General features: G+C 48.0%; 2 protein-coding genes across 2 annotated transcripts; one reads left to right on the forward strand and one right to left on the reverse strand.

Annotated features, from left to right (window-relative positions):
• Window positions 1–6,104: 6,104 nt before the first annotated feature.
• On the forward strand, window positions 6,105–18,921 carry TK2 (thymidine kinase 2). Its single transcript, XM_078868645.1, has 10 exons — window positions 6,105–6,318; window positions 7,738–7,775; window positions 8,806–8,880; window positions 9,475–9,528; window positions 10,957–11,046; window positions 11,628–11,701; window positions 12,139–12,227; window positions 13,037–13,116; window positions 14,187–14,267; window positions 16,990–18,921. The coding sequence occupies exons 1-10, from the start codon at window positions 6,261–6,263 to the stop codon at window positions 17,089–17,091; spliced, it is 741 nt and encodes a 246-aa protein (XP_078724771.1). The 5' UTR covers window positions 6,105–6,260; the 3' UTR covers window positions 17,092–18,921.
• Window positions 18,922–20,344: 1,423 nt separating this feature from the next.
• Window positions 20,345–53,548, reverse strand: LOC144942181 (solute carrier family 12 member 3-like). Its single transcript, XM_078868939.1, has 27 exons — window positions 53,162–53,548; window positions 52,352–52,486; window positions 51,413–51,488; window positions 50,087–50,182; window positions 48,049–48,188; window positions 46,468–46,578; window positions 45,644–45,755; window positions 44,113–44,237; window positions 42,818–42,902; window positions 42,005–42,336; window positions 40,621–40,728; window positions 40,118–40,241; window positions 37,742–37,843; window positions 37,070–37,225; window positions 36,062–36,161; window positions 35,363–35,474; window positions 33,571–33,705; window positions 32,934–33,040; window positions 32,504–32,586; window positions 29,796–29,868; window positions 29,638–29,669; window positions 26,518–26,616; window positions 25,914–26,025; window positions 25,502–25,588; window positions 22,743–22,878; window positions 22,195–22,262; window positions 20,345–21,132 (listed from the first exon to the last, which is right to left on the reverse strand). The coding sequence occupies exons 1-27, from the start codon at window positions 53,420–53,422 to the stop codon at window positions 20,994–20,996; spliced, it is 3,246 nt and encodes a 1,081-aa protein (XP_078725065.1). The 5' UTR covers window positions 53,423–53,548; the 3' UTR covers window positions 20,345–20,993.
• Between the last annotated feature and the right edge of the window lie 18,541 nt (window positions 53,549–72,089).

The following is a 72,089-nucleotide window of genomic DNA, read 5'->3' on the forward strand; positions in this document are numbered from 1 at the left end:
TGAGTAAACATCGGTGCTTGTGGCATCTTGTTTGTTTGTCCTGCAGAGTGAAGTGGAGGAGGGGGAATTGGAGCCAGCCCCACCTATCATCAGGGAAGTGCACGCCTACAAGGAGTCTCCAGTGCAGGCCAGCACTCTGCTCCATGCCATGGTAGCATAACCCACGTAGCAAAGCACATACCTTTCGCTAATGAGCTGTAATTACTGCCATGATGCTGCCCAGAACTTGATACGAAGGATCTAATGATGAATCAATTCATTATTAAAAATTGACACACGCATTTATTTGCGAATAACACTAAGCACAGTTATATATTTTTCTTGGCTACAGGTTCTTGCCAATGTGGAAGCCACTCCACACTCTTTCTCAAGTAAAGTGTATTCGAGATATTGGACATGTTTCAAAATGCCACCAGTTCTTGTTTGCAGTCATTAGTATACTTTGCTGCCTGTTGGGGTTATGGTCCATTGTACAGGGCCACCAAAAGGTGTTTTGGAGGCCTCTGGCAAAATGCCACATGAGACTCCCCCTGATGAGGGCTCCTTGATATTGAGGCCAGAGGTCGCAACCGGGTACCCGATACCCATACCCTACCCGATACCCGGCTACCCGTACCCGGCTCCCGTACCCGGCTGGGTACGGGTACCCATTTGCGACCCTGGTGCGGCCGGGTACGGGTAGGCCGTGAGTCACTGGTGAGTAACCGTTTGTCACTCAATTCCCAACGTCTTGTCTCTTCTCACAATTCAAGTTCCTAGAATCAACCCACCTGCGCCTGCAACATGGCTTCATCCCAGAGGTCGCAATCGGGTACCCGTACCCTACCCGATACTCGGCCGGGTACGGGTAGCCGGGTATCGGGTAGGGTACGGGTACCCGTTTGCGACCCTGGTGCGGCCGGGTACGGGTAAGGAATCAAAACCCGTTTGCGACCTCTGATTGAGGCCCAGGGTAAACTGCCTCTTATCGCTACGGCACTGCCTTTGTAAGTGGAAACCAGAATGAAGGAGCGAAGGAGGCTTACGTCACCATGAATGTATATGAAAATAATGCTTCTATTAGGCTTTCTTTCAAGCCACAAGTCTTTACACAGGGCCTGTACGAAGCTTTCATTTGTACGTCTAGAAGACATTGCCATTTTCTTAATGCCTCTTTTCAGAATCTATCTCAACGGTGAAATCAAAATGGCCTGTTTCAAGAATTCCTGGAAGAGAAATTCCTGCAAGAGAGTCATAGATTTACAAAAGGATTCTACAGCAAATGTACTGGCCCCACATTTTCAGTGGGCCTACTCAAGCTGAGGTCAGCCCTCCAACTGCATAATTGTGAACTTCAACTTAACATGAGTGGTGGAACACTGATGGACTTGTGAAGGAGCTTGTGGGTCACAGATGGTATTCTACAGTTTAGACACACACCACAAGCTCTATAAAATACAAAACGGCCAACATGTGAAATATAAGAATTGGTTTTACCCTTTCTGGCAATAAAACAGGTGTTAACATGTTAAAACATCAAGGAATGATGTCTGTATTAACCACACATACTTGTGGTGAACATGCAAACGGAAACATGCTCTGGTAATATGTTTTTGTTTGCATGTTTCACTGGCAAGAAAGGTCCCAAGATCATGTGAAATATTTGCAGAACAGTTCTGGTGTTGTACCCCCCTCTAAAGGTCCTTCACCATACCACAATTTACAATTACAAGTGGTTTCATGGGTGTTTGAGTGGCAGAGACATTTGTGGATGGGTGGTTAGAGGAAACCCATCAAATCCTGAAATGAAAAGCCTCATTCTAAGGCTTAATTTAGCCAAATATTAACTGTGATCGTAAGTGGGCCGTTCATAGTGAAGGGGCCTTGGTTTTTTGTGCTTGGATTATCACAGCTGTTATGCAGCTGGACAATATTCAGGCAATGTCTTGAAAATGATAAATATTGGGATGCCATGTTTTCTATAGGTTGATGACTAAATGGAAGACCTAAATCGAGATGGTGCAGTACTATACCCGTCGACCCTGGAGGTCGACCGACAACTATGCTACAGCTAAAGGGTCACTTAAGAAAATTATTGCAAATTGTATTTCCATCGGCAGCATTGGCTGTAATGACCTCTTGACCATTCTTAAACTTTTCACTCTCGTTATACTTGATTAATAGTCCATATGGCACGTCTAGTTTATTGTCAGATTTAGGCCAATTATAGCGTCTAGTAGTGATTTTTTTTAGGTTAAATGAAGCAGCATAGTGTAGTGTTTTTTTACGTGCAGGTTTATACCCTACTCCAATCGAGAGACCCATGATATGATACAATAAAGTAACATTAAAAGTTGGAATAAGGTCGGGGAAAGCAGTCACACACTTTGACAATGTCAGAGTGATTTGGGGCATGAGTGTGCCAATAGGGGGCGATGGTGCTCAAAACATCAGTGTTCCAGTAGCATTAAGTGTACAGGGACCAATTCTGAAAGCGAATATCTTGTTTAATGCTTACAAGGCAGTAACAGAAACATGGGTTACTCATAGATAACTCATGTACTACAGCAATGATCACACTACAGCAAGTTGTACAAATAATTAGCTAGTTTTTTCATGGTGACGTATATCAAGAAAATCCAGCGTGCAAAATGAACGATGTCTAAACGCTCTCTTCACAAAAGTGGCCTTCATCTTCCACATCTGCAACGGTGCCAAAAACGATCTCTGCATTCACAGGAGATGTATTTACGCACGTCCCTCACCAAGTGCCGTATTAAGCCGAGACGTGGTCCAGTTTGCGTACATTTGTCAAGTGCAAACATTTTGAGCTATCGTGGGCATGAACTCGTGTGAATAGCGTTAAAGTATGAAAATATACACATCTTGGAATTGTACGTGTGTAAGTACAACCGTATTAAGAATATTAGACGTCTTATTTTGGTAACTGTCAACTACCAGGCAACTAATTGCCTTGAGTGGTTGCTTGCTTCGACAATGTTGATGATATAACGCACAATCGCATCCAAATAATTTATTTCAAGCTGTACGAATAGTTATGCAAGAATATTGCACTGTTTTGCTCTGTTATACAAACCCACATACGTGATTGACATTTGTATATGACATCACTTTTTATTCTAGATTTGAAGCTTTCGTGACTGCAATGATTCATATTCTCAGGTTTTTTCGGTAAAGTCACGTAGGTAAAAACATTAAAATTAATGAAACGTCGTGAATTTTATTTTTGTTTTGTTTTATTTTACTTTCATTAATTTTAATGTTTTTACCTACGTGACTTTACCGAAAAAACCTGAGAATATGAATCACTTTTTATCGTTTTCTGAAGCAGGAACTTTATATTCTATTTGTACTGTGTATATAATTTTATGTTTAGGGTTGTCAAAGTCAGCTGTGTTTTGTGTGAGCAACAGTTTGAAATTATATTTTGAGATGTTGAATTAAAACACGTGTAATACCTTCCAGGTTTTCTTGAGATTCACACTTATTGTAGATGACAATTTCAGGTTTCACTTTAGGGATTTACATTTTTTTAAAAATAAATGTGCAAAATTAAACCTCGCTTGTCCCTTTCCCTAAGGGCTAGGTTAGTTTTCTGTGACCCTTTTGCTCACAATCCCCGTTGCTTATAAAAGTCTGATGCATAAGGTGTTGCAGGACAAATATGCAGAGGCTGAACGCGGTAAATGTCAGCACGATTGCAAATAAATCTTCAGCTTACAAGCTGTGCCCTATGGGGAAAATGGATTTCTTGTGTTTGACTGGTGTCACAACCAACGTCGAGTCGGAGGAGGTCAACGACTTGTAATGCGTATTCTTGGATCTTTCAGTAAAGTCACGTAGAAGGGAAATAATAAAAATAAAACATACAATTCTCACGACGCTTCGGCCACAACACAAGCAGCCGTCCTCAGGTGAAGAACAGCTGTCGGAAAGACAGCGTCCTAATGAACACTGCGAAGCTTGGCAGCGTATTTTAAGCTGGGTGGGAGGAGCAGAGCGCATATCAACCTTTGTCAAGATCCAAGAATATGAATCCCTGCAGTCACGAAAGCTTTACATCGAGCCTTGTAATGCCTTCAAGTCTAACTTTGCTTTCACAGCACAATTGCCTGCCGGACAAAAAGACAAAGCCAAAATGTATCCTACAGCGAAAGGAAAAAGCTCATGCTTACTCTTGGATGTGCCACTGGATGAATTTCAATGTATGATGTCATCACATTAAAATAAATGTATAGATAATGTGTTTCCCTCTCGGTTTTTTGCATTACATGGTTATTTTTTTAATGAAATAAACCTAACCTATTAGCAGTTTTCTTATGCTGCCTTATGATCTACAGTACTGTACCATTAAGTAGGTGGCAGTGATTGCCACACTGCTCAATGAGCTCCACAATCTCAGTTCGATTCCCAGCCACAACTCAACACGAGTGGTAACTGGTGAATCCTATCTGAACTGATCCTGTGCTCCCCCTTCAACAACACGATGAGCATTGCAGTGTGGTGATATACTGTTGTGTTTTTATTACTTAACAGGAGGAAAACACAGTTGGCAGTTTTAGACGTGATTATAGTTTACATTTCTGCACACATTAAAAGAGCATTTTTTTACACATCCCATGAGGGATACGGCCTTTTGGCAGCATTGGTTCAACACAAAACTGGACCGGTTTTGACATTTGGTGCCTCATTGAGTGGGTCCCTATTGCCGATGCTGTACTGTCGACATCTTTCAGTTCAGCATTGGTTCAAGCAAGCCTGCCTGCCTGACTGCGGATGAGACATTGAATGTCGCAACTAGGCTCAGGGTTATCAGTCCAGGTATTGGCGTCTGTGTTTGGGTGGTAGGTATTGAGATGCGGTGGTATTGCCATGAACTGAATGAGTTTACTGCACAAATGTTCGACCCAGCCGAACAGGTGGCAACTGGAGGGACAGAAATGGGAAAGAGATCAATTGTCTGCTTATTTATTTTCATTTATTTAACAATGAATACGTGATGCGAAGCTTTCGTAACTGCAGGAATCCATACTCTTGGGTTATTTCGGTAAAGTCACTGTGACTTTACCGAAAGAACCAAAAACAATGTGAATACGGCAGTTAATTGTTTTAATCAAGCAGAATGGAGGACAGTAATTTGGTGATGTTGCTGCTGTGTCGACAATGTTGCACATTACTCCCTCCCCTGGCCTCTCCATGTGCTGTGAAGATGGACTATTGCCCGAAACGTTGCCTATTTATTTCATGAATGGTTTGGCCCCATGTGACCCACCCATACTGGACATCAGTACAAAAAAGAGCTTCACAGCTCATCGGATTCCTCAGGTCTCGTACCTGTCAACCCCTGATCAGTGCCCTACCTCATGACAGTCTCGTACCTGTCAACCCCTAATCAGTGCCCTACCTCATGACAGACAAATTCAGACATTATTGGTCACCCCGTGCCCCTAACACATCTCAACGTTCATCCCACAAAGTCCCATCATCACAAGCGAGAAACACAAACAAATAGACAAACACATTTTGTTTTGCCCGCATTGAAACGGCTGTACGCCGTATGGACCTGCAAACTCAATTTCCCTGCACAAGAACACGGGGTAAAACCTTGTTGGTTTGATAGCTATAAAGCCTCAATAAACACATTTCTGCGGAGGGAGCTGGTAGGAACGTTGGGTTGCTCGGTCAATGGCCAGGGTCAACGGCGGCGTGGTGTTTTCCGCAAATATGCCCGACTGTGAGGGCGGGCACAAGCCGGCGTGAGTAGGTTAAACGTTGAGTTTTATAAGGGCACCACGGGGTGACCAGCCCCTCCCCACCCAGCCCCACCCCTCCCACCCCCCACCCAGCCCCACCCAGCCCCTCCCCTCCCCACCCAGCCCCACCCCCCACCCAGCCCCTCCCCACCCTCCCCTCTCCACCCAGCCCCACCCCTCCCATTTTTGGATGCACGACGGACGGACGGACACAATAATCCCCTGTGGGCTGGTGTAACCAGGAGGTTCCTACCAGTAATATTCTAACATTACTGACCCCAAGAGGTCAACAAAAAACCCACACAGAGATAAACCCTCTGATATGGCAACGCTACATTGAACGTGGCCGAAGCCTAAGAACCCCGTGGCATGTCCACGGAAACAGAAGACGCCTGTACTGTGCTGTGCTGGTGGTGTCACCGCGCAAGTTAAACATCGCTGTTGTTGTTGTCGCTGTTGTTGTTGCTGCTCTTCAAGCTGTCTGAACGTGGTCGGCACGGGCTCACAATGCGCGCTCTGCTGCTGAGCGCGGCTTGCTGCAGAGCAGCGGAGGCCCTCCGCAGAGGCGAGTGACCGCTTCGGATCAGCCAGCAGTGGATCCATCACGGCTGCTGATGCTGCTGCTGTCGATGATGATGATTGTTGTTGTTGTGATAACGAGCATGATCATTGGGGGGGGGGGAGCAAGTCGACTTGTAACTTGATGGGGGGGGGGGCTTGCTTCGTACCGTCATTGCGTGCGCTGGTGGCGAGGGGTTTGTTGTTGTTGTAGTCATACTTCACCACACTGGTCGCGGGTTGATTTTGGTGGTGAGAGGGGTGGTGGTGGTGGTGGTTGTTGGTTGTTGGTGGTGGTGGTGGTGAGTGGTGGTGGTTGGTGGTGGTGGGTGGTGGTGGGTGGTGGTTGTGGTGGTGGGTGGTGGTGGTGGTGGTGGTTGTGGTGGTGGTGGTTGGTGGTGGTGGTTGGTGGTGGTGGTTGGTGGTGGTTGTTGGTGGTGGTTGTTGGTGGTGGTTGTTGGTGGTGGTTGTTGGTGGTGGTTGTTGGTGGTGGTTGTTGGTGGTGGTGGTGGTTGTTGGTGGTTGGTGGGTGGTGGTGGTGGTTGTTGGTGGTGGTTGTTGGTGGTGGTGGTTGTTGGTGGTTGGCGGTGGTGGTGGGTGGTGGTGGTTGGTGGTGGTGGTTGGTGGTTGTTGGTGGCGGTTGTTGGTGGCGGTTGTTGGTGGTTGGTGGTGGTGGTGGTGGTTGGTGGTGGTTGGTGGTGGTGAGGGTTATAGCATCTCGATAACAGGATGAATGTGGATGGCTTATTTGTGGATGCAAAGTGCGGTTGAATGTGCCGCCAATTGCGGGCAACATTTGGTTAAAACATTGGGGCGAGCGTGGTGATCGGATCACGGGAATTACCCCATGGATCGATAGAGGCTATCGGCAAGAGTGGGATACGGGAATTTCACTTAGAGGTATCATGTACAGGAGAGTGCTGTCAAATAAATTCGCAGTTCAAATTATTTGTTATAAATCAAAGCCTCGGCTTATTCGCGACCTACAGTATATGATTAATATTCGCCTTTTGGGAGAGGTCCCTTGAGTGAAGCGTGTGTCGTAAACCCTCCTCCACCCGACACAGCCAATAATACTACAGTTGTCGCGTGAAGAAACGTACTTGACTGATCACTGCTTCCGATTAATCACAAACGTGTCCGATTTATCACTGCTTCCGATTGATCACAAACGTGTCCGATTGATCACTGCTTCCGATTTAGCACTGCTTCCACACGCTGGTGATGTTGGAGAGTTGATGATGGGGCAGTTACCTCAGTTCTGACAACTGCCTGATGGTGCTGGTTGTAGCTACCAGCGAAACGTCGGACTACTACCCGATTGTTAAATGTTTGGGAAATATTATCCATCCCTTCATGATGTCAAGACGTGCTTTGATAACGCGAAGTTCATTCTAACCGGCCCCGTGTTTGCTTTCTGCCTCAGGATTCAGCACAGGATGTTCCAGGAGACAAAATCTTGTGGTGAGTTTTCTTTATAGTGTGTGTGTGGTCTAATGACTGTAAGACGTTAGTTTTACACTTGCCAACCTCGCTTGTTTGACATGAAACATTTTTAACTTGAGAGCTTTGGTGAGAGCATTTCGTCTTACGTACCCTTGCAATAAGTTTTAAATCACAGTTCCTATGATTACTGTCGTTACATTGTTTCTATAGCTTTATTTTGGTGTTCGAAAACATATGGTTAATCTAAATTGTCTTATGGTTGTTGTTGTTGTTGGCTTGTACCACTTTGTGATTTTTGCACACGGCGTTTTAATACTTTTTTTAAATATTTGCTGGTTTATTCCAGGATGTTTCTGTTGCTCGTAGTCGCTCTGGGATGTTCTGTGTTCATATTTTGTTTGTTGCGGTTGCACCCGACTTAAGAACTGCATGGCTCACAGGGCTATACCTAATAAATGAAACTTGAATGTATGTTGTTACCGATGTTAATGTGCCTCAAGAATACCAAAGAACGCATTGCCATATTTGTCAACCCACACGGTTTACCCCGCATTCTTGTTACAGGGAAATTGAGTTTCAGGTCCACACGGCATACAGCCGTTTCAATACAGGCAAACTTTTTTTGTTTTTGTGTTTCTCCCCTGTGATGGGACTTTGTAGGACGAACGTTGAGATTGATAAGGGCACGAGGTGACCAGTAAGGTCTGAATTTGTCTGTAATAAGGTAGACACTGATAATTAAGGGGTTGACTGGGTATGCATTACCAATGCGCCTAAAAGAAGATCATCTTCAATCCGTGCAGTGCATGGGCGTCAGGAACTTAGACATTGACAATGGAAATTAAACGAGCTGTTAAGTGGGCAAAGAAACATCGGGGGGGGGGGGGGGTGCACTTTTGGAATGATGCTGAGAGACAGTGCCGGTTAGCGTTTTTATAGCAATATATAAATAACGTCTGTCTGGGTTACTCATTCGAGTCACATAAATCACCTCCCTGTTTTTTTTCTTTCACGAATAGGCTTTGCTGTGTGCTCTGTAATTTTGCAGATATCAGTCGAAGGCAACATTGGGTGTGGAAAAACAAAATGCCTGGAATACTTCCAGGGTTCACCGGGTATTGAGGTTCGTACCGCACGTCAGCACAGCGGTTCCGAAAGCCTTCGTGTGAATTAAAAAAAATGCAGCTCATTACATTTGGAGTGAGTAACTTCGTGAGACTTCGATCTGAACAGCAAACTGAATGCTGCGGTGTGTGATTACTTGTAGCGGTGCCTTAAGTTAATCGAGAGCCAATTCTAGATTTGAAGCTTTCGTGACTGCAAGGATTCATACTCTTAGTTCTTTCGGTAAAGTCACGTAGGTAAAAAATGAAATTAAAATTAATCAAAAATAAAAACAATAAAATCACGACGTTTCGGAGGCAACACAAGCTTCCGTCTTCAGGTGAAACTGTCACAGCAAAAAATCTGTATCAAGTGGAGAGAAGTCCCAAGAGGCACGACCTTATATACTGGTTAAGGGGGGAGGAGCCAGGAAGGGCCGCGGGAGAGGAGGAGTTGTGAGATGGTCAGTGCTGCTGCTGGAACTTTAATTTCATTTTTTACCTACGTGACTTTACCGAAAGAACTAAGAGTATTAATCGAGAGCCTTATGTGAATTTTGTTACTGATGTATGATGAGTGTCTCGTTGCCGTGTTGCAATTTGTCACGTTTCAGGTGGTCGCCGAGCCTGTTACCAAGTGGAGAAACATTTGGGGCCATAATCTCCTGGTAAGGAAGCCCGGAACCCTCCGAGTTGGAAGTTAGTTTCTTGTGCATGAATCCTGTTATCTGAGAAACAGTACTGCGAAGAAAACACGAGGGATTTATATGGGAATATATCGATAATTATTTGAATGTATAGGGGACTTACATTATTCTGCAACTCAAAGCACCTTGCATCAAAACTCCTCTCAATAATTCCAAGTCGCAGCTGTAGTTTTCTTTAGCCTGGGGGACTGAACCCCGGTTGAGAGCTGTCCCTGAGGGACACAAGGCGACGAAGCACCGGTCTGCAACTTCTTGGTTCTTTCGGTAAAGTCAGGTAGAAGGGAAGTAATAAAATAATTGTATTACTTCCCTTCTACGTGACTTTACCGAAAGAACCAAGAAGATGAATCCCTGCAGTCACGAAAGCTTTAAATCAAAATTTCACCGGTCTGCAAGTTTAAATTAGACCATCAGTGAGGGGGGGGCAGTGTTGCTGCTGGTTATTAAAATTGTACATTTTGAAGTAAATTCTGAAATTTTGCAACTTAGGATCATGACGCAGGGATAATATATTGTCAAGAATTACACTGTGAATGAAACACAAAGGAATACATTTATTCCTGAACATTCCGAAACAATTGGACTGCAAGGTGGCCAGGAGATGATGCTAAATGGAATCAGTCTGTGAGCCCATCTGTGCCGATCTTTGTGTTGTCACCACGCACGTGTAGACCTCTCTGGGTACTTCCAAATGCAATATTTATTTCTCCAAACGTCTTACAGAAAGACTCAATTCTTTTCTGCGTACAGAAATTTCACGACTTATTTTAAACGTAGCGTTTACCTATTTAGATGTCCCGTCTACAGACACCAATGTAAGTATTTGGGAAGCTTGTATGCAGACCATTTATTAATTTACGTTAGGAGGTAATGTATATTGGTAATGCTTGATGGACCTGTTTTTTGTATTATAACTACAACAACACTACTTCCCATGACTTGACTTTTAAAAATGAACATTCATGTTAAGGCCTAGACTGATTCAATCACCCTTGCTCCATGTCCCTACTCATCAGTTACGTCATGCAACATATTATTGAAGACCAGACGATTACATGTCAATGCAGAGTATACTCCTCCAACTTTCTTTGCTTTGTCACACTGGCTCTTTCTACTGATGTTATTAAAATAAGTTTGATTCCCGCTCATGACCAACATCAGCGACGATTATCAGAAACAGATAACTTGTCTCAGCCTATAATCAGTACCATGTGTGATGTATAAACATCGCCACTAGGGAGACAAAGGCGGCTGGGCGTGGTCCTTTTCACCCACCCCATCGTGTGTCGTGCCGGCTTTCATAGTTGCTGCTCTCTTACAGCACTTGCCCCAACAGCTCATTAAGAATATATGGGGGATCTTTGTTTCGTGTGTGTGTGTGTGTGGCAGGCATTGTTATACAGTGACCCGAAGCGCTGGAGCCTGACGTTGCAGACGTACGTGCAGCTCACCATGATCATGAATCACACCAGCCCATCGGTAAGCGAACACCCAGACCTGGGTTATAGCCGTAGTACTTGGATGCTCGAACAGCATGCACGCCAGGTTGGCATAGGTTTCTGTGGGGTTGTGCTAATGTTGTGGGCAGCATAGAGCAGTTCAGCGATATACGTTTATGTATTGCACACCTTTGCCTCCATGGCTGTGCTCACTGATCATTTTGGTGAAGTTATGGTCAAACAGCGTCCACGATATGCACTGCTTGAGAAGGTCGTCATCCAGAAGCGGCCAAGGTCAAGAGGCCATCAAGCAGTGCCACTGATGCCACCTCATCGTCATTTACTTTGACAAAATCCTGCAACTCGTGCTTAGCTACAACCGACTCCAAGCTCTACTCTCACTGTATAAATTGTTTAAGTTAAAGGACTCGAAATAGCACCTCGAATTAACTAGCACGGTTGGCTTCGTACGGTGCGAAAGAAGTTCATCATACATAAACAAATTCCACGTCACATTGTATAAGTTCACCAAAGAATAAACCTGCAGCAAACTAATTCTAGAGGAATCTAAGCAGATGTATTCCAGTGTGATGAACTGCACCTCTTGCTCATCCCATGCAGACCGCCCCAGTCAGGATGATGGAGAGGTCTATCTTCAGCGCAAGATACATCTTTGTCGAAAACCTCTTCCGAAGGTAAACCACCTGCATCCTAGTATTAATGGAAGAGTTGCTAGATCATGGATCACATGATCAAACACTGCCCGTGCTGCTGATTCGCAGGCAACATCACCGACATCCACCAAGCCTCCGCAGAGGCGTCTGAGAATGGCTTAATAACCTCAATATCCGCAAAGATGGCGTTGCTAATTCACTTCACCTTATGAAATAATGAGAATGGAAAAGTAAGCGTAGAATAGAGCTATGGGGACGTCCCTCTCGAATCCAGCGAACGCGATACCTCTCACTGCCGCCGATCTTTTGTTAAGTACACGGTTCGATACTGTACTATGAGACGTAAGATTCTCTTGCAATTGACAAATTTTATTGAATCGTTACGTGCTTCTAATACGGAAGTGTCGATTAATCCGCCTCCCCCCCCCACCCTCGCCTTGTGTTACCTTGTGGAGCAGTGGCTTAATGCCAGAGGTGGAGTACGCCGTGCTGAGCGAGTGGTTCGACTGGCTCGCCAAGACCATCCCCATGCCCGTCGACCTCATCGGTACGACCCGGCGAGTGCTCGCCCACGCCACATCGCGACGATAAACGCAAGTCTTCTTGGTTCTTTCGGTAAAGTCACGTAGAATGGAAATAATAAAATAATAAAAATAAAACATAATAAAATAATTCTCACGACGTTTCGGCCACAACGCAAGCAGCCGTCCTCAGGTGAAGAACAAGTCTATCGGGAAGACAGACACACCTGAGGACGGCTGCTTGCTTTGTGGCCGAAACGTCGTGAGAATTGTATTTTATTACGTTTTATTTTTATTATTTTATTATTTCCATTCTACGTGACTTTATCGAAAGAACCAAGAAGATGAATCCCTGCAGTCACGAAAGCTTTAAATCGAAAGATAAACGCAAGGGCCGTGAGAAACAAACGATGCCTACTCACGGCCCTCGCTTGTAAGCTACCAGTTTGTTGCTTTGTGTCAAGTATATTTTGCGTAACCAGGTAAGACCTCAAGAGGCCAGGATGAGTCTCATTTGCAGGGTTGACCTGGGGCATTAGTCTGCCAGTAGGGGGCGATGATCGCTCGATATGATCTCAATTTGATGTGTTTGTGGATAATTTGGGCCCTGAAATTCCCGCACACATTGGCCTACTCTTGTGAATGAATTGACGGGCTCTTTAAAGTCCACCGTGGCATTATTTTATCACACCCACTGCTGGAATCGAACTGCGAATCTCTGCAACAAGCGGCAAACGCTAGGCCTTGTCACCGCACTCATGTCGCCTCCAATGTATTACTATTTCTCCGTGTTCTGTCCCGCTGCTCTCCTACGCTTCTGTGTTTCACAACGCAGTGTACCTTCAGGCGTCCCCGCAGACTTGCCATGAGCGTCTGAAGTTGCGCAGCCGCGAGGAAGAACGCATCGTTCCGCTGGTAGGGGCTCCCCACAGCCGACACGTGCCTCCGTTCTCGGTCTCTCGCCATGACGCTCTGCATTACCCACTCCACCCTGTGTCCACGCACTAGGCCCTTGCGCCATGGATGCCTTGTTCTCAAGAAGAGAACAATATACTTTCTAAAGTGAATGATTCGGAAGGGACATTAGAACTTCGAGCCATTTAGAGAACAGAACTTGAGCCATGAACCATCATCCCATAACCATGTTTTGTGATTTATGTAAAAGACCGACCGCAGTTTGAATTTTTGTAAAGCAAATCGAGATGTAGTGGCAACAGAGTGGCAGCCAAGGAGTGGAACACGTCTGAGGGGGGTGTCCATCGAGGAGGACATGGAATTAGGGAATCAGTACATATGCTACTACTGGATAAATTATACTGGTAGGAACCTCCTGGTTACACTAGCCCACAGGGGATTATTGTGTCTGTCCGTCGTGCAGGGAGGGGCTGGGTGGGGAGGGAGGGGCTGGGTGGGGAGGGAGGGGCTGGGTGGGGAGGGAGGGGCTGGGTGGGGAGGGAGGGGCTGGGTGGGGAGGGGAGGGTGGGGAGGGGCTGGGTGGGGAGGGGCTGGGTGGGGAGGGTGGGGAGGGGCTGGGTGGGGAGGGTGGGAAGGGGTTGGGTGGGGCTGGGTGGGGGGTGAGAGGGGTGGGGCTGGGTGGGGAGGGGCTGGTCACCCCGTGGTGCCCTTATAAAACTCAACGTTTAACCTACTCACGCTGGCTTGTGCCCGCCCTCACAGTCGGGCATATTTGCGAAATACACCACGCCGCCGTTGACCCTGACCATTGACCGAGCAACCCAACGTTCCTACCAGCTCCCTCCGCAGGAATGTGTTTACATCGCAGGATCGAGGGAGGTTATGGTGGCTTGGAGATGCCTCCACCCAGCAGTGGATAGATCATGGCTGCTGATGATAATAACCTTCGGATGTAATTGCATTTAGACGCTATATAAATTAGAGTTCTCGTTCTTTATGACAGTTCTGCAGGACATCTCAATGAAGCCGAAGCTTGCACACCTGATGAGTCAAATGGTGCGCGTGTGCAGGAATACTTGCAGAGTCTGCACTCGCTCTATGAGAGTTGGCTTGTGGACAAGAGCATCTTCCGACTGCCGGCTCCTGTGCTGGTGAGTAAAGTAATGAACGGGCCGGCACGATCACACAGGAGGGTGCGGGGTGGCATGACTGCCCGCCATCTGTTCTGTGTCCGGCGGGTGCAGGTACCCCGGAGTGCTGTGAACGTGCACCGTGGTACACGTGATTTGATTGTAGCGTATAAGGTGGCGTTTCGTATAATAATGTCTCTGCTGAAGTGAGTGTAAGATAGTGCTCACTTCAGATAGCGGCCCTTGGCCAAGATTGTGAATTCCACATACCTGTGACATTTGCTAGTCTTGCCATGGGTACATCCACTTGTTTCCTTACCACAAAGTGATACTTTATTATTACACGCTTTTATTTAACTCACTCCGTCTGTTGTAGCCTAAAAAAAAAAAATCTTCTAACTCAATTTTTACCCACTTCCCAATATGCTATCGATTGCAAACTTTAAATACCTATGTCATACTGATAACAATACTATATTCTATCATTAAAAATCCAAAACATATTTCTTAACATTTTACACGCTTTTATTTAACTTACTCTGTGTGTTGTCGTATCCTGAAATCTTGTAACTCAATTTCAACCGTATTCCCAATGTCGTATCGACTGCAAACTTGGTATAGGTATGTCATACTGATGACAATACTATATTCTATCATTAAAAATAAAATAAAAAATGTTTAAACAATATTTTTTACGGCTCTAATTGTCCACGCTTAACTCACGTTGCCTGTAAATCACCACGTGGTCCCTTACGTCACGACAAGCCTCAGGGAGCCACGCCGAGGGGCGGGGGATGTGGAAGGAGGGGAGGGGCGAAGGGGGCAGGGGGAGGGGCAGCTCGGACAGTACATTTCATTTAAGCGTGTTTTTAAAAAAGTGTTTTTAAATATTTGATTATTTTAGTGTTATGAAGAAGGGCCATTGCCCAAAACGTCTCCTATTATATATATTTTTTTGTTAAGGCAGTGTTACCGACAAATGTGTTGCTTTATTTTATTCAACCTGGAAGCACGATGGGCCGATTTCTTTTCCCTGTCCTGCATTTGAGCCTGCAGAAATCTGATTTTGAGTTCTTGCCACAACCTCTCCAGGCTAGATTTGTAATGTAACAGAATTACTTCACTTATCCAAGGGGAATGAGTGTGCTTTGTATTATTAATTTATGTGATTAATACTGTTGTAATCGCCAGCGAAACGTCGTACTTGAATTGTAAATGTTATGGGTTTACTCTCCAACACACCGGTGTGCTGAAGTAGTAACTGATTCCATTGGAACCTGATTTGCCAGTAAAAAATATGATAATTATTTTTTTACCCTTTTATCTGGCAACAAAACTGACACCTTTTTTTACAAGGAGTCATGTTTGCATAGACCACAATACCTGCAGTCATAATGCAAACAAAAAACATAACTCTGATAATGTATGCACTGTCCTTGAAGTTGATTGGTCCACACCCGAGACAGCTTTCCTTAACTGAGTAACTGATTGTCACGTTTTGCTTCCGTGACATACCTTAATAATTGGCTGTATGGTTTTGTGGCGGGTTTAACATCACATTTACACGATTTAACCCAAATATCCTTTGTTATGAATACTGTCATGAACAAATCTTAAAAAAAAATGTTTTATCTGTGTCATCGTTGACTTTATTGTGAGAAAAATGTTTTGGTTTGAGGATCGAATCGCCACACTTTTATCGAGGCGATGCATCGAATTTCCAGGGGGGGTTGAATGGTTCTGGCCACACCTGGCACCACGTGGAAGCACTCTGGAACGGCATTGCTGAGGGCCTGTATTCCAATCTGGCCAAGGAGCTTGCGATCACCAATGCCTGACCAATACAAACACCAATTGTTTTTTTTTTATTTTGTTTGACCTTTTCCAGCTCTGATAATTAACACTTTTTATTTCATTGCCATTGAACAAACATGTTTTAAACGTTATTAATTAAAGAGTCTAAGGTAACTTAAGAAGTAGTTCTGTGATATCATAATCCAGGACAATTATTTTTTAAACATCGTGTAGTAGGTTCCAGGAGACTTGGACGACGTAGTTGGAGGCACACTTATTTATTAAGCACAAAGTACATAACAGGCCGAGATGTACAACACTTGAAGGGGTATCAGCCCCTTCACCCGTCTAACTGGGAGATCCACACTCTATGTCACAGCTAGCCTACTCCTAGGTCCTCCACTATCGGGCTAGGGGAGGCTAGCTAACCTAGCCATGGTTAAGCTGGGATTACGGCACCCTGAGTCCCCAGACCGGCTCTTACAAGAGCATCGGCTCTGGGCTCTCGGGGCCACGCCACTGGCTTAGCCTGGTCGAGCCAGGGGAGTCCCAGGGCCTATCTAGCAGGTCTTCTTGCTTCACTGGTTAAGGCTGAACACTCAACCCCGAGCCCTCCGGCTCACCGCCTTACATAGCAACTCCCCCCACTGAGGGGTGGGGTCGTGGGGGATCCCAGCTCCGTGTCAGCCCCCCAGGCTGAACGATGCAGACGTCGATGTAAGCGCCTCTTGGCGTACGGGCATAACCACGCCCAGTGTGTTTGTTAAGCCCTCCGTAACACCTCTACAATAGTGTTATACCGCTAGCTGTGATCATTCCAAATGGAAATGTCTTCTTCTCCATGACATTACACTGAGCGTACAATCGAAATATATTTTTGGGGGAAAGGGCATTTGTTTCAAGGTAAATGTAATGCAATGTAAATGTGTGTCTTGACGGTGACCTCCAGGTGATCCCAGCAGAGGAGAGCTTGGAGCGCATGTACACCGTGTTCGAAGAGGCACGACCTCGCATCCTGCGGCCCAACTCCAAGAACACGCTCGGCGCGTGACCTCCACACCGATCACGCCGTCACGTGACCTCCACAAGCCGGTCGTGTGACTTCATACCCTAGCCTTGCACCCTTTCAAGTTTACATTAATGTTGTATTACGGCCTTTAGTTACCCAGGAGCGCTTTATTGACTGTCCAATTACCTACTTCGAGTACCAAGCTGGGTCTGCTCTGGGTTTGGTTCTTAAGCCGGGCGACCGGGCTCAGCCTGCATTCCCTCCTTGCTGGGCCAACCTGGCTTGGATGTTGTACCGGCTTGGGCATGCTTTTACAAGGTAGCATGTTTGTTTACACTGGCCGTGCTCACAAACAGTCGTGATGTCATGAGGTCAACACATGAGAGAGAGCGCAGTCATTGGTCTCTTTCACCTAGGTCAAATTTATGCCCATGCTTTTTGTTTAATAAAAAAAAACTGATGGAAAATTAATATATAATGTATGTATATGTAAATATATTGGACTTATTTCGTACCGTATAGCTTGGGGTGACCTATCCCAAACCTTTTAATATTGTTAAAAAACATTAAATTGACTTCCCTCTGGTTGGTGGAGGGTGTGGAAGGGGCTCAGCGCACGGGAACCTGAGATGCCTCAAATCGTTGGGATGCATTCCAAGCTGCGCCAGGATGGCCCAGGACAGTTCCCGGGGCCTGCGAGCTTTTGTGTGCCCGTGGCCATGGGAACGGCGGCATTTCTCAGCAGGGTCATGCGTTGAGATATTTGGTAAAAAAAAAATAATTTTGCAATGTGTGGGTGGGCAAATTACCCTATACATTTCTTGAAAGCATATCTGGTGGACTTGTGAAAGTAGGAGGAATAGTGGTTATAATTGTGTTGCCATAGCAATTTATTTTTACTTTTAGATCAGTATGAATTTCACGTGTGGGACTACTGATTCACATTTGGGAAACCCAAATCTACCCATCCGAATGAGGTCAGCAATCTGATAATTAGCAAAGTTGAAAGAGAAAAGTGTTCCACTGCGTTGCCTATTTCCACACTAAAAAATAGCACAAAAACATTTTTACAGGTCAAGGTGTCTTGTTTATAGATGTAGTCTGTGGTTGTGATCTGGGCACCATAAACGTCTTAATGGGTGTCTCAATGCTTGTTCATCATTAAGGAAGTGCTTTAAGAGATTAAAAAAAAATATCTCCTAAGTCTGTCCATGTGCACGCTATTTATTGATGTCGTGCATACGTTTAAATGTTTAGCAGCCTTTCCATTACGTATACACCGCTGTGACCTTTAGGTCGGACCAAGCACATCTTGTAGTCTCGAGAATAAGATACATTTAATTTTAAGCACTTATTAATTTGGGAACATGGCTTTATTTTTGCGACTTCCGAAATGTTTCTCTGGGTGCACGGCAACTGCTCACCGCCGCCGGCTGGCTGCTGCTCGTCTTGGGATGAGGAGTTGGAACCTGGTGACTCAGTCTTTGTGAGTCACCAACCTCGCCTCGCCCCACTACGTTGCAGGCATGCACCATCGACTCCAACGGTGGGAAATAATTTAAATATTTAATCCGAGGCCCGGTGTAAGTGCTATAGATGGAGCATGGAGTTGGCGTTCATTATCAAGTGCTGTAGAGGTAGTTTAAGGGCTGGTTGGCAAATTTTACTCATGGTTAGAAGGAGGGCGAATCTAACCCCCACTGTGTGAGATAATTTACAATGGAATAATGACCATAACCCACTGCTGAGAAGTTGCAGATGTTGAGTAAAACAGCATTTGGTTTTTTCAGTAGATGTTTCTTTTTTCATCACATTCATTGTGATTGGTGTGAGCTTTGTAAAGACGTATTAAAAATTGTGCTTGATATATTATTCTTTTAATCACGTGCTACATTTTTTCGTGACATAAATTCACGGTGAATGGCGTTTGCTCGAGGTGGCGGAGGAAGCTCGTGAACCGGCAGCGGAATAAAGAATACGAGTGGGGGGCCTCGTGAGGACCTCGGAAGGACCTCGTGAAGGCCTTGTGAGGGACACGGGGGGACGCGCGAGGGACAGATGTAGTCCACGCGGTGAGATAATCTCGTGGTAGCATGAGATGATGGGGGGGGGGGGGGATTTGGCTATATATCGCACCTCCGATTATCGCGGTGGGCTAAGTATGGTGCGAAAGAAGTTCTACATACATGCATGTGTGGCGATGGCTGGATTAAAATGTACGCTCCACTGCTCTGCTGAGATGCACTCACAAAGGGAAAGTATGCGTTCGTGTGGAGGGACTGATGCTTTGATGCCAATTACTCGTGGACAAAACGGCCAACTTGATTGGGTCATTTACCACCGAGGATAAAGTGCCGTGTCGGAGAGACCGTGAAGAAATCTTGGAGAAGCAATGGTGGGACATCGTGGCTCTGCCTGGTGGTTAAAATCTTGTTGAACATTTCCAGGGCCACCACCCCAACCGATCCGGACCGCAGAATGCATATTCAGGTGACGTTTGGAGGAAGGTGCGAAACAAGTTGAATATTGACACAGCATAAAATGACTCGCATTTTAATTTATTAGCCAACAAGAGTGAAACGTCGCAGAAAGGAAGCTGGTCTACAGTCTCCACGCGCCAGGCCGAAGTGTAGCAGCAGAGTTAACGTTACACGAAGACACGGATATTATACCCTTATGGAAAGACCTGCAATATAGATCAAATGTCATCTAAGTTATCCATTACGTCTTTCGTAGCTACAAAAAAAACCCTTATTTTTTATACATATAGCACTTATCTGATTCACAAAAATATATAGAGCAAATACAATATAATTGTTTAATATTGAATACGTCTTTTCAATCGGTGAATAAAAAAAGTATATTCATTGTTGAAGGAAAATATAATTCCATTGCACACAACTACCCTTTAGTCAATAAGGAGTCAAAGTGAGTTCCTATGCAAGTGGGCATTGCAGCATTTGTGCCCATCACCTGTTTATAGCCCTGAGTCACAGTGGTGGAAATTCCACATTCCTACAACAGGGGGGGGGGGGGGGAGTACCTCAATAGGACAATCACTTGACTTCACCGCAAAGTGGTTTTCATTTAATCGACCTCAGTGGGATGATAGGCTAAGTCAACCCCCCACCCCCCAACCAAGATTTGAACTCTCAACCTTTCTGATTGTGAGCCACTCGCTCTCCCACTGAGCTGTGTGGCCGGTATTAGTCAATCACATTAGTCAATGTTCATGAAACGTCCCTCCGTTTTTGGTTCAAAGAAAATAAAGAACATTGTATTCTACAACTGTGTACGTACACTATTGTTAAGTTAATACAAATACAACTAGCGATTGCAATTAGAACTTAAATAAGAGGAAATTTAAATGCACATTCCCCAGTCTGTTGGCGTGTGTGCGCGTGTGCGTGGGTGAGTGACGATTGATCGTGGACGGAGGTTTGCGTTGGAAGTGGCCAATCGTGCGAGTGAGGCCGGGTGCACGTGAGAATTGAGACTGGAGGAATGACAACTTGGGTGACTGGGCTGGTGTGTGTGTAAGTGGGGTGCTGCGGTGGTGAGATGTTAACTACCTCGCTTGGTATACAGGAGGTCGTCGGTTCAATCCTGACCTTGAATGCCGGTATATTTGGAGTTTGCATGTTCCCCCCGTGGTCGCATGGGTTTTTCTCCGGGTCCTACAGTTTTTCCCTCCACATTTAGAAACATGCGTTCGAGCATTTAGCTGCGATACATTTCCACATGATAAGCCATTTCATTGGGCTATCATTTGTGGCCAGATCGTTTCTGAAAAGAAACTATATCGCTCAGTGGGCCTTACCTGGTAAAATAAGAAATAGTTTAGTTTATAGTCTAAGTAGAGTGTGAGCGAGCGATTGGGTGTGAGTGTGGTTACGATGACCGTGTGCGAGCGGGCTGCGAGTGTGGTTTTCCGCGAGCGTGCGTCACTGGCTGTAGATGGTGAGCACGTTCACGTGGTTGCCCCTCATGATGAGCACTGGGGGCAGGTCCCGGCTGAGCACCTCCAGCCAGGCCATGCCCAACGCCGACGGGCACCGTCCCTTCTGGATCATGGGCAGGCTCCTGCACGGCGCAAATCGGCGACACAAAAAATGTGCACGTGTCACCGATCGTGCACACTGACGATTGGCAAAGAGCGCTCGGGTGCAGTGGTGAGGCTATCGAGTGTGCAGGTGGTGCCACTGCTCCAAGGCCTACAGGGTAGAGGGGCCCAAGCGAGAATTTGACAAGGAGGGCCCCATTCCAGGTCGTGCACCAGGGCCCTTGCCAATCATGCTCCAACTCTGCTAGAGTGGCAACAGCAGGTTAAATTTCGATTTAAAGCTTTCGTGACTGCAGGGATTCATCTTCTTGGTTCTTTCGGTAAAGTCACGTAGAATGGAAATAATAAAAATAATAAAACATAATAAAACATAATAAAATAATTCTCACGACGTTTCGGCCATAACGCAAGCAGCCGTCCTCAGGTGAAGAACAGGTCTGTCGAGAAGACAGAGTCTGAATGACGCACCCCAGGCTGCTTGCGTTGTGGCCGAAACGTCGTGAGAATTATTTTATTATGTTTTATTATTTTATTATTTCCATTCTACGTGACTTTAACAGCAGGTTAGTTGACAACCCAGATAAGTGATCGATTGCAATGGACTGAACGCACGCTACTCTTTTATTTTCTAAAAGAGGGGATTGAGAACGTTTTTCTTACCGAGGGCAGAATAAGACTTTGTAACACACTTGGCGGGCGACACATTAACACACACCAATGAAGAACGCCAAAATAATTAACTCTCACCTTTACTAAGCAAGCGAAAATTAAGAGGGTTTTTGTCAGGTCGAAATATAGGCCCCTCTAGTACCCGACCAGTGCAGCCAAGATGCCGGCAGCGATGAACAAATTCCGATGGTGGGTCGATTTGAAGTGCTAGGCCTCATGTGGCCATAAGCCGCGTGAACTGAAGCCACGGGGCGTCGGTTCCCCACGCCTGCTTTGAAACTAACCTCGGCAGCGGTCAGTCCAGCGCCAACTACGCGTTCCGTTCCACAATAGCAGGCGGTGGTGGCGCCCACAGGCTCTCTACGTAGTAGCCAAGCCCTTGTGCTGAAGCATGGACCCCCCGCGCTACTCACACAACGATGAGGGCTGCGTCGCTGGAGTTCTGAATCATGAGCTCGTTCAGCTTCAGCTGCCGGTACGTCTGAAAGAGAGAGACGAAAGCATGGAACGTGAAGAGGGTGCGATCATTTCAAAGCTGATCTGTGTATATATCTTCGCTGTGCTGCGGCGTCATCTCACGGTCGTCTACATATTCCGGAGCGCCGGGAGGCTGCCCCGGAGTGCGTTAACAAGCCGCCGTGCAAGCGGCCACGCAAGGGGTCAGGGAATGTGAAGCCTAAAAAGCCAACGTGGTACGGCCAGGACTTAGTGTCAGCCGCGTCTGCCCGGTTCCGAGACCCAGGATGTCACGTTTCCACATGCTGCACGTCACAGGCGGCATATGGCCCAGTCTACGAGTCAGGTGCCACCTCCAGGACCGAGCCAACGCTCACGGCTGTGCCTTCTGCCGTCCTGGAAATCGCCGTTTTGGGTGCAGCGCCACTCTCTTCGAGACGGGAGCCGTGAGTTTTGCTGGGCCGAGTCGTCCTGCAGCGCGCGAGGGTGAACAAAGCGCAAGCACCTTGTCTCGCAGCGAGAGCAGCTCGTGGTCGGACACCTTCCAGGGGCAGTCGCGGCGCAACTCCTCCACCTCCGCCTCCTCCTTGAAGCCGTCGTTGAGTCGGAACGGAGAGATCATGTCCTCGAACTGCTTTATCCTGGCGAGGTGACGCACAGCAGAGGAGGAGGAGGAGGAGGGGCACGGGCGTCGGTCAGCAGAGGGATCGGGGATGCAGGCCACGACCGCACGCCAGAGGTCGCAAACGGATTTTGATTCCTTACCCGTACCCGTACCCCGGCCGCACCAGGGTCGCAATCGGGTACCCGAACCCGGCCGCACCAGGGTCGCAATCGGGTACATGTACCCGTACCCTACCTGATACCCAGCTACCCGTATCCGGCCGGGTATCGGGTAGGGTACGGGTACCCGATTGCGACCTCTGGGATGAAGCCATGTTGCAGGCGCGGGTGGGTTGATTCTAGGAACTTGAATTGTGAGAAGAGACAAGACGTTGGGAAATGAGTGACAAACGGTTACTCACCAGTGACTAACGGCCTACCCGTACCCGTACCTGGCCGCACTAGGGTCGCAAACGGGTACCCGTACCCGTCTGGGTAAGGGTAGCCGGGTATCGGGTAGGGTACGGGTATCGGGTACCCGATTGCGACCTCTGCCGCACGCACGGCACCTCCTGCCGCCCGCGCGCGTTGGTCCGCTGCGGCGTACAGGGAGCACTGCTGGAGTATGAGCGAAAGTTTTCGACGGTGTGTTGAGATCGCGAGCTGAACGACGCAAGCGAACAGAGGTCGAAGTGAGTTCCGCCCGCGATGCGGGGACATCTCGTACAGTGAGCAAGGAGAAGTGCTCAGCTCGGCAGGGGGAGCCGAGCCAGAAGTGGAAATTCCACATTCACATTCCTGTCAACCCCTTATCAGTGCCTACCTTATTACAGACCAATTCAGACCTTATTGGTCAACCCGTGCCCTTATAAATCTCAACGTTCATCCTACAAAGTCCCATCACAAGGGAGCAACACAAAAAATATATTTTTTTTTGCCCGCATGGAAACGGCTATACACTGTATGGACCTAAAAACTCAATTTCCCTGTACAAGAATAGGGGTAAACCGTATGGATTGACAGCTTTAACATTCATATGAAACACGCCGGTCTCTCCTGAGAAGTGAACGACAACGGCTGCTGACCGCTCACGTGGTGGTGCTGATTAGATCCACCCTGAAGGGCTGAGGGGCCGTGTTGATTCCAAGGGGCCATCCATTGAGTAGGTACGCAAAAATCTGTCAAAACTTGACCCCTCTCCCTGTACGCACGTGTACTTTTTACACCCCCCCCCCCTTACCTGCGTACGTACGCACGCTTGACACCCTCCCCCCCGAATCCTATAGAACGGTCGATATTTAATCCACGCAGAAACGATCAAGGATTAATAATATTAAGGTGTTTAAAGCAAACAGATAGTCCACTGCCGGACTATCTAACTAATTTGAAGGCCAATGTAGAAAAATTATTTCGAGGCTTCACCCCCTCCCCCCGTTTCCTATGCGTACATTGTCAGTAGACCCCCCATACGCAAGCGTACGCATTTGGGTTAACCCCCCCTCCCCCCTCCATGCGTACGTCCTGAGTGTATGACCCCCAACCGGGCTGGGAACTCACTACCTGGCAACTCTTCTGGTTTCCCCAGCAACCTCCTTCTGCTGAGGAGGTTGCTGCTTCCCTAGTAAATCGGCGAGTTGTTGCAGGAGACTACAAGTCTCGGTTTTTGTCAGTAGGCGAAATGATACCCCCTCAAGGCAATGCATTCAGATGTAGTTCCCCCCTTGTCCTCTTGTGAGATATTCTTCACCCCGTGATATGTGCCACATTTTGTGTAGCTCAGAGGTGGCAACCCTAACTGTACATCACCCAGTTAGACACTCAAGGTGGACACTCAAGGTGGACACTCAAGGTGGACACTCAAGCTGGACACTCAAGCAAGACACTCAAGATGCACACTCAAGATGGACACTCAAGGTGGACACTCAAGGTGGACACTCAAGATGGACACTCAAGATGGACACTCAAGGTGGACACTCAAGGTGGACACTCAAGCTGGACACTCAAGATGGACACTCAAGATGGACGCTCAAGATGGACACTCAATCTGGACACTCAAGGTGGACACTCAAACTGAACACTCAAGATGGACACTCAAGATGGACACTCAAGATGGACACTCAAGCTAGACACTCAAGGTGGACACTCAAGATGGACACTCAAGATGGACACTCAAGATGGACACTCAAGGTGGAGACTCAAGATGGACACTCAAGATGGACACTCAAGATGGACACTCAAGGTGGACACTCAAGATGGACACTCAAGATGGACACTCAAACTCGACACTCAAGATGGACACTCAAGATGGACACTCAAGCTGGACACTCAAGATGGACACTCAAACTCGACACTCAAGATGGACACTCAAGATGGACACTCAAGCTGAACACTCAAGATGGACACTCAAGATAGACACTCAAGATGGACACTCAAGGTGGACGCTCAATCTGGACACTCAAGCTGGACAGTCAAACTGGACACTCAAGATGGACACTCAAGATGGACACTCAAGCTGGACACTCAAGATGGACACTCAAGATAGACACTCAAGATGGACACTCAAGGTGGACACTCAATCTGGACACTCAAACTGGACAGTCAAACTGGACATCACTAAAGGAGGAGAGCAGCGCTAGTTCGGTGTCGGCGACGCGTCCTCACTTCTCCGTGCGCGGCTTCTTGTTGACGTCCGTCAGGATGATGACGTCGTCCACGTCCAGGCGGAATCGGGTGATGAGCCGCGTCATGCTGGGGACACGGAGAGGTGGCGCACACCAGCGATTACTTAACTCGCTGACGCCGCCGGTCACTTCACTCGCTCACGCGGCACGAGCGGCAAGGAGCGGTCTCCACCGCTCGCTCTCCGCGTGCACTCCGCACGTTTGTCCACGGCGCAGAGGCACACGACGGGGAATCCAACTGCGGTCATAATTTTGTTGATAGGCGAATCCAGGTTTTTTCCCCCCACAAATTAAAGAAGCTCTGGCCCAAATTCAGTCCCTCTGTCATTCCGCTGCAGGATCCACCCGCGTTCGATGCACGCAAGTAAACGTGCGTTTGTCGCGAGCCTTACTTTTGCTTGTCCTCCTCCAGGCGGTCCAGCTTCCCTCCCATGAAGACGCGGATCTTGCAGTGTCTCCAGCGCTTCTTCTTGGACAGCAGGTACGGCAGCAGCAGCGTGAGGCCTGGAGAAAACACAATTGCCCAGGCGGATTACTCCATAGCCAACGTGACAGCAGGGAGCTACGCAGCGGGACACTTACTCATCACGACAAAAGTCGTCATCTGCAGCTCTTGGTCAACCCACTGTTGGATGAAGGCCTCCCTCCCATCATTATCAGTCATGGTGGGGTTGGTGGCGGGGGACGGGGCCTGGATTGGTTTAGATATCACTCACTGCTGACGTTAACCATGGCCAAGAATGAAACTTAGATCGCCGGGTTTGTGGATCGCGTTAACCACCGCACATACTCATATTTTTGAAACGATGTTCTCCAATAGACAAATGCCTGGTGGCTTACTACAGAGTTGTACTTATTTTTTGATGATAACATTGTCGAGGCATTTAAATACAGCGACGACGATTTGGCCATCTCAGGTGGTACCGGTGGGGGTTCATTGCCTGCAATGGGCCCATAAACTAAGAGGGCACCCAGAGCAATCCCGGTGGGACGAACCTCCGTCGTCAAAGAGCCAGTAGATGTCGATGGTCCTCTTGCCCTGGCTGAACTGGAAGACGGTGCTGATCTGCGGCATCCCCTCCTGGACGGTGCCTTCTGCGAGCACCGGGACACAGGAGCAATGAGTTGACGCCGCAACCGCACGGCTCACCCCACTTACATTCCCTCCCCCCCTTGTGTGCCGACCATCTCCCCAATGCACCGACCAGTTACACGGCACTAGAGGGGTAACGACGAACCCTTCCCCACGATTTGAGGATTCGTTATTATTTTGGGGTCACGATTTGATTAAACATTCCATTATGCTTCTGTTAGAATACATGTAGAATCCACAGGTGTGTGAATGGATACGTTATATAACTGTATAAACGCATAGTAAAATGAAATTAATCAATCAATTCCAGCCAATCTCAATCCACCAATGAAAGGAGGTCCCTCCCCCCACCCCGCCGTGGAGGTCACGGAGATTTATTTTACCGTAAATTCGCCACACTGGTCAGTGCGGGTCGGTGATTCTCCCACGCATGATTCGACGAGCGTATCACGTTCGTGATTATACTGGTCAACAAAAAAAAACATTTTTTTCCGGCCTGGACTTTTGCAGCTGTTTTAGACTTATTTCAGGGTGCCGATTCCAAATCTGATCTCAGATTTGCTCTATCACATCTCATTTTTATGCTATCGGCATACCCCATTTTCATTGATTTTACCCGAAATTAACTCTGTCACTTATTGAAAGTTGATTGCAAGTTGTTGCGAGTCAGTGACTGCTTTAGTGTTAAAACATGGTGCTGTATTTTAGGATAGTGTGTTTATAATATCATTGTATGTAGATATCCACATTTATTTAATATTTTTCTTCTGCCGTTTTTATTGAAAATGCAATATTTGATATCTCAAAAACCTGATGTGATAGACAAAAACTGATGCCAGATTTGGAATCAGCACCCCAAAATTACATTTAACCCTTTGGAATACCTTATGCCAGACAAAGTGTGTTGACCAGTGTTATTATATTTCAATAAACATGAAGAACATTTCCAGAGCGTATCACGTTCGTGATAATCGATCGCAGCGCGCAGCACGTTGCAAGGTGCTCGCGTGCGTCGCGCCCCGTGGCTGCGGGTCGTTCGATGGCGTTGGGGCCAAGTCACTCGTGAATCGTCCCCCCCCCCCTGCAGTGCGTGTCCCACCTAACGTGGTTTCCGTTCAAAGCGCAAAGTCTCTGGATCCGCGGTGAATTTCTGCGCGAAATTGGACTCTCGTTGTTTTGTCTTGACCCGGCTAGCGCAGTGCTGGATTATCCCAGTAGCAAAAGTAGCTACTACATATGTATCTGCGGGCCTCGCACTTTCAAGGGCCCTGCGCTAAATGCTTTCAAGCTATCAATTCCGGTTTAGTGATTCTGTACTTGCTCTATTACTATAGTACTATACCGCCTTCAAGTTTTCTGAACGACTGGATGTTTAAGGTTAGCGATTTGTCGTAGTATCTGGCTGTATAGCAAATGAAAAAATACAATTACTTTACTGTGCAAGTAAAAAATTTGTGTTTTCATATTTATGTGGGTTTTGTTTTTATTTAGGACCCCTTTATAACATATGCTACAGGCCCCGCACTAGCTTAATCAGGCACTGGGCTACAGGGTCCACAGATACAGCCTTGGGAAGCGAGCGTTCGCTCTGCCATTCACCTGCAATGTCATTCGCCCCAATGGCAGTTAAATTATCTCATTGCCTTTCATTTGATTTCATTTTAAGACCGCCGATCACGATACGTTAGGTTAGTGCGTGAAACACCGCTGACCCGATTTACATCTCAGGAAGAGGCTCTCTTCACCGGGTTGTGTATAGGAGCACACAGATTTATGGTTGCCGCGCGTGCACAAAAGCTGTGCTCAAAGGGGCTGCTTCCCAGACAAGGATGAAGCCCGGTAGGTTTGCGAATGATGTTTTTGGCACAGATCACCATGGTATATTCTGTCAAAGGCTTTCCCCGTGTTCGTAAAAAGTGGCAGGCATAGCTCATTATCAATTACAGCCCTGAGCTGGAAGTGGAAATTTTACATTGCTATGGCAATATCCATTGTCTACACAAGACAACCAATGGTGATTTCCCACAAAACTGTACTTATTTTAAAAACTCCTGTAAGGATGATGGGCTAATTTAAGCGATATGCCAACAGTGCCACCAGTTGAAATACCATACTGCAGTGTTGCAGTGCTGTAATATACTGGACATTTGCTGTTAATGTGAAGCCGTTATTTGTTTTAACCTACACATGTTAAATGTTAGGGAACCATGGTCAGCTGTGGCAAAATCACCACTGACGATCGTGATTGAGTTAAGAATGTCACCGTGAACACCAGAAACAAAAAAGCAGCCAACATCTGAAAAAATGCCACGCGTTGTGTTGGGAAGGAGGGGCAAGCGATGACCGAGACACGCGCCATGGCCAATCGGACGCTATCCCGGCCCGTAGCCTCAACCCTAACCATAACTATTCTTAGGTTTTTTCGGTAAAGTCACGTAGGTAAAACATTAAAATTAATAAAAGTAAAATAGAATAAAGATCACGACGTTTTCGGAGGCAACACAAGCTTCCGTCTTCAGGTGGAACCGTCACAGCCGCGACAGCTGTATCAAGTAAATGAGAGATTGCAGGAGCTACCACTCCGTTTATATAACCATAACATTATCAGGTGTTCAGCATTAATTCTAGATTTGAAGCTTTCGTGACTGCAAGGATTCATACTCTTAGGTTTTTTCGGTAAAGTCACGTAGGTAAAAAATAAAATTAATAATAATTAGTAGAAATAATAATAGAAATAAAATAATAAATCACGACGTTTCGGAGGCAACACAAGTCTCCGTCATCAGGTGGGACCGTCAGCATTAACCACATGGGCCGTCTGGCCACGAGCGTTAGCCATCCCGTAACCCGACTTGCTAGCAAGCTCGACAGTGCTCGCGCCACCTCCGTTTTTTGTTTGTTTTCCAGTGGCCTTTTTTCGTGTGTTGCTTCCACTTTTCAGTTTCAGTGTACACCGCGGTACAAGGGGGGGGGGGGCAGAAGAAGGTGCCACAGCAAAAAGGGGAGAGCGGCAGCGTCTATACCTTGCGCCGTGTTCGGGGAAACTCTCTTCAGACTGCAGGGAGAACGCGGAAGAAATGTTTTTAACAGACGTATCCGACGCTTCGTGGCGCGAATGCAATCTGGCGCCGGGAAGGTGCAAAAGTCGAGTATTTTGTGTGCATTTGCTGCGGATCCTTACGCTGACGTTGCTACAAGGCCGGCCACTTTGCGAGAGGACTTGCTATTCGCGTCAAACTGGAAAGCCATGTTAACTGGATGAGCAGAACAAAACAGCGACGTCGTTAACACAGGGTAAAGGCACAGGTGCAGCCCTGCAATCACGCTCCTGGCAGCTGAAGACCTCCCCCTCCTCCCCCATCTTTCCCAATAGTAGAAGCCAGAGGTGTGGACTCGAGTCATGTGACTTGGACTCGAGTCAGACTCGAGTCATGAATTTGATGACTTGCGACTCGACTTGGACTTGCATAACAATGACTTTGTCCCACCTATGAGATGTGGACTCGAGTCATGTGACTTGGACTCGAGTCAGACTCGAGTCATGAATTTGATGACTTGCGACTCGACTTGGACTTGCATAACAATGACTTTGTCCCACCTCTGGTAGAAGCACTAGAGAGCACTTCTGCAGAATAAAGTATTTTTGGCTTACTCTTCCACGCCGGCTATACGTATCTCGGAAGAGGTGGAGGTCACCCACGCTTCACCCCACCACACGGGGCCTGTCGATTGACTCACTGGAATGTGATGAATGCTCTAATAACAGGCTGCTCTTTGGGGATAGCTGTGGCGAGCGCTGCTGCGAGCTCCTTCACGGCGTCTCGCCTCCTCTCATGCTGGAGGCATCCTCGGGCAGTGCGCATCCAGCCGAGGTGTTGCTACCGCTTGTCTTGGTGTCTCGCGGGAATGTGCGATAACTATTGGCTCCTGTGAGTCACCAGGACTTAAAATAAGAGTTCCGTCAGCCGTGGCTAACATCAGTGACGAGTGACGTTCCAACCTGGTCTCGGGTCGCGTTGACCCCATTCATGAATGCGCACTAACTGAAACATACACTAGAGAATGCCCCCACTATTGTGTGCTTTCTGGAAGAAGCGGTGCCCGACATTGTCTCTACGGCCGAGCCATCCGATGCGTTTCCAGGTCCGAAGCTCCCAGCACGCGGAGCGAAACCTCGAGCGTACACACGAACGACACGCGGTTTAATCTCGAAACCACGGACATCGACATCGCGTGGTATACAACCCTAACAAACATCGGGGCACCACCGCTAAAACCTTCGCAGATGCATCGAAACATTTGTCACGTTCCTCACAAGCAAACTGTCCAGGCAAGTGCAGGATGGTCTAGTTACCCTAGCGCGTAGGGTTTTTCAGCTGATGATATGATTCATAAGTGGTGTTTTGGTTAGGCCACATAATGATCTGGGAGAATTCGACTTCCTGGATGTTGGTCAGAATTTTTTAAGTTTCTCCTAACAATGCTTGGCATAGTTTTAAGTGAAACGCATCACAAATTTGAGCCTGAAGTCGCTCTAAAGCTAAAACCATAAGCAGACGAGACGCACAGAGGTTACAAAAGCCAGAATCATTGCTCCCAAGAGATGGATTGCTCAAGCAACGCCATGAAAATCATTCAGCAGAAACTCAAGATTTTTTTAATCAGCAATGCACCATTCCTGAAATAAGCGATTGACCCCAGGTTAAGAGTTCAAATCCCCGCCAGGGCCTACTCAGCCCATCATCAGTCTGAAATAAATATAAACAAGCACCATTTGGAGGAGAATCAATTAGAGGTCATTGAATGGGATCAACTGGTCCCTAGCATATGATTGTGGAATTTACATCACTGGCTCTGGGTCACCAATGGAGTTGAGTGCTGCCCCCAATGCTAATTAGAGCAGAATGGGCACTGCCCTTTGACTTAAATATGCAAATGATCCTAATTGCACAACTAGTCGAAAAAATTATGCGCGGAAGGGTCAAGGTGCAGCCCTGCAATTGCTTACTCGCGCGACTGCTGGTGGAAGGGCTTCCACCTTAGGGAGCTCTAGAGGGCCCCTCTGAAAGGTACTCTGGCCTATTTTACTGACCAAAGGCCTCCAATGCCTCATTTGGTTGATTAATTTTTAGATATTGCTTTCTCATTGCTAAAGAGAGAGGAGAGTTCATTATCGTATTGCTGTACCTCTGAATATTTATCTCGAACTTTAGATGGAGTATTTCCCATATTTAAAAATTAATCAACGATGACTTGCACATCTCAACGTGACTGTCCGATTGCGATGTGTAAATGTGGACATAAATTGCTTCAATGTGTTTGAGAACCTCAAATGCATTGCGAAATATTGTATAGCTTAAAATGACCTTGGTATACAGTCTACACAAGGATGATAAGCCACGTTGTCTAAAAACAGCTCTTAAGGAAACTGGATTGTTATACGGTGAGCAAATGTGCAAAGAAATAAACACCGATCAATTTAGCCATCTGATGCATTCTCGGTTTGTGCCACGCATTGTTTGGCATGATGTCCGACGTTTCATTCCACGTGCTGGGAGCTTTTTGAGAAACCGAAGTTAAAAGACGTCGCGTATCTCATCGCCAAATTTGGCTGTGAGAATTGTGCCGCAACTCACGGAAGAGGCTGAACCAATAACGATTGGGGCATTAAACGCTCGTACACCACGTGACAAATTCATTCGTTTTAGCTACGTCGGGTGGTGGACGGTCTTACAGCGCCAATTTGCCCAGATCATTACGTGGCCCAGCACAAAAGTGTATCCCGTATCAGCATTATCCGGTGGTCGGTGCAAATTGAGAGAACAAGAACACGCATCACCCCCCCTTTCTTACTCCACGGCTCTTCGGGTTTGTGCCGTGGTCGCTTACCGTGAGTCTCGGGCATGCTGGTGATGTCGATGCCCTCCTTGACTCGCAGGATGCCCAGGGACATGTTCAAGTCGAACACGTCGCTGTGGAAACACAAAGGTGCAATCACGGCGTCGCCGCGTCAGCAGCAGCAGCAGCTGGAAGAACCGGTGAGCAGAGCCGGATCGGTGTTCACCAACAAGAACTACAGCACCTTGGCAAGTTAAGTAATGATGACCAATTAAACAAAATAATTTCCTTTTGGGATTTCCCATCCGTGATAGCCATGGGCCATCCATTGTAGTACTGCATATGGTACGTGTACTTGGGCCAGGCAGGTGTCTCCACATATTGGCAGCAGTGCCTGACTTGACTTTTTGGCGACCGCAGGCAGGCACACCGTGGCGCATTTCCTAATTTCCCAAGGGCAGCGCGAATGAGCAGCACTCACTGGATGATTTGGATGTAGTGGTGCATGTTAATGGGCTCCTCCTCCTGCCACATGTTCTTGAAGCCCACGATGAGGATATTGGGGCGCAGCTTCCCAATGCCGGTGCTCTGTGGGGCAAAACAACGGCAGCCGTCACTCGTGAGCGGTTTCCTTCCGCATATGAACATGGGATTGCAACACACAGCAGCAATCATCGCCCCCACCTGATGCCAGAGTAATGCCCACATGGCAGGTGAGGTGCTGAGTCACCCTGTGCTGCACAGGGACAACTGCCCCTGGAGTGTGGGGGGGGGGTGGTGGGGTCCTTTCAAAAACGTGTTGAGGAGATGAGACGAGACGAAAGTTGTTTGTCAACGTGTTAAGCGCTACGAGACGCCCCGGCGTAAAGGAGGGCAGTTCGATTTAAAAACAAATCGTCATCGGTGTCACTGACGGGCACTGGATTGCCTGATGTGCCAGTGACACCGGACGGCCCGAGTGCACAGCAGAAACAGGGGGATGGCTATTCCATAACGAGAGGGATGCTAACATGCACCACAGAGGCTTTCCCCCCCCCCCCAACCCTGGCCATAATCACTGACCGAAGCCGATGTGTGTTGGCCACGCGGGCCGTGCGGAGCGCTCGCTTGCGTCAGACCTGCAGCAGGCCGAAGGCTCCGTCCTGCATGTTGGTGGCGACGAACCCCGTGTAGAAGGCGTTCACCTTGCGCCTGTGCAGCCACTCGTTGTGGTTGTTCTCCAGCAGCTCCTTCACCTTCGCCCCCTTGGGACCCTGCGATGAGGGGAGACGCAGGTGCAAGGCCGGCGTGAGGCCAGGGTCAGGGCGCGGGCTAGCACACGCATCGACACCTATTTAACCCTTTCTCGTGCTGATGCAGTACGCCGTACGTAATCAGTTTTGACGTACGCGTCCGTCATCGGAACGGAATCGGAAGTAAAAGGCCATGCGGAACGGCGTCTTTCACAGTTTGGCGCCAGCTATCGTAGAGTGTGGTGGTCGTGTGGCTATGGTTTTTTGCGGTGAGTACAATGTCTTTAAAAGGGCGGCACTACGCCTCTCTAATAAAATTAGCGCTGAACCGCCTGCGCATAACGAGATTCAGAGGCCTTAATAGAGTTTGTTGTAATATTCGTCGTTTCATTGTTTGCTAATTGCAGTGTTGCAAGTTACACTATGATGATTATGACTTTAATAATGTATTGTAAATGGGTAATGGCTTGTACATAATATTATATATAAACCCGTACATTGCATGGCCTCATTGTAAATTTGTGTAGATTGCATATTTGTGGTATATATGTATGTTGAACTACTTTTGCACCCTACGTCGCCAACCATGCAGCAATCGGAGGTGCGGGGAAGGACAACAAACTAAACATATAGTAGTCAGTGGCCAGGCTCCCTAGATTCTAACTCAGGATATCAGTGGTGCCACGGATGGCACATGTGGCACATTAGGAATGGATCACTCTTTTAAGTATGTCCTTGTGCAGCAAGGGAGTAAAGTGTGGTTCTGTGAAAGTCCTGATTGTGCTGTGCAGTGCATCAATGCATGTGTGTACAGCAGCATGTGATGACTGAGTCGGGCCTGTAGGTGGCTGGCAGGGTTATTGAATGACCGCGCGGATATACCAGTCACATGGTTAATGGCGGCTCGGGAGCAAGGCTGCGTGTAACACACGTGTTGTTGCATTTTACAGGTAAAGGACCCAAAGGTTGTTTTTGATCGTTATATAAATGTTCTAGACTTGTTCTAGACTTTAAGCCTTTGCTTTGAATTGTTCGTTTGTGATATATGCAATTAGAGGCGTTTTAGCACTGTGCATTGTAAAGAGATGACGCACTGTAATTAGTTACTGTCATTGTAATTCTCTAACTCTAATACTGTTTAGTCTATAACCATGCCCATGTACCCAGAATATGACTACTTGCAATGCTATTCAGAATAGAACACATGTAAAGTAGTAAGCTGTACAATGGTGATATACAGTATGTATACTGTACACATACAGTACATATAATGGGTGTAAGATACCGATATAAGTGGATGGTATAGATAGACATACAGCTTAGGATTAAAGTAATAGTCGAATAGTGATGTGCAAATGTGATTGTCAAAGACAAAGATGGTTTATCAGTAGTAGAATTGGGTTTAAGAGAAAGGCTTAATGAATAACCGTACGTGTAAACCAGTGACATGGTTAATGGCGGCTCGGGAGCAAGGCTGGTTGTAACACACGCGTTGCTGCATTTTACAGAGTGACGGTGCTGTTCTTCCCAAGATTAATATTAACCACAATAAATAAATGTGCTTGCCCTCGATTTGGAGCACCTGCCCACGTCCTTCATTTCGAGTGTGCAACACACAACTGGGTAATTTTCACTGCGTGATGCAGGAGACCAGGAAAAATGAAGCGTCCTTGCTTACCACGAGGACGTTGCCGCAGACCATGAGGCCGATGTCCTTGGTGAAGGTGCCCACGAAGTCGACCAGCGCCGGCCGCAGGTTTGGAGGCCCCGTGAGCACCAGGCAGTTGGGCCTGCAGGAGTGGTCGGGTCACAGGGATCGTCAGGCGCTCGTGCGCACAAAGTGAATTCTAGCCGTAGATGGATAAAGAACCACCGGCAGTAACTCGCTGTCTCAGCCTCTCTTCTTTCTGAGGTTGGTCAACAACAGCAACAACAGCAAGAATCAACAGAGGTTGTCCTCCCCGAGATAATAATTCTACCGTAGGAATGAGGAATTTCCAGTCCTGGCTAGGGACCACCGATGCTGCTGAGCACTGCTGAGCATTCATTTGAGAGCAGAGGGGGCAGACTTCGACCTCGAGAATCTGTTGACCATCACCAGCACAGCCGGCTGGGGAATTTAATGGGGGAGGCATTTAGGGGGCCTTGGTGCTCTGTGCAGATTTGTGGCGTGACTCGCGGCCAACACGCAGGAGGCCTCTACAGGAGATTAGAAGGGCCGAAACCACAGTCCTGGAGTTGAGGTGGATGAAGGCGACCCTTCACACAGACCAGCGAAATCAATGGCTATGATGATTCCTCAGTACTGGAATTGTTTAAGGTAGCCGGTATGACTATGAAGGCGCGAGACACAGAAATTCCCTTGGTGTGTTGTCACCTGTAATTCTTGACGTGGTACAGCTCCCGATCCAGAGTGAGGGTTGTGTAGAGTGCAGTATTGAAGCTCATGGCCTGCATCGATGAACCCCAGTTCACATCTGCAAAGAGGGGCCACAGAAGTTGTTAGTATCTGGAGGCGTCCAGTTAAAGTGCCAGCTGTCGACACATGGTTGGGTTAACATGCAGTGCTATTCACAAACCATCGGTATCTCCTTGCTCAATTGAGTCTCGCCATAGGATGCAGTCTGACTTTTCACAAAGTGGTACCTATTTTATTCACCCTGGAGAGATTATGAGTTGAGTGAACTCCCAACCATATTTTTTCATTCACAACATTCCAATTGTGACACAGTCACTTCTTCACAGACTGGCCCTCGTCGTATCAATGTGGAATTGGCTTCACTGGCTGGGGTTCACGAACGTCGACGAATGCTTCCCAATGCTCATTCGATCATTCGATTACGGAGACACATTTGACTCTGAGCAGTTTTGAGCTGTGTTTTTAAGTTTTCATAAGCCGAGCTCAGGTGGCCCTGCGGCTCGGAGGTTAAAGCGTCGAGCTGGCACCGCTGAGATCCTGGCTTTGAATCCCGTCGGCTGTCTTGTGATTAAATAGAATTCTCATCAAGTGTAGTGAGCTGATGACTTTTGCCCAGTCACTAATGACTGCGCAAAAAATAACCCGTCGCATAAAATGTTGTTCTGCACTTAATTTGGATAAATGCCAGCTCCTATGTCAGAGCAGGTGAGAAAGTGCTACCATCCTCCTCCCCCATTTTTTGGACCAGATTTTACTTTAAGGGATCTCAGAGGTAGCTCTGTTGTATCCACTTGTGCGGGCCAGAGAGTTGCACTGCTGTATGTGAGATCCGAATGGATTCTTCATCACATAACGTGACACCGTTTGAAGCAACTGATATTGAAATGGGGGGGAGGGGAAATACAAAGCTGACGTAGCAAGTGTCGAGAGGCAACGTGTGAAGGAAACGCTGGCGCATATTGACACCTGGCCTGCGGTAGATGACGTAGAGGTAGAGGATGATCCACATGCCAAAGGCGATGATGGCGCCCCACCACAGCAGCAGGAACATGACGATTACGTTGAGCACCGCACCGATGAAGGACACCGCTGGGTGGTAGAACTTGAAGTCGGGGCGCCATCCTGCGCACGGAACAAACGAGCCTCGGCTTGACCCCAAGAGCACTCACCCCCAACATTTTGAAAGGATTAACTGTGCCCGCAATCTTTGGCTTTGTTTGGGGAGCAGCAGCGTAGTGATTGGGGCACTGCGCTACGATCGCGGGTACCTAGGTTCAACCCACTGCCATGGGTAACGTCCGTTTCAAACATGCCCTGGGCAAACTTGGAATCAATTAAAATTACAGTTACAGCAACACTGCGAGCTAAAATTAAAATTACCCTCCTGTGATCGCAACGCATTATGAATGATATAAATAACTACAATTGTAATAGACCCGGACATCTTACAGCGTAAGGTAAAGGTAAAAGTGCAATCCTGGAAATCACTTGCTCACACCACCTGTTGGTTAAAGGGCCCCCCTCCGCGAGAGGGGGGCTCCACAGAGCTCATCGAGAGAGACATTGAATGCAGGAGCCGTCGTGCTGCGAGTTGCGTGCCCTCCACATCGATTGGCATTTGCATCAACTCCGTCTCACCGGGAGTTTTGATGAAGGAGGCGTGGAAGCAGCTGAAGTTGAGGATGGTGTAGGAGATGATGAAAAAGCAGGAGATGATGGGCGCGATGATATTCAACTCGGCTGCAAAAAATACGAACGGCATCAAATGGAGCTTCACTGTGGGATTGATGAGAATTCTCCCGTGTTCATGGTAAGAAACACTTTGCATCACTTAACGTGGACAGAAACAAATGATTCGCCAGTTTTCAACGTGATATCAAATTATGTTGATCAATGTTTCTGATCTCTTTATTGACAAAAAATGGAAAATTGTCACGACATTGAATGCCATGAACGACATTATTCACATACACGTGGATATCACCATTGGAACCTCCTTTGCCAGTAGCAAAATACGATAATTGTTTTTTTACCCTTTTATCTGGCAACAAAACTGACACCTTTTTGTACAAGGAGTCATGTTTACATTGACCACAATACCTGCGTTCGGAATACAAACAAAAAACACAACTCTGATAATGTATGCACTGTCCTTGAAATTGATTGGTCCACACCCAAGACAGCTTTTCATAGAGCCTAGTCTCACATGGTGTTGGATCAGATGACGCCAAAAGGCGCATTATCAGAGTTGTGTTTTTTGTTTGCATTCCGACCGCAAGTATTGTGGTCAATGTAAACATGACTCCTTGTAAAAAAAAGGTGTCAGTTTTATTGCCAGATAAAAGGGTAAAAAAACAATTAACGTGGATATCAGTTCATGAATTTGTCCGTAGACAGCTCCAGACATATAGCTGCCACGAGCCTCCTCATCATTGGATCTCTATTTTGATCTCTATATTCTACAGCCTTTATATCGCACGTGCTGTAAATTACACAATAACTGATTACAGGCAGTGCCGGATTATCCTAGTAGCAAAAGTAGCTACATATGCTACGGGCTCCGCACTTTCAAGGGCCCCGCGCTAAATGCTTTCAAGCTATCAATTCCGGTTTAGTGATTCTGCACTTGCTCTATTACTATAGTTCTATACCGCCTTCAACTTTTATGAACGACTGGGTGTTTAAGGTTAGCGATTTGTCGTAGTATCTGGCTGTATAGCAAATGAAAAAATACAATGACTTTACTATGCAAGTAAAACGTTTGTGTTTTAATATTTATCTGTTTTTATTTATTTAGGGCCCCTTTATAACATATGCTAAAGGCCCCGCAATAGCTTAATCCGGCACTGATTACAGGGACTGCATATATTATAACACCATTTAACCGCCACCATCAGCTACTCGAGAACATGTTTTGCAAAGCACTGATGTAGTGAGTAATCGGCATTTATTTACCATTATTATAAACGAGTTTGTATATTTTGTCAGGGAATATTTTTTTAAGAACATTAACTGAACAGCGATAATCATGAAGTAATGCTATTGTGGATCTTGCATCGTACGATTAATCGTAGTATCGTATCACAACAATCGCAATGCAGACAATGCGTCCGCTGTCATCATTGCCGCTGACTTTTAGCAATGAAACTAACATTTAGATTTAAAGCTTTCGTGAATGCAGGGATTCATATTCTTGGTTCTTTCGGTAAAGTCACGTAGAAGGGAAATAATAAAAGAATAAAAAAATGAAACAATAAAAATTCTCACGACGTTTCGACTGCAACACAAGCAATCATCATCAGGTGTGAAATCCACAGCAAGAATTGTTTTTTATTTTCTTGCTGTGGATTTCACACCTGATGATGATTGCTTGTGTTGCAGTCGAAACGTCGTGATAATTTTTATTGTTTTATATTTTTATTCTTTTTATCATTTCCCTTCTCCGTGACTTCACCGAATGAACCAAGAATAACGATACTCAAGTTGAACAAGTTCAGCAATAGCACTTCTTACGGCTCATCAATATTGTGCAATTGCATTGGTGAATGAGACGATACGAAATCAATGGCTTGTGTAAAGCAGAAGCCACAAATGAATACCAATGGTGTGACACATGTCCACGCCTGTTTACACACTCCTGCCATAATCACCCCGCATCTATTTTGAAGTTGCTTTAACTTGATTTTACTATGAATGTTCTTTTTTAAAGTAATTTGCCAAAACCAACTTTTGTTACGGGATGATTCTTTGAGCTGCAGTGAAACCAATGAGTATGTCGATTAGATGTTTTAATGTCTAATGTGGCTATTGTTCACAATTTGCGCTCACATTTTTAAAATTGTATTTTTATGATTATTTGTGCGTGTGCACAGTGTTTATACTTTTTGTTATGTAATGTGGTTGTTTTTCTTCAAATAGTTTTTTGTCATTTTGGTGACCCGGGAGAACATCCCTCGTCTCTCTTTGAGTTCTAATCCAGTTAACTAAAAATACACTTGAAAGTGATAAACTTACCGATGATGATGAAGCAAATGGAGATTATGTAGGCAAACAGGTAGCCAAACAGTGGCTCCTGGTTGCGGCCAAAGCCCTTGCCAAAGATGCCAATTCCAGGGTAAATGTTGTCCCTGGCCACTCCCTGGGAAGGCGGGGGGGGAGATAAACAAGTGCCACGTAGACAAACAAAATGCGCGTCAACTCAAAGTAAAGAAGTAACTCTACACTCGTACAGAGCAGTAACAGCGCGGGGCAGTGCGGCAAACATCCAATGCCGTGTAGCACTCTGCTTCTGTGCTCTCAAGCACACAAACTCCCCGCCCGCCTTCACCGACGCGCACTGACTGACGTGTCTTCTCGAGGTCTGGTCTGATAATCCCCTGTGACCCACACGACGTAGGAGGGGGTGCGGCTCTCATCCAGCAGTGGATTGGCAACGTTTTGAACGGCGGATGGCCACGGTGCCCGGTGGAGAAATCGCAGGGGGCAGGCATCGTGTGCACCCCCGGGCACGGCCTCACCTGGAAGCACTTGGGCGCGCTGATGAGATTGGCGAGCGCGGAGGAGAGGGCCGCTCCGAAGATGCCGGCGTAGATGAGCGGAGCCCAGGCGGACACCATCGCCATCACCTTGGGGGGGGACACGGAGGCGGCGGATGTGGCGCATGGGAGAGCGGCGCTGACATCAAATCGTGCTCTTCGCTTCTTTCTCGCTCTGCGGCATCGCCACCTCACGTCGCTCGTGTAGACGACGCGTAGAGCGCGGGTTTTATCAACGGGTTTTATTTAACTTCACTTGTGTTTGTCATGGTCAAATATTGTAATCAAAAGTTAGTCTACTTCATGTTGTCCAATCGATTAAAAATTTTGCACACGCACTCAGCTCCGGTGACATTGCATGCCTGTATGAAAATTGGCTTCAATTCATCAATTAATTGCCTCCTTTGAAGCAGTAAAAAAATTGTATGGACGGCGTATTCATTATATATTTTTGTGTAGGTCAAAAACGCCGCGGTACCTAAACTGTGGAATCGACTCGCACAAAACGCAGGCGCCGCGTGCCTCAGGCGCCATTGACGTACTTCTCGACCGCGAATAAAAGGAAGTTGTTAATAAAACCGTTGTTTTTAAAAATACCTTTTTTAAAGAGTTTATTTGTTGGGTGGAAATGGGTCAGCCGCATGTATTACGCGCGATCGGCACGAACCGAATCCGCGCAGAGCGAGGTGGAAACGTATACAGGGTGCTTCAAAAAAATGTTAACACTTCAGAGAATTTGCAACAACACCACGAGAAATGTTGTGTCTCCGGACTCTGGAGACCACCTGGAGAAGATTCCAGGCACGCGTTGACAACGATGGCGAACAAGTGGAAACTTACTCGGATTGTAAATGTTGTGGCTTGGCTCTCCAACACACCGGTGTGCTGTACGAGTGACGAATTGGCACGTTCTGTTTACGTGACAACCCTTACTAGTTGGCTGTAACGGGTGGTGGCGGGTTTTAACGACACGTTCATATATTTACGCGATCTAACCCAAAAACAACCTCTATTATGGAAATTGGAGACTTTCACTTTTTCAAGCTATTAGCATACATTTGTTATCAATTTACAGTGTATATTATCCATTCTTTTTCCATTAAAAACGATCGTGCCATGTAAGTGCTAACGTTGTTCTGAAGCACCCTGCATTTGCTGTAATTGTTTAGACAGTTGCTGAGCGCAGTGGCCCAAAGTCCCCCAAACGTCACGTGGCCAGCAACAAACGGCACTATCATCAAAGTCGTAATTATCAGGATGTTTACGCTGGAGAAATCCGATGAGCAACAAAGCTCTTTTTCCCCACAGACGATGTCCAAACGGAGAGCAGGTGAATCCTCCATCGGAAACAAAACGCGTCCGGCACCTGGTAGTTGTTGACGAAGCCGAAGGTGCAGGGCGACGTGGTGTCGGGTTTGAAGAGGCTGCAGGCAGTGAAGTTCCATCCCAGCTCGCAGCCCAGCTTGCTGCTGCCGTTACACACGTGGACAGACGCCGCGGTGGCGGAGGAGGCGGAGGAGGCGAAGAGCGTGGCGATGGTGGTCGTCGCGGTGTCGTTGCTCGTCGTGAAGCTGCTGATGGAGCTCAGCGTGGTGCTGCCGTTGGCGATAGCGAGGCTGGAGTTGGTGGCGTTGGCGGAGGGCACCCAGGAGAAGGAGTCGGAGAGGAGGCCAGAGGCGTCGCGCAGCATCACCGCACCTGCGACCAAAGCCACCGCCGCGGTTTTGAATGAAAAAAATAAAAATAGCGAATTATTATTGTCATTGTTGCGCATGTGTAACCCAGCAAAGTCGTGTTGAGTCACGAGAAAGAGAATATTTTTTTGGTCAGGAAGGGGTCCTGCCAGGTTTTGGCAGCAGGAGGCAATGTTGCTCTATCCCCAGTTGAATGATTTGCAGGCATGTTCATGTTTCAACATTGCTATGTTTGGCCAATGCCGGTCAAATTGTGCATGACGGTAGGGGCGGGGGGGTTATCTCTGGGAGGAAACTGGAGAGCCCGTAGCAAACCCATGCAGAGCAGGAGGAAAACGCACAAACTGCACGCAGAAAGGCGCCCCGAGTTCGGGACTCAAACCCAGGCGCTGCTTGCTGCGAGGCACGAGTGTCAACCACTGCGCCATCGTACGTATGGGGGACCCCGCGATGCGCGTTGTGCCAAAAGCTGGGGAGCCACTCACCGATGGTCGTGTTGATGATGAGGTAGGACAAGGCCGTTGTCAGGATAGCCAGAAGCGTCCCCTTGGGAATGGCAGAGGCTGGGTCCTTCACGATAGATTCGCACAAAACCACACCGTGAGCGACGCTGCGTTGGAGTGTGGCTGCTCTCAGCTACCACGTCGCGTTTTGAGTCTGATTCGTGTCGATGACCACACAACGTCTCACGCCCGGGCCCCGTTGGGCACCGAGGTTTCGGCGGATGTGTGATCGGATGTGACCATTGCAAATGACCGATGTCCCGCATTACACACACACCGCACTGAGTGTGTAAGCGGTTAAGCGGTCAGGGCAGATATGTGACGGTCGGGTATGCGACGTTGGCACTGTGCTGCGGAATTATTTCCCTTTGGTATTCGCTGTTCAATAATCTCAGGCTCTTAGATTGGCAGCGCGAGTGAAACTATATACGAGTGACGAATGGACAAATATCAGGTTAGAATGTTCATCGCGTCGCAATATAAGCGGACAATACACCCCCTTTCCATATCTGTCCCTTCACATACAAAGCACGAGGTTTATTCTTTTGTTTACATCCCATCAGTCACACGGCCTTCTGGGAGGAAAATTTTTGAGGTACATTGGTTTAATATGAGAAAACTCGAGACAAGTTTTGACATTCGGTGGAAACTCCGAATTGCCACCTTGGGTGGTGACGTGGGGTACCGAGCATCGGCGCTCGTTCGATCGCCGCCTGCTCCGAAGATTCACGGTTCAAAGTCCCGAGGCCGCTCTGATTAATCACTGTGGCTGTATCATCCACAGTAATATTACGTGCTTCAAAACGTCGTACGCAACGGTCGGTCCAAATGTTCAGAATAAAAAAAAAACACGTTGCAAGTGAATCAAATCGGGCTTACACACAAGAGAAACAATCATCGCTCCCTACTGGCAGACTAATGCCCCAGCTCTCGCCCGGTTATAGAAGATACACTCGAACTTGAACCTGATGATGTGTTCTAGATTTGAAGCTTTCGTGACTGCAAGGATTCATACTCTTAGTTTTTTCGGTAAAGTCACGTAGGTAAAAAATGAAATTAAAATTAATAAAAATAAAATTAAAAAATCTGTCTGTGACGTCCCACCTGATGACGGAGACTTGTGTTGCCTCCGAAACGTCGTGATTTTTTATTATTTTATTTTTATTAATTTTAATTTCATTTTTTACCTACGTGACTTTACCGAAAAAACTAAGACTGATGATGTGTATCGTGCACTTCCGCCGATAGCCGGGCGAGTTGGCTGCCGAGTCCGTTACCTTGAGGTCTCCGCAGATGTTGGCCCCAGCGAGGATGCCCGTGACGGCCGGGAAGAACACTCCAAACAGGCGGAAGAACTCCGTGTTGCGAAACACCGGAGTGAAATTCTCGGAAAAAATCTTTGCTGGAAGCGAAATAAGCACAAAGTGTGGGTGTTAATTTTAGAACGCGCGTCAAATTCACACAAAGTCCAATCCGTTGCGCGACTTTGGATGTTAATAATGTTGAATAAATACCACAACTTCTAAGATGCAGCCCTGCCCCCTTTAATGTGTGTGTATATATATATAACAGCAAACACAACTCCAGTGGGGAGTGATATCTAAACTGATTCAAGGTGCCTCCGTCACAAATCCACATTGACAAATATAGTGGGGAGGCTTTCATGCAGCAGTGGGGAGGCTTTCATGCAGCAGTGGGTAGGCAACGGCCGACGGTGATGACGACGATGTGAGTGAGGATCGCAGTCTACGCAGTTGCACGTTGTGGTTACATGCCCGTCAACCCCTTGTCAGTGCCTCCTACCTCGTTACAGACAAACTCAGACCTCATTGGTCACCCCGTGCCCTTATAAATCTCAACGTTCATCCTACAAAGTCCCATCACGAGGGAGAAACACACACAAATAAGACAAACACCACCACTACACACTCACCACTAAACTCACCACTTGTACACTCACCATTTGTGCACTCACCACTACACTCACCATGACATACATGTGAACCCCTAATCAATGCCCTACCTTATTACAGACCAATTCAGACCTCATCGGGCACCCCGTGCCGCTTATAAATCTCAACGTTCATCCTACAAAGTCGCATCACGAGGAAGAAACATGACCAATTAGGCAAAAAAAATGTGCTCGCAATTGAAACGGCTGTACGCCATACTCTTTGGTTCTTTCGGTAAAGTCACGTAGGTATAAAATAAATTTAATTAAATCACGATGTTTCGATCGCAATACAAGCGACCGTCATCAGGCGGAAATCAGCAGTTGTCCTGCTGTATCGGTTCCTACGTGACTTTACCGAAATACTTTACCGAAATAACCAAAGACTATGGATCCCTGCAGTCACGAAAACTTGAAATCTCGACTGTACGCCGTATGGATATGAAAACTCAATTTCCTCGTACAAGAATACGGGGTAACCCGTGTGGGTTGACAGACTGCTCGGCTGCCCTTCTCCCCTTTTTAAATCCTTTATATTAAGTTCACTTGCTTGCTTGCTTGCGCGCTTACGACCGTGCAAATCTTTCGGTCGTTTTTTAACCCACTTCCCGTGATCCAATCGAGCTGACATTTTGCACACAGACTCGTTGTGCGTGACAATGTATTTTCGTGAAAAAATGTTTCCACTTTTTAGGAATTTTTTTTTCATGTTTAATTTAAAATACCAATGTGATAAAAATGAAACTCTTACTCAAGAAAAACAGAAATGAATAATAAAATAAAACCGATGCCACGCATATAAAGGATTTATAGTGAAAAACTTTGTTTTTACGGGTTAATTTTTTCCCGTCGCTCACCGTTGTAGTTGAAGAATCCCTTGGACATCTTCTCTGGCGTAGCTGGCATAACGGTGCCGAGGAGATAGTTGAGCAGCGAGATGATGATCAGGACGAAGAAGATGAGCTGGGCCTGGTGGGTGACGCCAGCGCGGACCGTGAGAAACCCCTCGTCTCTCCCATCTCGCACAACGTTAAAGACCCCCCCCCCCCCCCAAGCGCCCGGCCCACTCCCCCTGCCACCGACGCCATGCGCAAGAGTGAGCCCATATCCCCCCTTTTCAACCCAGAACGCGAAGGGAGAGAGGAAGCATAAACCGGAATAGCGATACAAAATCAGGGCCGACGCTGGCGTGAGCCATGCGTCGGCCAATGTCCCGTTGGCACCACCCACGACCAAGTTCCCTCTCCGTAGCGAGCGCTCTAGGTCGCTGCAATAAGGGGCCATCCGTTTAGTACGTACGCATGGAGGGGGAGGGGGGGTTAACCCAAATGCGTACGCTTGCGTATAGGGGGTCTACTGACAATGTACCTACGCATAGGAAACGGGGGGGGGGGGGGGGTGAAGCCTCTTTTTTCTTAAACACGTTAATATTATTAATCCTTGATCGTTTCTGCGTGGATTAAATATCGGCCGTTCTATTGGATTCGAGGGGGGGGGGGGTGCGTCAAGCGTACGTACGCAGGTGGGGGAGGGGGGTGTAAAAAGCACGCGTGCGTGCAGGGAGTGGGGGAGGGGTCAAGTTTTGACATATTTTTGCGAACCTACTAAATGGATGGCCCCTAAGTAGAATAAAATCCCATGTGACCGGCCAAATGGCTGTGACCGGGGTCAGGGGGCGAACCTTGTTCTCCCACGCGAGTCCGGCCATGGCGATGGCCAGCAGGAAGGTGACCGTGATGACGCCGATGATTCGGATGTCGTTCACTTTGTCCACCATGATGAGGTTCGAGGCCTGACGCGCGCGCACAAGGCAAAGGAACGCGCAGAGCGCACCGTTAAACACAAGAGACAAAGATCCCCCCCCCCTTATAGCCTGAACAGACTGTTGGGGCAAGTGCTGTAAGCGAGCACCCAATGAAGTCTGGCACGGCACACGATGGAGTGGACGGCGAACAAACCACGCCCGACCGCCTTTGTCTCCCCAGTGGCGCTGGTCTTTTTTCTTTTTACACAGAGCACCAGGTACTCATTTGAGGCTGAGTCGACCTAGGACCGTGAGCTGGAATCGAACTCGGGTGACCGGGTTCGTAACCGCGCTAACCGCTACACTACCGCTGCCCACCGTTAAACACGTGCACACGTACACGGGTGATCACACGGGTGATCAAACGGGTGATCACACGGGTGATCGACACGGGTGATCAACACGTGTGATCAACACGTGTGATCGACACGGATGATCAACACGGGTGATCAACACGGGTGATCACACGGGTGATCAAACGGGTGATCACACGGGTGATCAACACGGGTGATCACACGGGTGATCAACACGGGTGATCACACGGGTGATCAACTCGGGTGATCACACGGGTAATCAACACGGGTGATCACACGGGTGATCAACACGGGTGATCACACAGAACACGTATCGCGCATCTGGCGAGAATCCCATTTTGAACAAACTGGGACGAGTTGAGAACGTTTCACGAGATTTGTTTTCGCGACATGGACATTGTGCATAATGCGGCGTATGGACACTGCTGGATGAAGACCTCCCCACGCTACGTCAGTCGGTGTGTATTATATGTGCAGTACACGCTGTGTGTGTGTTATAGGTGTAGTGTACGCTGCGTGTGTGTGTTATAGGTGCAGTACACACTGTGTGTGTGTTTGTGTTATAGGTGCAGTACACGCTGTGTGTGTGGTATAGGTGCAGTGTACGCTGTGTGTGTGTGTTATAGGTGCAGTACACACTGTGTGTGTGTTATAGGTTCAGTACACGCTGTGTGTGTGTGTTATAGGTGCAGTACACACTGTGTGTGTGTTATAGGTTCAGTACACGCTGTGTGTGTGTTATAGGTGCAGTACACACTGTGTGTGTGTTTGTGTTATAGGTGCAGTACACACTGTGTGTGTGTTATAGGTTCAGTACACGCTGTGTGTGTGTTATAGGTGCAGTGCACACTGTGTGTGTGTGTGTGTGTTATAGGTGCAGTACACACTGTATGTATGTGTGTGTTATAGGCTCAGTGCACGCTCTCTCAGTTAAGTTGGGTCGCACGAGATTGTCGACGAGATTTGGGCGACCCGAGCCGCGTGCGCAGAGAGAAGCAACAGACCACACGAGGCGCACGGTTGGCTACGTACGGCGCGAAAGAAGTTCAACATGCGAGACACGCATCCCCGCGGCCTGTGAATCAGAAGCACACGAGGGTTGTGGGGGGCCGGCACCGCACAGTGGGGGGGGGGGGGTCCTCACGTGCAAGATGTCCCGCAGCGTTTCGGCGAATCCCACGGTGTGCATGGCGATGCCCACGGCCGCCGCGAACGAGTAGAGGATCCCGAAGGGGGCACCCAACTCGTACCCCAGGGTGCGGGACACCATGAAGTAGGTCCCACCTGGGCACAAAGCCATCCAGACACCCACGGGTCAACCGGGCAGCCGCCGTGGCAGATGATCCACTTCGTCGCCCAGTGTTCTTCTCTTCGCTCTCGCTCTGTCGCCCAATGGTGCGACACCACCTCCTAGTCTCTCTGCTATGGCTGTTGCTTGCGTGAGATGTGTGCGTGTGTGCGCGTGCGTGTGCGTGCGTGCGTGTGTGTGCGCGCGTGTGTGCGCGTGCGTGTGTGCGCGTGCGTGTGTGTGCGCGCGTGCGTGTGTGTGCGCGTGCGTGCGTGTGCGCGCGTGTGTGTGTGCGCGTGCGTGTGCGCGCGTGTGTGTGTGCGTGTGCGCGCGTGTGTGTGTGTGTTGAATTTGCTTCTGATTCACAGGACGCGGGCTGCGTGTATATTGAACTTCTTTCGCACCGCACGCAGACAACCGTGCACCTCGTGTGGTCGTTACCCTTCTCTGCACACGCGGCTAACTTGACTGAAACAGCTTGTATTGCAGCTATAACACACACACTCGCTACCCTCGCAGTCTCTGTATCAGAACTCGTTGCGTTTTCACTACAGGGCGTGTGGTCACTGGCGGAGCCAGTTGGGGGGGGGGGGGGGTTGGCACGAGCCCCCCAATGATCCGATCGAAATCCCTAATTTCGATCGGATCATTGGGGTTTATTAGTAATACATCGGCATTTTGCGACCCCTACTGCCACTGTGTCGCATATTATTATGTGCCAGGGACTCTATGAGATGATAGGACAATAGTCTGAGTCCATAATTGGCAATAAGTAACGGCAAAGCAGTTATAAGTGACTCACAGAATTGTGCGCAGTTGCGTATACAGTACACGACTTCCCTGAAGGCATCAACACCTTCAGCGAGCGCGATGCCGATCACACAACGCGGTTCGAATTCGACCCTCGATCGATGGCTGCGCCATCGCCGCACACGCGTCGATTAAAAAGCAAGCGACAAGTCCTTACTTACTAACAACTCCTCTATCATTTTTCATTGCTGGAGGGGTTGCCCCCCCTACCTGAAAATCCTGGCTTCGCCATTGCAAGTGGTTAGCCGGTGGGGTTCGGAAGGGGATTCGGCACCACTGGCGATGGGGAGGCCTGTGCCCTCTTGTGCGGTGGTGGCGATATGCTGACCCAAAGAGCAATGAGCTGACTTGTGGGTTTCGTTTTTTAAGTTTCGTGTCCATTTTGGTAACGACTTGAAACACCAATAAGGTTATTATTGTTGTTTACGAGTCGTGTAAACAATAACCCCCCCCCTCACCCGTGATGCGATACATTTACGTGATTACGTTTTGCATTTCGGATGTTTGAATCGCCAAATTTTATTTCGTGAATCAACATTTTGCGTATAATTTGCATTCTTCGTTTGTTCAGTCTCGTTTGTGCTTTATTGTTTGTTACACGAGCCAATAGAAATCATTTGAACATAATTCAGATACACGTAACAATGATTAATAATTAGCCGTATTATTCGATGATGCATGCAGCGTAAGAATTTATGTGTATGAATTAACCGTTACGTAATCGTGATTTGAAGCTTTCGTGACTGCAGGAATCCATACTCTTTGGTTCTTTCGGTGAAGTCACGTAGTTAGAAATAAATTAAAACAAATCACGACATTTTTATCGCAACACAAGCGGTCGTCACCTTTGCCTGATGACGACCGCTTGTGTTGCGATCGAAACGTCGTGATTTGTAAAATTTTATTTCCAACTACGTGACTTAACCGTTACGTATCAATTGTTTTACTGCGACACTGTTCAATGAAGTGTTTCACCACCATCATCATCATCACAATCGCCATCATCAGCCACGCATTATGCACTGCGAATGCGTTAAGAGTCCGACGATTATTATCGGCCGTGGGTGGGAAATTGTCAGTTCACCTCGAGCCACCTTTCCGTTGTTGGAAATAGCGGAGATGGAAAGGCCAGAAATGGAGGTGATGATGACGGCCACGAGCACGATGACCCACGTCAGCCCTGCAGAGACCACGGCAGACAGAGCAGCGTCAACATCACTCCACTCCGCTCAATAAATATGCGGGCAATTAAGTCTCCTTAGCGCGGCCCGTCGTTCGACAAGGACAACAAACAAAACGCGTTCCTCACACATCCCATCAGCCGGGAGGGCTTCATTTCAGCAACACACGTGAACTCGGGGCCGGTTTAGGCACGCAGCGTCTCATCAGCAGAGTTGGGTTTTGCTCGGATCTATGCCGGTGAGCTGCCGGACTTCGAGGCAAGGACTATTACTCTATGGGGTCCGGCTCCGACGCGAAATTGTGTCGTCATACACGACTCAACATGGTCATTCATTAGCGAATTTGTGGCGAATACAACAAGTAAGATAACGCGCAGATAAAACGCCTCCACGGAGATTCGCTCGTGTAGCGGCCACCCGCAATTGCGTTCATGGCTATGTTTTCATGCATTTAATAACAACAACAAAAAAGCTCACACCTGGTATTGTAAACGTTCGCAAGAAAAAAACCCAACGATCTTTACACACGGCATTGCCGTGATTCGGCGTCACCTGTGGCAAGTGCGTCACGGTGGCAAGGTGTTGAATACTTTGCCTCGTATACAGGAGGGCATAGGTTCGATTCCAACCTTGACGCCTGTATATTTGTGGATTTTTTTTTCTTTCTCCGGGTCCTCCGGTTTATCCCTCCACATTTAGAAACGTGCGTTTTAGAGTATTTGGCTGCTAATACATTTCCACTTGATACGCCACTCCGTTGACCTATCATTGCTACTGAAAACACATTCCTGCGGAGGAAGCTGGTAGGAACGTTGGGTTGCTCGGTCAATGGCCAGGGTCAACGACTGTGAGGGCGGGCGCAAGCCGGCGTGAGTAGGTTAAACGTTGAGTTTTATAAGGGCACCACAGGGTGACCAGCCCCTCCCCACCCAGCCCCACCCCTCCCACCCCCCACCCAGCCCCACCTTCCCCACCCAGCCCCTCCCCACCCTCCCTTCTCCACCCAGCCCCACCCCTACCATTTTTGAATGCACGACGGACGGACGGACACAATAATCTCCTGTGGGCTGGTGTAACGAGGAGGTTGCTATCAGTAAAAGAGCTATATATAGCTCCGTGGGCCTTAACCTGGTAAAATATCAACAACAAAGTTAACACTTTATAAGAGCAAACTCCCCACCACCACCGCCGCCGCCGTCGCCGTACGCCAGGAGGAGATGACTGCTTACCGATGCCAGCCTGAGCGGTGATCCAGGGCAGGCGCAGGTACATGAGGACTCCCCAGATGTTCACCATCACCCGCATCTGCCCCGAGACAGAACACGTTGCCAAAAGTGTCACGGCGGGCATCGTCGGCTGCTGCTGAGTTGTCGTTGCTCAAAGTTCACTGCTGGAAGGAAGGAAGCTGGGCTACGGCTGCCGTATGACCTGCAGAGTATGTCACGGTGGGCACTCCGTGAATTTCGCGCCACTTAGAATTAGTTGTTCTAGATTTGAAGCTTTCGTGACTGCAAGGATTCATACTCTTAGGTTTTTTTCGGTAAAGTCACGTACCTGAAGACGGAGGCTTGTGTTGCTTCCGAAACGTCGTGAATTTTTTAATTTGTTTTATTTTACTTTTCTTAATTAAAATGTTTTACCTACGTGACTTTACCGAAAAAACCTAAGAGTATGAGAATTAGTAGTTTAGCTATCCAGTCGAGCCTAACGAAGCCCGGAAATCCGTCGCGATCTGTGCCATTTATAACTGTATTCTTTCTGCTGTTTCGTGTTGCGAGACATTTTGAAGCAATTCACGAAATAATTGTGAACGCGCATTTATTTCCTCTCGTGAAAACAGAAAGGAGAGATAGTTCGCCTTAAAACCATGATACAGTTGTAAAGCAAGGCAGGCCACAGTTGACCAATGCTGAAGATTGCGGCAGGTTAAGGCGCAGCCCTGCAATTGCTTGCTCCCTAGAGGAGACACTGCCCCCCATAACTGCAAATATGCCAATTCGAATCGGGCTTGAAAACTAATTTATTTTTAGAACTGCTCTTTTGTGTTTAGCTCGTCGTCCTTTCCCCGCATCTCCAATGAGCACGGTTGGTTACGTACGGCGCGAAATAAGTTCAAGAAACATTCACGCAGCATCACCACCACCACCACCATCACCGCCGCCGCTCACCATGACGCCACGGAACCAGCCGAAGAGAATGGGTTCCGGCGGTTTGACTTCCTCCACCGGCTCCCCGTCCGGAACGTCTTCCAGCACGGCATCCCCGTACACATGCTGCAGGGTGGACGGCACCGCCGAAGGGTCCTGCACAGCGCACACACCGAAGACAAAAGATCCCCACGCATCGCCTTAGCCAGAATGTCGGGGCTATTCGCGAGCACCTATGAAGGCCGGCACTGCCCACGAGGGTTTGGGTGGCCACAACCACGCCCGGCCGCCTTTGTCTCCCTGGTGGTGACGTTCACGCGTCGGTACTCATTTTGAAGGTGAATCGACCTGGGGGGGGGCTTACCACGCATTGCACGCGCACGCATGAGGCTGCGTGGTGTAGCGCTGTTTATGCAGCCACCGCAGTTTAAAGTGTGAGTTGGATTCACGACCAACACCGGTGTCGAGTGATGTCTGAACCGGTTGTGCCCCCCCCCCCCACCACGCCCTTCAACGGCTCGCATTGACCAACGTGGTGAAGTATGGTCAAACAACCCTAGCAGCGGAGTAACAGAGCGCTGGGGGTCACGAGCGTTGTTTCTCGACTGTGCACTTTAACACAAGCCAAGAGATGTCGCGCGCTCCGTGGCAAGAACACACGCGCAGGGAATCAACAAAACTCAACAACGGCAGGATTCTCGTTCACGCGTTTGCTTTATCAGCATTGTGAACGCACAGCATACGGCTCCTGACCTATCCACTGCTGGATGAAGGCACCACCACACCGGGTGGAGGGTGGAGGAGTGAGTGGGTGAGACCGCGTGTGCCTACCTTCACGTAGGTGGCGTGCAGGTCGTAGATGGTTGCTCGCGCCGCCTTCTTGCCATGGATGGTGCCCGTGCGGCAGTAGTAGTTGTAGTTGGGCACCGGGTCCAGGGTGTTGTGGCCGAACGTGCGCGAGTAGTAGGTGTTGGTGTGCGTGTCCGTGTACGCGTAGTTGTCGTGGGCGCCGCCGACGCCGTCTTCCCTGGGCTGCACTTGGAAGCGGCCGTGCCCGTTGGCAGACGGAGCCGCCTCCGAGATTTCCTCCATGGCCCTTGGTTGGTGAGTGAGTGAGTGAGCGAGCAAGCGAGCGAGGGAGGTTTACTACCGTGACCCCCTACACGGCCGTCACGCACGCGGCGTCTCGCTTCGCGAGAGACGGCGCAGCGAATGTGCCCGCGCGCTCACGGAATATGCTCCGGCTGCGACTTGGCGCGTCGCGATACCGAACCCCCGAGCAAAAGCCGCGGCTGCGAGAGCGACTTGGAAACTGGGACGTAAACAAAGTTTCGGCCCATTACTTTATAGGGCCGAGGGGACGCCGCGAGAGAGATGGCGTAATTCGTGCGCATTTTCGTGCTCGATCCTGATCCCGCCGGAGCGAACCCCCTGGGCGCGGAAAGCCACAGCGGTGTTGCGGGGGGAGGGGTGGAGGGTACCTGCAGAGACGGAGGGTACCTGCGGAGATGTGCATCCACCACCACCACCGCAGACTGAAGGTCAGACTGGTAGAAGGGGGAGCGGGGGTGGGGGAGATTGGGGTATTTCAGTGTTATTAAGGATGTACACGCTATTTCGACATATTTTTGCCCGTGTTTCGCGGATACGTATTTACAAATTCAGAAGTGAGGCACATCATGTTCACAGCACTCTTCATGCCCGTCTGTTAAATAATAATCATCAAAGTCTGGTCTCCAAGCGTTGCACCAAAAATCATGACAAATCACGTGGTGCTGCACCTCATTTGGCTGAACTGAATCTCCAAACGTGAAATATTATCGGGTCGACTGTCATGCGACTAAGATTGCTCTCAGTGGCATCGCGGGTGGGAAAATGCTGCGAACTACTCAGTAGACCAGAGGGAACTCGAAGAGACCTCAGATGTAGTTCTCTGATATCCGCTTCCGTTGGCCGTTCTCTGTCAACTCTTTCTGGGAGAGATGTAAACCGGATGTTTCGTCTCCTGGCGCAACTCCAATAGCGCAGTTGTGGCAACATTTTAGGGAAAGCCCAATCACACACCTGCAATAAAAGTGTAAATAGCTGTTGTGTCTGCGATCGAGTTGACTCGTTTTGACGACGCACGATAGGCTTGACAGTAAACACGCGCCCCCACCCCCCACTCCCATCCCCCCCCCGTGCAATTTGTGTGGCTGGGGAAAGTGGACACGGGTTGACAGGCAGCACGGGGAGGAGGAGGAAGAGGGCGCGATCGTGTTGACTGTCAACGCTCACGAGTGCTAGGCGAGAAGCGACAACACCGCCACTTGCTACACAAACCTCCTCGCCTCTGGGGCGCCCGTCTCGCGAGACGCCCCCCCCCCCAAGACCCGCGACAGGGGAGCAGCTAACTTCTTTCTCCGCTCTTCATCTTGCCGGCACTTTCCCGGTCGTGTGGAGTCTCACGGATTTGTGCTCCTCGTCCACTCATCGCTGTCCTGGGCCATCATTGCCATGTCCACCCCACAGAGGCCTCTCTGCTGTGAACAAGGAACATGCCCAAAGCGTTGCCTGCTGTACATGTTCCCCCCCGTGGTTAGGGCAGCGTTACCGACGGATGTGTTGAATTATGTAGCGTATTTTTGCACCACTGTAAACAAAGACAAAGGTCCCCGTGTGGCATCAACAAACTCTTGGAACAAGTGCTGTTGGCGAACACCTATATCCGTACGAAATATCTGTAAGCTTAAACTGAAAGTGACACTTTAAATGCATGATAATTAATAAGAGTATGAGTACATTTACATCGCTTCCGTAATGTAAGTTTACCGTCACGGAGCGCAGATTTTCTTTTTTACTCTACGGCAAGGGTCGCCAACCAAAATGGTGTAACAAAAAGAGACGTTTAGTTCGAATTAGTTTTTTTTTTAACTCATCAATATTTCAAGAGCCGCAATGCACTGTGTGGTGAATATGAATAACGGTCACGAAGCAGTCCGCAGCAAAGAGTCGCATGCAATTACGGAGCCGCGGGTATCTCCGACCCTTGCCCTTGGTGCAAAAAAAAAAAACTTCGCTCCGAAACGCTTAACTTACATTACGGGAGCGATGCGAATGTACTCACACTTTTATTATCGTAGATTTAAAGCGTCGTTTTAATTTTCAACTTACGGATATTTTGTGCGGATATAGAGCCGCAAGTTTCCGACCCCCCCCCCCCCATTCCCCCCTCCCAAGGTAAGTTTGTCCCTGTGCGTACAATTGATGGAAATTCCTGTGCGATTTTGTAAACATTCGATCATGCGGCTGGTGGGACGAGCGAGGCGGAACACGAGTCTCCTAACAATACAAACGAGACGGTACAACACGCGTCAACGAGATTATCGACTCTGTAATGGGCACGTCAATTATTAACATCTTTGTGGAGACTTACAATGAATAAGCAGACAACGTAACTCCTTCCTGGGTATAAAAAATTTAAAGTTCTTATTACATTTCCTGTCAACCACACGACCTTCTGGGAGTGCATAATCTCAGCAGCAATGGTACCGCTACGAGCAAATTCTGGATCGATTTCGACATCCAGCGTCTGATCAGCAGAGTCATGCATGCCTCGACCAACACCGGTGTACTTCCAGATGTTTATCGGCATGGACCTTCTCTTCAACATTTGGGTCCCAATTCGACGCACGCTCTTTAACGGGTGGCTGACTTTGAATCAATTCATCTCACGTTACCAAATATTAAAATCCGGATTTGAGGAAGGGGGGGGGTTGCTGGGGATGAACGGTGCGTGCGTAATGAACACACCTTCGCATGCCCCGCCTGTCTTACAGTGAACAGAGTGAACTCATACCTTGATGTTGATGATGAGTCAAGATGTGGGTATGAGGAATGCTTGCGTCACGCACTCACTCACTGGCTCCAACCCGACTCGGCTACGAGCCGAATGACGTTAGCATCACCCCACAGTACACCTCGATATTGCTTCTGGTTTAGGGTTAATGTGATGGGGTTAGCATGACTTATGATGGTCAGGATTCAGCCAAACCTATAATTTCATCATCGTCATCGTCGGCTATGATCGATCCACTTCTGAATGAAAGTGTTCCCAAGCGGCCACCACTTCATCTTCTTGGTTCTTTCGGTAAAGTCACGTAGACTTTACCGAAAGAACCAAGAAGATGAATTCCTGCAGTCACGAAAGCTTTAAATCGAAATTCGGCCACCACTTCTCGCGGCCTCTTGATGCAACAATCCTGCCAGCCGGTGCACGTGGACCCATCGCGACATCTCCGCTGTGGAGGTTCTTTTTGTATCTCTCAGGGGCTGCCATTGTCGTGGAGTCTCGACCGCTGACCATCGCCGCTTCTCGTGATGTGTGCTCAACCAGCCGACCTGACGTCCCTGGTTGCGCGTGTCTCCTGATGAGACGCGTTCCTATTTCTCTCAGCATTTACGGCGCCACGGTAGCGAGATGTTTCAACTACGTCGCCTGGCTTGCACGAGGTTGTGAATTCGATCCTTGATCCTGACAACGGCTGTATATTTGGAGTTTGCGTGTTCTCTTCCGTGGTCGTGTGGATTTTTCTCTGGGTTGTACAGTTTGTCCCCTACACATTTATAATCAACACGCGTTCAGAGTATTTGGCTGCTTTAAATTTCCACGTGATAAGCCACTACGTTGAGTCTATATTTCTGGCCATATCGCTTCTGAAAAAAAAATATATATAGCTTCAGTGGGCCTTACCTGGTAAAATAAACAATCTTTATTTTGAGTTTGTCATTCCTGTAGGCGAGCCCCTCGCTTCTTTGAACGCCTTTAAGATTCTCGTTTCATTTCCTTTGTCAATGTCCAAGTTTCTGATTCCATGTCTTATAGGAGGCGATACCCACTGATGCAACATCTGTATTCTCTTGGTCTGTTGGTAGAGGTGCTTTTCATTCTTACGGCTCAGTTTTCCAAAAGCACTCCAAGCTGCTCTCATCTCTGCCTCTGTAGTTCGTTATACTGGTAGGAACCTCCTGGTTACACCAGCCCACAGGGGATTATTGTGTCTGTCGTGCAGGGAGGGGCTGGGTGGGGAGGGGAGGGTGGGGAGGGGAGGGGCTGGGTGGGGAGGGTGGGGCTGGGTGGGGAGGGGAGGGTGGGTATGGGCTGGGTGGGAAGGGTGGGGAGGGTGGGGAGGGTGGGGAGGGGCTGGGTGGGGAAGGTGGGGCTGGGTGGGTGGTGGGAGGGGTGGGGCTGGGTGGGGAGAGGCTGGTCACCCCATGGTGCCCTTATAAAACTCAACGTTTAACCTACTCACGCCGGCTTGTGCCCGCCCTCACAGTCGGCCATATTTGCGGAATACACCACGCCGCCGTTGACCCTGGCCATTGACCGAGCAACCCAACGTTCCTACCAGCTCCCTCCGCAGGAATGTGTTTTTGAACTCAAGTTGGCTTACAATAACTGGCACAGAGGTCCCACATGCTCTGATGAGTTTGCCAAGCGTGTTCTTCCGACAGACATCGTCAGCTGTTGAGCAAACCTGGTCTACGTGACTTGTTTCGCTCGTAATCATCTTCAGCCAAAACTCCGCAGCCTTCTTGATCAATTCTAATATGCAATCAGGAATAGGAGGTTGCAGGGTGAGGCATGTGTGCAGGGAGGAGGAGGGCAGGCTACCGAGACAGAATTGGCACGACGGGAAAGACCTAAAGTCACATGATGGTGGTATAGTGTAAGATCAGTGCGTGGAGGTTGAGTACCCATTTTATTTTCAACTATATAATCTATCAGGCAGCAGGAAGCACAGAATGACGAGGTGTCAAGTGTATTTATTTATCCAGGTTGAGAACTCAAGCCATCAGGATCGTCGCATTAGTGACCTGGGAGGTGGGGTGACTCCAACAGCATTGGCCACGATGACCTCTTGACCTGGACAGCGACAACAACAACACACGCGTGCCGTGGGTGCGGGACCGTGGATTCTGATCTGAGTGTCGCCCCGCTCCCTCAAAATTTCCAAACGCGGCGCACTCAATCCCCGCGCGGCCCACGGGCCGAGCCGGGGAGCTACTTCTGGCGGGGGTCGCCACGGCGTGGCCACTGTGACCACGCCGACTCCGGCTCGGTCCGGCCGCGTGCCGGCACGCAGCAGCCGCGCCAAGGACGCGGCTAACTCCGCCCGAGGCTTCACTCAGCCTTGAGCGGCATCTTAGAGGTCTTGGCTAACTGGTCGGGTTCTCTCCGACTGTTGACAATTTCTCGCCAAAACGGAATTCATGTTCCCCATTGGAACCACATTTGCCAGAAGAAAAAATATGATAATTGTTTTTTTTTACCCTTTTATCTGGCAACAAATCTGGCACCTTTTTTTTGTTGCCAGATAAAAGGGTAAAAAAAAACAATTATCGGAATTCATGTTGTGTATGTTTCCTAATCGATGTGGCCCTCCTGCCCTGGGTGTAATTCCCAGCATACGTCTCTGCCCTAGGTACACATCCTGTAACTCAGATGTGTTTTGCCACTTGTGTCCCCTCCGGCACAAACAATCTGCAAATTAGTCATGAATTTGTTTTGCATTCAATAAGTTTTTTTTTTTACAGCAAAAGGAATTGGCCAAACATTCCAATGCAGAACCAAGATGAAAACGTATTTAGACTCAGTGAGGCTTAATCGGGATATATTAATTACATTATTAATACTCGTATTATTTTATCGCAGAGTTGGTCTTTCGCTCCTTATCAGGGTCGGCTTCTATATGCTGTGCTCATCAAACACTCGTTGTGGTCATTCGGCGTGCGCAGCATCGAAATAGTTGGCGGCAGCCTATGGACACTTTCATGCAGCAGTGGATCGATCATCGTTGATGACTATGATGGTCATTATAAAGTGACCTATTTGAAGACGACAAACACCGTGACAAGTTTAGATTTTTTTTTCCACCCAGAATCTACATCTTTTGCCGGGCACGACCGTAGCATTTATTCGACCACCCTACAGGTATGGCACGGCAGTGTGGGGCGATAAAGACTGAGCTGTGATTGTTATTATCAATAATAATCATAGCGATCGTCATTGTGACTCCTTGCATAAAATACATAGCGTAAGCTTTTCCGGAAATCAACAACTTTAGATTTACATGCGGAAGAATTTTTTTTTTAAATTAAAATTGCAAAACCACTTTAAAACTCACATCGTTCACTCGCAACCACTTGTACATGCGCGGTTGTGTTTCATTGGACGACACACGTCATACAATATCCGCTATGAAAACAAAATGTGCCGGGGTGCATGTAACAGGAGGACTTGTTCACAATTCTGGCTGTCGCCTGATGACACTGGCTGTGATCACCAGCGAAACGTCATACTTCGAATTGTAAATGCTGTGTGGGTTTACTCTCCAACACGCACCGGCGTGCTGAACTAGTCACTCATCGGCACGTTTCGTTCACGTGACGACACATTTATATATTCTTAGGTTTTTTCGGTAAAGTCACGTAGGTAGAAAATTAAAATTAATAAAAGTAAAATATTGAATTTTTTAATATTTAATTTTTATTTTACTTTTATTAATTTTTATTTTTTACCTACGTGACTTTACCGAAAAAAACCTAAGAATATGAATCCTTGCAGTCACGAAAGCTTCAAATCTAGAATAGACACCTTTATATATTTACGCGATCTAACCCCCCCCCCCCCCCAAAAAAAAACCTTTATTATGGATAATATTGATCGCGAAAGCCTACGTGTTAGACTGAATTATCACGTGCGTTGATGGAAGCAAGGCGATACCCATTCTGCGTCATCACGCCCGCGGTGAGAGTCAGAGCAGTGGCCTGGCACGCCACGCGTCGTGACTCGCCCCACAAGGCACATACCCGTGATGCCCCCACTGCACGCTTCCCATAGCTGACACGAAGCTACTTCACCCAGCGTCGTCATCATCATCATCAGCAGCCATGATCAATCCACTGTTGAATGAAGGCCCTCCCCAAGCCCTCAACCATCTCTCAAGCGGGTCTTGCGTTGCAACAATCCATGAAGCTCCTTGCACATATACGACAGGCGACGTTTGGGGTGATGGCAGACTGTGCAGGTCAAACGAGGCTTGCGAATTCAAGGACACGGCATCTGATGAGTCCGCCTGTGTGTGCGCGTGTGTGAGGAGCGGTGGTGTAGTGGTTAGCGCGCTACGCTAGGAACCCAACGGGCCTAATTCAATTGCTGCTCTCGGCCAATACAGGTGACGATGATCTGAATCGGTCCTGGGCCTCCCCTAGGTCGACTCAGTCTCAAATGGTGCGGTGTGTAAACATCGCCACGAGGGAGACATAGGCGACCGAGCGTGGTGTTGGCCACCCACCCCTTGTGTGCCGTACCGGCATTCATAGGTGCTCGCTAACAGCACTTGCCCCAACAGTCTGTTCATGCTATACGGGGGATCTTTGTATTTGGAGTGTGGAAGGAACACGGTGGCTGCGGCTGTTGTGTCCTTCCCCCGCACCTCCGATGAGCGCGGTTGGCGACGTACGATGCGAAAGAAGTACAACATACATACAACAACAAACAGCGCCGTTTGAGAACCATTGACATCCTCTGAAAGCGCTCTAAGTACGTATCAATGCTCTCTCGTATGCAACCGGCGCCGAGTTGGCCTTGCTCGGGTCCGACACCGGCCTCGTGTGTCTGGCTCCAGCGTCGTAGCTGACGCCTCCCACGGGGACATCGCTCGCTGGCTCGTTGTCGAACTGGCCAACTTTGACGGTAATCGATGGCGAGTGTTAAAATGTTGTTCCAACGAATGTTAACTTCTAAGGGCGGCTGAGCCTTTAACAGCGTGGGGGCGGGGGGGCTCAGCCCCTCTCCAGCCTCGTTGAGGCTGTTGAGCTGGGTGCCAATGTGCCTGCCTGTCTGTGTTTCTGTGTGTGCTCGCTAACAGCACTTGCCCCAACAGTATGTGAAAGGCTATACGGGGGATCTTTGTGTTTGTTTGTGTATCTGGGACTGTAGCTCTCTCTTTCTCTCTCCCTGTCTCTCTGCGGACTCTTTTATTTCTTTATACAATAGGCCTCGACTTTATTGAGAGATGGTTTTATTTTGGCTGTTTTCTTAAATACCGCCCGCGTACGCAATTGTTTGCGTTGTTCAGAAGAGTAAAATATTTTGTACGAAACAAATCAAGCTGCCAGTTAGGACAGCGGCCCTCGCGGACACTTTCCCGACATTTCAGCCCGTAAACAAACATCGGTGAATGAAAACATTTCATCAACAAAGGCACGCACGCGCGCGCGCGCGCACACACACAAGCACACGCGTAAGTCGAGAACATTCCGATGCTTTGTTGCCGTGCGCAATCTCCGACAAAGCCACGCAGCTGTTTGCCGCTGCGTCGCTTTGTCTCGTCGGACGACTCTGCCCTCCTCCGCCAGTAACAAGTTGCCCTCTACCTGTCGCTGGCTGTATCTGGCCGGCGAGCAACGGGGGTGCGGGGGTGGTTGCTGTGCCGCATCGCCGCCTCTCCACCACCACCACTAACCTCCCCCGAGTAAGTTGCTAGAGGTCGCGTGTCCACTCCTTGACGTTCTCGCCAGAACCAGCGGCTAGCGGTGCTGTGCCAAGGCGGCTCGGTGTGGCGCCTTTCAAAGTGGCCACTATTGTAGGCATTTCTGAGGGTCCGCTGGTTATAAAAATAATATAATTATTTAATATTTCTGGAGAAAAAACAAACTAGTTTGCGCGCCATGCGTTGCGGCACATTGAAGTTAATGTGTTGGCGAGCTCGATAAAAGTAGGATTGTCCGAATATGCAATAAATAGTGATTACGGTATGGGATATTAGGTACACGAATAATCGTTGTAGAGATAAATACATTTAATAATTTTACTGATAATGCCTTTTTATTATTTTTCTCTGCCACGTGCTCTTCCAGCGAGTGACACGTGCAACATAACATGAACAAATATATTATAATATCCCTTTGTTAATCTCTTGTTGGGTAAAGGCTTCCGACGTCGTGTCTGTCATGGTTTGACCATACTTCACCATGCTGGTAAGTGTGGATTAGTGAATGGGGTGTGCGCAAGTGGAGCTCAGATAAGGCTCGCCACCGATGTTAGCCGTCGCCGAGGATCAAACTCAGGTCGCCGGATTCATAGCATGGTGCATTAACCACTGTCCCACCTCTCCAATGCACAGCGGTCAAAAACTCAGAAAGCAAGACCTCCCTCCAGCCAGTCAGCAAAACTTTCAAAACTATATATAATATCGAATTATACGGTGTAAATGGAATTTAAAATCTAGTTATGTTCCCCGACATGCGAGTGTGCATGTTAACAAGATACATGTGAATAGATAACTAAATAATGCAATTAATTAATGCATTGTTCACCCCTAATCACGCCATGAATATTCACCATCCTTATTCTAATGTGTTTTACACGGTGACTACCATGCAGTACGTGTCGAGGCGCCAAGGGGTGTTTATGAGACAATTTGGGAAGTGACTGCAGGCCAAATAGCGAGTGGAGTAAATAATAATGCAGCACAGGGGTCGACAACCTGCGGCGCCGAAGACCGCGTGCGGCTCTTTAAGGACCGCTTCGTGACCGTCATTTATTCAGGAACCACCGTTTCGTAGTCACGTGCATTTTTTTTTCACCGATTGAGTAATTTTTTTTACCGAATAAAAAAAATGGTCCTTCTTGTTATTTTGGTTGCCGAAGCATGCTCTAGTTATTTATACAATCTTCTGAATTATTGTCCATAATAGAGGTTTTTTTTGGCTCTCCGCCTGATGATGTTGGTTGTAATTACCGGCGAAACGTCGTACTCGCATTGTTTACTCAACAACGAAGTGGCACGTTTCGTTTACTAATTGGCTGTGTCGGGTGGTGGCGGGTTTAACGACACATTTATATTTACGCGACCTAGCCCAAAAAACCCTCTATTATGGATAATATTGGTCGTAAAAGCCTACGTGTTAAACATTCTGACATTTTTTTAATTTGTTTTGTCTTAAAGCGATTCGTTGTGGGTGCACGACTTCTGGGAGACTGCCGTCCACGTGTTCGCCGCGGGGTCCCCCAGTGCCCGTCGAGGTTGTTTTGCTCATTCACGACCCCAACAGAGTTCCTTCCACGCGGAGTGCTGCCCCATTTAACGCGGCCTCTGTTTACAAAACACGTGCTAGGAAATGAAGAGCGAGAGAAGACAAAACAAATCACTCTCCCCAAATCAAGCTCTTTGTGCCGAACAAGGCGGTGAACGTGAACGCAGTACGCTTCACCGCGGAGTGGTTTTAAGCGAATGTAACCGTCGTCTGTGTCTGCACACGTATACATAGAACAACAAAAGTTAGTCCATCGGCATGTTGGCTTTCCAGACCAACGTTATCCAGCACCGTTTGTTTAAGGGGCAATCAAACCCCTGTACAAGTCTCAAGTATCTGGGTCTCGTCGGCAGTCAGGCTTGCTCAACAAATGCTTCTGGATTAGCAGATGCTCGTGTGCAAGAGCACTCCGTACACACTCTGGTGACCCTGTTCAACGCGAAGAGAGATACACAACTCAAACTCATCATGCGTTGCCTTGGAGCCTCATTGGTAAAAGCGAATATAATCAGAACTAATGTATGTCTCGACACATGGACAGACAATGAATGAGCTGTTCTCTCTCTCTCTGTAATGGCCAAGTCGCGGGGACGGGGTGAGAGAGGAGGAGGAACCCGTGCTGTGGGGTTGCAAGACTTCAGGACCAAGGCAGCACACAACACAACGAATTCATTCCCGCGCTGTTCAAGACTGCAACGCCATCCTTGCTCGGGCATCTGCCAAACCTCCCCCTTACCCCCCCCACCGACACACGACAGGCCAGAGACTCCAGCAGGACGCGTCGCTCGTCCTCCTGGGTTTCGGGGCACGCTCAGGATGGGCTTCTGTGGCCACGCTCAAATATCTGGCAGGGGCTTCCTGGGGAGCGATATCTCCGTGCTGAGTCATTGCGCTCTCATCCACGGCATTGCCTCCCCCCCACCCCCAATCACCCGTCCTCTCCGTTCGCACCACGGACGGACTGCGCGGGCAAGTCAGCGGCCTCGGGCACTCGGTTTGCTCTCGCCGTACCCAGAGCGAGGACTCCTCCGTGGACTCAACGGAGTTCGTTTCTCCGTGGACTCATCGCGCACTGCACGCGCGGCTCCGACCCCAACCCCCCCCCCCCGTCTCCCCTCCGCTTTCAGGAAAGCATCTGAAGTGACGATCTGCTCCGAGTTCCGATGAGCACGGAAGGAGCTGGCGAGGCGAAACGTAACCTTTGTACATTTCGGGAAATGTGTGCACGTGACAAAAACAAGTTTGTTACTCTCAAGACTCATTGATTGTTCGAATACAATTTTCTTATTCTTCTTTCGTATGGATTGATAGCAGAAAATTTAATACCTCATTTTAGATTTGTTAACCACTCAATTGTCTGTTCAGAAGCAAAGTGGATCTCGTCCATTACTCATTTAAAGGAGTGAAGGCAGCAGTGGCGGAGTGTTTACGACGCGGTCGATGGTTTGGAAATGAATATAAAATATGGTAGAATGTTTGAGATACAGGGTGATCCATTTATAGATATCTCGCTAAGATAGTAGAGATGATTGTGGGGGGTTGGAGGGGGCAAGCAACATTTAATTTCAGAGCCTTGACCCGTGTCCCCACCAATCCTGACCCCACGTCTTACACCTCGTAAGTCCATCCTCTTCCTCTGTACGATTCGGAGCTGTGGCTTTCACACAACATTCAACGCCGCACACAAACCCCAATGATCTCCGCGATTCTGGCTCGGGTGCTGTGACTCCCTCGGATTCAGGTGCCGAGCAAACCGCATCACCGAGTGCCTCTCCACATCTGTCTCAACAAACAGCCGTGAGTGAGTACGTTCTAAAGCCTGCAAGTTACACACCTCGCGCGCCAAAATCAGCGGCCTTTTTCTGTTTTGTCAACCGCCCGGGTTACCGTGCGAAGAGTGAGAATTGTTGATGCGGATGCACCAAGTTGTGACCCTTTTCAATTAAAACTGTTTACAAAACACCGCTGCCCCTGCGTGGCGCTCTCACTGCCGCGTTACGGATCGCAGCGCAGCTTCATCGCCTCCGTGTCCACGCACGTGTCCCCTGGCCCTGCTGATCGCGCGCGAGCAGTGAACTCACCCCGTGGTGGTGAGTTACCACAAGGCCCGTGGTTGAGAGGGAGAGAGAGAGAGCTTGCCGGTCATGCCTACCGAGTGGTAGACATGGGGGAGGAGGAGTGAGACATTGGGAGGAGTAGGAGATGTTGGAGGAGTGAGACGTGGGGAGGAGGTGGAGGGGAGAGACGTGGGAAGGAGTAGGAGATGTAGGAGGAGGAGTGAGACGTGGGGAGGAGGTGGAGATGGAGGAGGAGTGAGACGTGGGGAGGAGGTGGAGGGGAGAGACGTGGGGAGGAGTAGGAGATGGAGGAGGAGGTGGAGGAGAAGGAGAAGAAGTGAGACGTGGGGAGGAGTTGGAGGAGGAGAGATACATGGGGAGGAGATGGAAGGAAATGGGTGGGAGGAGTAAAGGGCAGAATGTGGAGGATGATGAGTAAGACTGAATGTTTGTGGAATGTGTAACGTTCACGGGAGGGACGGACATCGTGAGCCTTTCGATTTAAGGCTTTCGTGACTGCAGGGATTCATCTTCTTGGTTATTTCGGTAAAGTCACGTAGAAGGGAAGTAATAAAATAATAATAATAAAAACATACAAGTAATAAAATAATAAAAATAAAACAATAAAATATATAATTTTATTATGTAATAAAAATAAAACATAATAAAATATATTATTTTATTATATTATTACTTCCCTTCTACGTGACTTTACCGAAAGAACCAAGAAGATCGTGAGCCTTATTTTAAGACCCGAGGAATCCGATGAGCGTTGAAGCTCTTCTTCCATAGACTGCCAGTAGGAGGACACGGGGCACTTGGGGATGCGCTGGGTTGGCAGGAGAGGTGTTGTTGACGGGGACACGCGAGGAACTGGTCAACGCTGAACATTTGGCACTGACGCACACGGGGGGTGGGTTGGGTTGGGGGCTTTTGCTGAGTTCTGCTTGAGCCAGGAGGATGCGGAGTGTTCGGCGAGCGAGCGCGGCCGGCGAGTGGAGCACTCCGGCCGCAGCCGGCACCGCCCGGGCTGCGTGAACAAACACCCGAAGCGCCACGACACCGTAGCTCTCGCTCGTGCTTGCAGGGCTACATAAACAGCGAGCTCAATGTCGACACATTAGAGAGAGAGAGGGAGTGGGGAACACCTTCACGATTTAAGCCATTGTATTACTATTTGTAGTAATGCTCCAGCGGTCTAATGGCGAGCGCATTGGACTTGTAATACAGCGGTGAATGATTAGACAATGGTGCGTTTTAAAAGGCTGCCTCTGTGTTCAACCTGGCGGTTCGCGTGGGGGATTCATCGGCCGTGTGTGTGAGTGAAGTGCGAATGATCCCATCTCTTCCAAGACGTCTGGCCGGTGTGGACGAGGAGGTCAAATACCATATAGAGGGGGACGGGGTGGGGGGGGTACTCTCCTCGAGAGCTTCCTGCAGTGCAGGCCTTTCTGGCAGCAGTTGCGTGAGCAAGCAATTAGCAGGGCTGCGTCTTTACCTTTTCTATACACACAGTTGATATACACACATATGCATTTATATTTACAGTTTATATACACACACTCTTTGTTTTTTTTCGGTAAAGTCACGTAGGTAAAAAAAAGAAAACAAATAGTTTAAATCACGAAGTAATTTTGCTGTGACGGTTCCACCTGAAGACGGAAGCTTGTGTTGCCTCCGAAACGTCGTGATTTAATTTATTTGTTTTCTTTTTTAACCTACGTGACTTTACCCAAAAAAAACAAAGAGTATGGATCCTTGCAGTCACGAAAACTTCAAATCTAGAATATATACACACAGTTTATATACACACAGTTTATATGTCTTTACAAACACACATTTTTTTGTAAACATATATACACAATTTATATACATCTATACACACACAGTTCTGGGAGCCCCCCCCCACCCCTTGAGTGTGTCAGGACATGCATCTGTAGATATAAAAAGTCTATGGGCCCAAACTGCATAATGTCCTTGTTGGGGTAACACGTGAGATGGAAACAAAACTACTTTAACCACATCAACCTCTTCGCATCGCTAATGCAAGTGAATTTTGCCTTCACGCGCTATTTAATGAGTAGAGCTATCAGAAAATCGACTTCCATGAATCACTAAATATTTACCCCCGTCACCCGGCGGTGCCCGATCAGTGCCGGATTAAGCTAGTGCGGGGCCTGTAGCATAAGTTAAAAAGGGGCCCTTATATAAAAAAAAAGTACATATTTAAACACAAATGTTTAATTTGCATAGTAAAGTAATCGTATTTTTTCATTTGCTATACGGCCAGATAATACGACAAATCGCTAACCTTAAATACCCAGTCGTTCGTAAAAGTTGAAGGCGGTATAGTACTATAGTAATAGAGCAAGTGCAGAATCACTACACCGGAATTGATAGCTTGAAAGCATTTAGCGCTGGGCCCTTGACAGCGCGGGGCCCGTAGCTACATTGGCAGTAGCTATATATGTAGTAGCTACTACACATGTCAAATAACATCTATGTAGTAGCTACTACTACACGTGTAGCTACTTTTGCTACGAGGATAATGCGGCACTGTGCCCGATCCCTATGCTGGCTCCGTGGTCTGTCAGTCCGAAGCTAAGGAGCGAACTCCCCGACCCATCAGCATGGCGCTCGCCGGTGACCCAGGGTTTGCTTTCCACGCAGGGTTGGTGGATCATGCAGAGATCATCTGGTGCTGTGAGAACTCCCAGCCGTGCTGGGATGCGAGGTGGTCCTGAGATGGCAGTAGGGTAGTTTTTGCACATTTTGAGTGGGTTTCTTCACATGCTCCTGACGATGTTTAACACGTGGTAGGCCTTCGCCACCAATATTATCCATAATAGAGGGTGAGATTGCGTAAATATAAATGTGTTGTTAAACCCGCCACCACCCGACACAGCCAATTAGTAAGGTTTGTCACGTAAACAAAACATGGCAATGAGTTACTAGTTCCACCCACAGGTGTATTGGAGAGTAAACCCACAAAATGTACTCCTGAGGATAATTCATTATGGAAGCGGCCAAACGTCACAATGCAAGACCCTCTTGCAAATGGGTCTTTGAAGCTCATTTCAGGCTTTCCTGAATGAACGGGTATTATTATTCCCGTCCAAATAATGTGAGTTTTAAACATGACTAATTCACGTAATAAAATGTATTAATTATATGCGTATGCTATTATAAAGATCGTAAACTCCAGACATTGCATGCAGCTCAATTGTTTGAAGTCGGTGTTTAAATGAGTAGTAATTTACCAAGTGGGTCGGCAAGAAACGCTCTCGTGCCGTGGTTTTTAAATTTTACTGCAGCCTTGCACCCCTTTGGTTCTCAATCGAATTATTATTTTTTACTTTAATAAATACACAGGGGTTTGATGAAACAAAGTAGATTTTGATTTAAAGCTTTTGTGACTGCACCTCCAGCCAGGCCATGCCCAACGCCGACGGGCACCGCCCCTTCTTGATCTTGGGCAGGCTCCTGCACGGCGCAAATCAGCAGAGGTGGGACAAAGTCATTGTTATGCAAGTCCAAGTCGAGTCGCAAGTCATCAAATTCATGACTCGAGTCTGACTCGAGTCCAAGTCACATGACTCGAGTCCACATCTCATAGGTGGGACAAAGTCATTGTTATGCAAGTCCAAGTCGAGTCGCAAGTCATCAAATTCATGACTCGAGTCTGACTCGAGTCCAAGTCACATGACTCGAGTCCACACCTCTGCAAATCAGCGACACAAAAAATGTGCACGTGTCACCGATCGTGCACACTGACGATTGGCAAAGAGTGCTCGGGTGCAGTGGTGAGGCTATCGAGTGTGCAGGTGGTGCCACTGCTCCAGGGCCCACGGGGTAGAGGGGCCCAGGTGCTAAGCTTCAAAGAAGCGAGAGTTTGACAAGGAGGGCTCCATTCCAGACCGTGCACCAGGGCCCTTGCCAACCATGCTCCGACTCTGCTAGAGTGGCAACAGCAGGTTAAATTTCGATTTAAAGCTTTCGTGACTGCAGGGATTCATATTCTTGGTTCTTTCGGTAAAGTCACGTAGAAGGGAAATAATAAAATAATATTAATATAAAATCGCCACTTTTTTCAAATTTTCTTGCTGTGGATTTCACACCTGATGATGATTGCTTGTGTTGCAGTCGAAACGTCGTGATAATTTTTATTGCTTTATATTTATATTATTTTATTATTTCCCTTCTACGTGACTTTACCGAAAGAACCAAGAATATGAAACAAAGTAGTTTTACTTACGTGCCCGTGTTTAATTTGTGTTTTCGATTATTTACCTTCTAAACAAAAATCTGTCCGTGTCCCGCACCCCCAGAAAGGGCATCTCGCACCCCCAGCCGGGGTGCGTGCACCCCGCGCTAGGAAGAAGAAAATCCACTGCGCCACTGCCTTTCTTGTTTTGTTCGACGTGCAATGTTAACGCACCGCTTGTGTCAGTGTCACTTTGAGCGTTGTGGACCCCGGCCGTGACCGGCCACCGTGAGGATGCACGAGACGGGTACCCGGTGCTACCCGGCGTGCCCGGCTCGCAGATTGACAGATTGCATTGTTGTAGAAGTGCGCTACATACACACTTACAGATTGCATCGATAGTGAAGTGCGCTGATCTAATAGCTGATTGAACGAGCGGCTGAAGTATGTCTCACGGTAATGACCATATTAGGAACATATAATCCTAGTGCATAGTACGTATGATATCTTAATCATTGAGTACCGCACTTTTTTGTAAATCCACTGCTGTATGAAGGCCTCTTGCTCATGGGTTTGTTTTTAACCATACTTCACCACACTGGATAGGGCTAGTGGGACAGGGAGTGGGCAAGTACAAGACCGGCTCAGATATCACTCAGCTCTGGTGTTAGAACTGTTAAGGGGTCGAACTGAGTTGGTGTTCAAAATTAAACAAATTATGTCGTTGAGCCTGCGTGGAAAATGGTGCAAAAACGCACACCAATTGATAACCCAGATAAAAAAAACTCGACATATTCGTCAACAAACACTGTGTGCTTAAAGGCAACCAAAATGATACAGGCGACGTTTCGGGCAATGGCTCTTCTTCATAGCACGTGGTCGGCTGCGGTTCGCGGTGCGATAGCCACACTTCCACGCCCGTGCCCCATCACTACATTGGGCAGTCCAGCATTAAAGCACTAAACACAACACCCCAAGGCACACACACACACCGCGCCCTCTCATACACTCGTAGCGTGTACACGTTATTGTACGTAACGTCATAAAACGTCAATCTTCTGCTATACTAAGGCCACTCCATGCCTTCCGGTTTTGGAATTGGTTTAACCATAATTCACCGTAGACTGGTGAAGGACCAGTTCCAATAACATTCGCCACCGATGTTACCCATTACCTGGAATTTAACCCAGGTGATTAGTTTCATAGTGCAATGCACGAATCGCGTCTCCCCCCGCTGCTCATGAGAAATACACACAACGCAATAACTACAGGTGGAGGATGGAAGTCGGCTTCACATTTTCTCCAAACGGATGACTTCTGAAGCCATAACCACAGCACAGATGTAATCTCTAAATATAAGGGAAATTTGTGAATATGTGTCTGTTCAAAATGTTTAGCATACTTCCCGACATGCAACAAACTTTAAATTTGCCATGTGGGTACTTTCCAGACTGCCACCACCGGTGACGATTATTTGAACCGGTCCTGGGCCTCGCCTAGGTCTACTCAGCCTCAAACGAGTAATTGGTATGGTGTGTGAACATCGCCACTGAGGAGACAAAGGCGGCCGGGCGTGGTTAACCCAAGCCCCGGGCGAAGCCGGGTAGTAAAGCTAGTGTATATATAAATAACACTGGTCAACAAAAAAAACATTTTTTTCTGGCCTGGACTTTTGCAGCTGTTTTAGACTAATTTCAGGGTGCTGATTCCAAATCTGATCTCAGATTTGCTCTATCACATAATTTTTATGCTATCGGCATACCCCATTTTTATTGATTTTACCCGAAATTAACTCTGTCACTTATGATTGCAAGTTGTTGCTAGTCAGTGACTGCTTTAGTGTTAAAATATGGTGCTGTATTTTTAGGATAGTGTGTTTATAATATAATTTTATGTAGATATCCACATTTATTTAATATTTTTCTTCTGCAGTTTTTATTGAAAATGCAATATTTGATATCTCAAAAACCTGATGTGATAGACATAAACTGATGCCAGATTTGGAATCAGCACCCCAAAATGACATTAAAACCGTTGGAATACCTTATGCCAGAAAAAGTGTGTTGACCAGTGTTATTCATAGGGCTGTAGGTGTCCCAACAAAGTCGTTGTCACAGCATTAGAGTGGCCTGCAGAGTGCAGTGATGTAAATGTTTATATACAGCGTGCTTCAAAAAAATGTTAACGCTTACATGGGACCATCGTTTTTAATGGAAAAAATAACGTATAATAATACACTGTAACATGATGACAAATGTAATGTTAATAGCTGCAAAAAGTCAAAGAGCCTCCAATTGTTCGCCATCATTGTCAGCGCATGTCTGGGATCTTCTCCAGGTGGTCTCCAGAGCCCGGAGGCACATTACTTGGGGTATTGTTGCAAATTCTCAGAAGATGTAAATTTTGTTTTAAGCAC

Source organism: Lampetra fluviatilis, chromosome 26 (genome assembly GCF_964198595.1).
Source record: "Lampetra fluviatilis chromosome 26, kcLamFluv1.1, whole genome shotgun sequence".
Lineage (NCBI taxonomy): Eukaryota > Metazoa > Chordata > Hyperoartia > Petromyzontiformes > Petromyzontidae > Lampetra > Lampetra fluviatilis.

Coding starts and splice junctions, on each gene's coding strand:
- TK2 (XM_078868645.1), top strand. CDS start 6,261: ATGCGCGCTCTGCTGCTGAGCGCGGCTTGCTGCAGAGCAGCGGAGGCC. Junction 6,319..7,737: donor AGCGGAGGCCCTCCGCAGAG/GCGAGTGACCGC, acceptor TTTCTGCCTCAG/GATTCAGCACAGGATGTTCC. Junction 11,702..12,138: donor GTCGAAAACCTCTTCCGAAG/GTAAACCACCTG, acceptor CTTGTGGAGCAG/TGGCTTAATGCCAGAGGTGG.
- LOC144942181 (XM_078868939.1), bottom strand. CDS start 53,422: ATGGAGGAAATCTCGGAGGCGGCTCCGTCTGCCAACGGGCACGGCCGC. Junction 22,879..25,501: donor AAGAAGCCGCGCACGGAGAA/GTGAGGACGCGT, acceptor TCACCTCGCCAG/GATAAAGCAGTTCGAGGACA. Junction 21,133..22,194: donor GACGCAGCCCTCATCGTTGT/GTGAGTAGCGCG, acceptor TGCGCCGTGCAG/GAGCCTGCCCATGATCCAGA.